At 37.8% G+C, this 72,089-nt stretch overlaps 1 protein-coding gene and 2 pseudogenes across 2 annotated transcripts; 1 reads left to right on the top strand and 2 right to left on the bottom strand.

Moving 5' to 3' along the window:
• Positions 1-11,989: 11,989 nt before the first annotated feature.
• BTLA (B and T lymphocyte associated) lies at positions 11,990-46,702 on the top strand. Of its 2 annotated transcripts, XM_036018087.1 has the most exons (6): positions 11,994-12,396; positions 31,140-31,463; positions 37,981-38,016; positions 39,321-39,461; positions 41,225-41,271; positions 44,397-46,702. In XM_036018087.1, exons 1-6 carry the CDS (start codon positions 12,309-12,311, stop codon positions 44,670-44,672), a joined length of 912 nt encoding a protein of 303 aa, XP_035873980.1. In that variant the 5' UTR covers positions 11,994-12,308; the 3' UTR covers positions 44,673-46,702. The 2 variants fall into 2 exon arrangements, with proteins under 2 accessions (XP_035873981.1, XP_035873980.1); XM_036018088.1 differs by lacking the exon at positions 37,981-38,016 and having other exon boundaries at positions 11,990-12,396.
• On the bottom strand, positions 18,812-19,729 carry LOC114490879 (annotated as a pseudogene).
• Positions 46,703-71,677: 24,975 nt separating the features above from the next.
• LOC114490887 lies at positions 71,678-72,057 on the bottom strand (annotated as a pseudogene).
• Between the last annotated feature and the right edge of the window lie 32 nt (positions 72,058-72,089).

Genomic DNA, 72,089 nt, shown 5'->3' with positions numbered 1-72,089 from the left:
CTATGAATTTTAGGATGAAATTTGAGCAGATACTGCAGATCAGCAGACTTTATACCAGGTTTCTCGATGTTGGCACCATTGACATTTGAGGCCGAATATTTTTGTTGTTGTTGTGAGATCTGTTCTGTACATTGTAGGATATTTAGTAGCATCCCAGGACACTACCCACTAGATACTGTTATCACCCCCACCCCAGTTGTGACAACCAAAAATGTCCCCAGACATTGTCAAATATCTCTAAGGGACAAACAGCCTTCAATAAGAGCCACTCCTCTGTAGAGCTCCAGCTCCTTTTTTATCCTGCCTTCTGGTGCATTGGAGGCAGGCAAGCTAAAGACCACATTCCCCAGACTCCCTTACACTTAAGATTCTGCGTGTGAGGTGTGGAACACGGAAGTAAATAAACGTCATGCGGCACCCACCGAATACCTACTCCGACAAGCACTGCCATGGAGGCGTTTGTTGTGTTTTGGTTCTACAATGGTCCTGGTGGGAGTGTATTCTCTGCCTTCATCGGTACTGAGTGCAGCAGCAGCAATGTGATTTTGTTATAACAACCCTACTCAATAACAAGATAGTTCTCTTTGCTGTGTTTCTCCTCAGTATGTAGCGCCTAAATTGGTTTCCTGGTATATTGGGAAATTTGAAATGAATCCTTTTCTGATCAAACTAGCTATAGACAATTCTTTTATCTGAAATAGAGTCATTTTTACCAGGACTGTGTACAGAGAGCATCACAATCTAAATTATGGCTTTGTCTTCATGAAAAAGACAGGAAAAAAGATACTAAGGATTTAGATTTTGTAGACTGGAAAGTTCATAAATCCAGTTGTATAAAGTCAGACTATCCTTGTATGGTAGAACCCCATGCTGGCGAAGTCTGTAACATTAACCAAAATGCTAGGAATAATTCCTAATATTAGTGTGTGTGTGTGCTGATCCTTACTGCTTTCAGCAAAGTCCTGCAAGAGATAGATCAACTCAAACTAGAGGCAGAAGAAAACAGCACTTGGCTGAGAGCGGCCAGGGGCCTGTGATCTGCAATCTCAGAGTAGACGGAGCCCACAGTAATTTGGAACCTTGAAAAGTTTTTTAAAAGTCAACTTTGGTATTCACTCAAATGAGTTAAAAACTTATGTCCTCACAAAAGCCTGCACATAGATGTTTAATAGCAGCTTTATTTGCAATTGCTGAAACCTGGCAAGTAGCCAAGATGTCCTTCAGTAGGTGAGTGGATAAATAAATCTTAAATGCATATCCTACTAAGTGAAAGAAGCCGATCTGAAAAGGCAATATATTGTATGGCTCCAGCTACATGACATTTTGACAACAGTGCTTGCCAGGGGTCGTAGGAGAGCGAGGGAAGGTTGGGAAAGCAGAGCACAGTGATGTTTAGGGCAGTAAAACTGCTCTGTATGATACTGTAATGGTGAATAAATGTCATCATACCTTTTTCAAAACCCAGAGAAGGTACAGACACTAACAATGAAGCCCAGTGCAGATTATGGACTTTGTGTGATGATGATGTGTCAGTGCTGGTTCATCTATTTTAACAAAAGTACTGCTCCAGTGCAGGATTTTGATGATGGGAGGGGCTTGTGTAGGGAAAGGGAATACCTGGGAACTGTGTATTTCCTGCTCAATTTTGTTGTGAAGCCTAAAACTACTCTAAAAAATAAAGTCTATTTTAAAAACCCAGCTGCTTCTTATCTCAATAGTGATGACTTTAAAACTATCACCTTAGAAGAAGTTTTTAAAATTTTTTTATTGAATTTATGGGAGTGACATTGGTCAATAAAATTATATAGGTTTTAGGTATACAATTCTATAATATATCATCTGTATATTGTATTGTGTATTCACCACTCAAAATCAAGCCTCCTTTGGTCTCCATTTATCCCTCCTTTACCCTTTTTTACTTATCTTCACCTCCCCATTCCTTCTGGCAATCACCATGAATATAGGCACCCCTATGTTCATAGCAGTGTTATTTACAATAGCCAAGATTTGGTAGCAGCCTAAGTGCCCATTAGTAAGGGAGTGGATAAAAAAGCTGTGATACATTTTTACGCAATGGAACACTACTCAGCAGTAATAAAGAAGGAAATCTTACTTTTTACAATAGAATTGATGAAACTGGAGGGTATTATGCTAAGCAAAATAAGCCAGTCCGAGAAAGACAAATACCATATGATTTTACTTACATATTGAATCTAATGAACAAAATAAACAAACAAAACAGAAACACTCATAGATACAGAGAACAGACTGATAGCTGTTGGGAGGGGGACTGGGGTGAAAAATGTGAAGGGATTAAGCAAAAAACAAACAAACAAACACAACAACAACAAAAAAAACCTCCTGATAGACACAGACAACAGTGTGGTGATGACCAGAAGGAGACGTTTCTGCCTCAAGATTTATTTCAGAAGAGTTCCTTAAGAGTTCTTTGCCTGATGATCAGAGCTAGCTCATTGATAAAGATCAAATTAAGAATTATCTTCCTATCCAATCATCTTTCAACTAGTCTCAGGATAGCTGGAGGATAGGCAGAGCATAGTGGCCAGTGAGAAAGTCTTTTGGCTTAAAAATCCACAACTATACAAGTTCCTTAACTATGGTTATTTGTGTATGAAACTTACTAAAAATAATAGAAATGCATCTTACTAGATTGTTGAGGGAACCTCAAGACTAGGTTAAAATAACCTGTGACTATTAAACACCAAATGCCGAACCTGGACTCCAACTTGCACAAGCAGAAAGTAAAATAACAAAGCTGTATATCCCCAAAGTTATCCTCTCTGATTCCCTCGTCAGCTCTGGCCATATAGAAAAAATGACCAGTGTAGTGGAGGCTATCATGCACCACCCAGTTTCCCTTAAGGACTGAAGAACTTATTTCTGCAGCTCCTGGGAGTGTTACTGTCTGTCAGTATTGCCTAGGAATTTGCTGAAGGAAAGTACTTCACCTTTTTTTGAGAGAGCCTACATTTGGTGACTGGTCAATGTGAGCACATAAAGTCCCAGGCTTCTTAACCAAACCAGAAACCACTGTATGAGGCCAAACAGTTTTAGACCTCCCTGTGGTAGGTTGAAGCTTTGGCTGAGATTTCATCACAGTCTAATGACTCCCTCTGTTTTATCCTGCTCTCTTCTCTGCTCCTACACTTGATGTCTATCTGGATCACTTTAATAAATTCCATGCATGTTATTTTCTATCTCAGTGTCTGCTTCCCAAGGAACTTAACCTTCATAAATGAGGGAAAAAGTACAGAAGGCAAAGGCTAGGGCAGTTGGATGCACTAAGGAACTTGTCCACTGTTGTAGTAGACTCTTGTTGTTGACCAGTCGTCCCCTACATTTTCATTATACCCCCTTCTGAATAGAAGTGTGTGTGTGTGTGTGTGTGTGTGTGTGTGTCTTTTTCCTGAAAACTGCAATCATACCAACATCTTTGCTCTTGGCTTAAGGTGAGTTCTGTGTAATAGGGAACATTGATGCTCCACAACCTAGAAACGATATGCATAAATTTATGTTATCTTGGTCAATATAGACAAAATATTATCCAGTTAGAATTGAGTACTGTTATATAATAATTTGAACTATGAATATATATATTATTTCCTCATTTGGGGGGCAAGTATTTCTAAAAGTGGGACTTATTTAAGTTGTGCTTTAATATAGCAAGTAACACTTTATTCAATAGTCAAAACTTGCTTATGAAATTTTTAAAAGCACTATCACGGAAATTTCAGGAGCATGTAACTTGCTTTTTAGTTTATAGGCCATGGAACCATGGGAAGATACATACAAATCTGATGGAAAAGATATGTGTGTCCTTCAAATATTTTGACTTTGGATAAGCTAGCAAGGTGAGATATTGCCATTAACCCTTTTGGAGAGGGGAGCATGTTCCTCATGAATATTTAGGTGGCCAAAGTGTTGGATGTGCTAGAGATGGCTTTGGCCCTTCTCTCTTAACAATAGAACCTAGAAATTTAGATGGGCATTTTTCTGCCTGGATAGAAGATTTTATTTCCAAGCCTTCCTTGTAGGAAGGTATATGATTAAGTCATGGTCAATATGCTGTAAATGCATGTTTGGTACTGGATTCCCAAAGTCTCCCTAAAGGGTCTCACTCATGCCCCAGGCCTATCCCTTTTGCCCTCTGCCTCTCTGAGAGCCTGCAACGCGGGTATTGTGACTGGAGCTGAGGTCATCCACCTTACACTTCAGATCCGGAGGAGGGATGTCAGTTAAGATAGTGAAGCAAAAACACAGAAGGAGACAAGGTTGCTTGTGAATGAGGAGTCACAATATTCTCCCTGTCCTGTCTACTTCTAAAGCTCTTTTGAATGTGAAGGAAACAATGCTAAATTTTATTTAATCCATCACTATTTGGGATTTTTCCAGTATACACAGTTGAACTTAATCCAAACTGACACAGAATTCAAGTGATGTAATTCTAAAATACCCCCTTGACCTGCTGTCACTGCCCCAGAGGCAGGATGGGGATGGCTGCTGGTGTGCTCCATAGTTTTCAGGCACACCAAGCTTCACAGGAGATTAACGAGGCCTGAGAACTTTATAGCAACTTATGGTCCAGCCTTATCTGCACTATTTCTAAATGAAATTCCATGGAAGTTCTATAGCAATGCAACTTTTCTCTTGTATTAGTATAGCATATTTACTGGACATTAAACATTTTGACATTTATTGGGAATTTGTGTGACAGAGGGCAAAATAATACCACTCACTAGTTTTCTACTGCCACTGCAACAAATCACCAGTCTCAGTGGCTTTAAACAACACAAATTTATCCTCATACAGTTCTAAAGATCGGACATCCAAAATGAATTTTACAAGGCTGAGGTCAAGATGTCGGCAGAGCTGGTCCCCTCTAGTGGCTCCCGGGGGACAGTCTGTTCCTCCTCTCTCTCAGCTTCTACAGGTTCGTGGCATTCTGGACTTGTGGCCACATCACTTCAATGGCTGCTCCTGTTGTCACATTGCTTTCTGTAACTCCTTCTATGTCCCTCTCACAAGGATCATTGCATTGCATCAATCCCCCCTGCCCACTGCCCCACGCCCTGCCCCCTGCCCCCGCCCCAACTAATCCAGGATAATCTCTCCGTTTCAAGATCCTTAATTTAACCAAATTGTCAAAGTATCTCTTGCCATATAAGGTACCAGGGCTGGCAGGATTTGGAATGTAAACAATTTTGGGAGACTTCACTCACCTAGACATCCTGATTAGAAATTATCCGGGAGAGCTTTTTTCTAATTTAAAAGTAACAGAATTGGTTAATATGGTTACTTTAAACAAGGCAACTTCTATAAATTAAAAACTACTATCAAAACGTTGAAAGGTAACCCCTCCCACTATTTCCTGAAAATATAACAGGCATGGTGACAAGAATTTAATATATATTCAAATATACAATATTTAATTTTTTAAATAGAAAGAAAACAACTAAGGCTTTAATTTCTTGATAGGCAATTAATTGTGCATGAATAACAATTCATGAATGATAAACATCCTAAAATCTATTCAACTTTATTAAGCATAAAAATCCAGAACAAATTGAATGTTTTACTTTTAAATTATGACGATCATGAAAAGATGTCACCAGTGCTGAGGGTGCAGTTAGCCATGACTGGACACTCCTGTAACTCACCTCTAGCAATACACATTGGCCTTGCTTGGAAGTCATTTAGCACTGATTATCAAGAATTCAAAAAAATGTTCATATTTTCAACCCAGTAATTCCACTTTTGGAAAATCATCCAACATGCAGAAGAGCAGAAATTTTCATCTTTATGTGAAAAATTGGAAAAACCTAGAAGTCCTACAGTAGGAAAATGGCTAAATAAATAGTGCTATAATTATAAGCTGGAATATATTATTCAGCTATTTAAATATATGTCACTGGAGAGTATTCTTTCTAAATGACTTGGAGAAATGCCTAGAAGGGCAGGTAGAGCAATTCTATAAGGTGGCTGAGCAGACAGCTAAAAATCTGTGCAAAGGTCAGAAGAACATGCCTTCCCCAGGCCTGGGCTTTCTGAGTTTCCTTTCAATCCATTAGGTTTGGCAATTTAGATATATAATTATTTGGGTTATTAACATGGACTCCAGTCAGCATTACAGGATAAATAGGACGAAAGTTCAGCCAGTTACATTGGCATGGCTCTATCAGATACTGAAATGTGGAATACTGAATTTCTGAACTAATTGGTGAATGGCAGCTGATTGCTGCCCTGAGCCCTCAGGTACTCCCTGCTTCTCTGGCCTCCTGGGCCGCTTCCTTGGTACCCCTCATTTTGGATCTTCTCATTGTTGATCAACTGAAATGGCGCATCTGGGGCCTCCAGGAAGCTGCACCAGCTCTGTGGCAAGTGTGTGACCTGACAGGTTCTACCCTGATGTCTACATCCACCTATCTGTCTTCTTTCCATTTCAGGGCATGCTTCTCCCAAATTCTTTCTTTGACCTTCCTCCAAAATAAAGCCAACTCCATTTAGTTTCGATTGGAATGTATTATTTACTTCATTCTATTGATTTTTTTCTCTCATACAGCCATACAAATAAGGAGAGGCTCTTACTGCTGAGAGAAATGTAAGTGGGGTATGCAGTGTGCAGCTCTGAAAACACCTTTCACTTTATTTGATCTGATTTCTCCTATATGCTTGGCTACTTTCACTTTTACAATTAAAAATATGAATTTTGCATGTTCCTGCCAGTTTTATAATGCCATTTTTGAACCATTTTTCCCATTGATTTGGCTGGTTTTCATATTTTTCTCCCAAATTGACTGATGTATCCCTGCTATTTCTACCAATGTGCTTTTGTGCCTTCCTACTTTCCAAAAATAGATTCTCCAATGAGACACTATTATCCACTGAACAAGGATAAAGGGAAAGCAAAAATAAAAGTTGTATATTTAATTAGTCATAACTATGCAAAATTAATGTGTTAGACTATGTTCTCCAAAAAACAGACTCCAAAATAGGATAAAATATGCAAGGATTAGATTAGAGAAAATGCCTGTGAGAAAAAAATGGCATATTTCTTGTACATTAGCTTAAAATATGCAGGAGAGCTGAAAGAGCTACCAAACCACTAAACAAGCTTGGCGCTGAGCGAGGAGAGCAGGAAGTGATTTGGCTCGAAGCATCCCAGACTGCTGCTGTACTCCAAGGAAGGCTTAGCAAGACTGCAGGGAGTCCTGAAGCTGAAGTGGCCACTGGAAGAGTCCTGGGTCTCCTAGAAACTGACCTGCCTGGTGTTTCTGTTGTGCTCAGGCACTGGGTGGGAAGTGTGGCCTCATGGGATGATGAATTTTGGAATGCAGGGCTTAAGGATCTTGGTCGATTACACCCTTTATAGTAAGAAATCTCTAAGGTATGTCACCCTTTGTTTTTCATGTAACCCCCTCCCCTGGTCCCTCCTGGAAGAATAAACTGATGGTTTTAAACTCTAACATTTTGCTGAAGTCTGAAGCTGCAAGCACATCAAAGCATGTATACATTCACAAAAGTAAAAGATAAAACAATTTGCAAAGCAATGATGCATCTATAAGTTGACTTCATAAGAAAAGCATTGAGATAAACATATACAATGACACAAAAATATAAGCACACAAAAAATAGTACACACAGGTGTATAAGATGTAAAAGAAGCCAACTATCTTTTTGTTCATGCTTCAAAGATACAAATAAACAAGACATAGGAAGTCTATACTTTTCTGAGTGGGAGGAGAGAAAGGAAAATGCATTTATCAGGAAATTAGTTTTGTGCCAGGCACTGTGGTAGGTGGTTTCATGTAGTTAACTTAAAATGTATTGTACTACTTCTGTCCTTTATTGAATACTTGTAACAGCCTTCTGGTAGGTATTTTATTTCTGCTTTACAAATGAAGTAATGAGATTCAAAGAGGTCATATATGAAAAGTTATGAATAAGAAAATAAAATATTTGTCTTGGGCTGGTGTGGCTCAGTGGATTGAGTGCGGGCCTCTGAACCAAAAGGTTGCTGGTTGGATTCCCAGCCAGGGGCACATGCCTGGGTTGCAGGCCAAGTCCCCCAGTAGGGGGCGCATGAGAGGCAACCACACACTGATGTTTCTCTCCCTCTCTCCCTCCTTTCCCCTCTCTAAAAATAAATAAATAAAATCTTAAAAAATAAAATATTTGGAACTTGAAAGTATTCACAGTGGTATTTGGTGGGCTTCCACAGCCATTACGTAATCTTTTTCATTCTTTTGGATTAAAAAAAAACTCTCATAAATTAGTATGTGATTTTTGACTGAAATCCATAGGTAAAAAGAAATCTGCTTTATCACTGGGGAAAAAATTTAAGGAACTTGTCTAAGTTTGCACATCTAGTAAACGATAGAACCAGAATACATCTCAAATCTGCCAACAGGGAAATAAGGGGAGAAGGGCATTCTTGAGTGTTCTCTGTACGTACATTTTTTATTGCAAGTGATTTTTTTCTCCAAAGCATCTTCATTCTTCTAACTTTTGCAATGAAGGATATTTTATACCATCTTTTTGGATCAACTCTATCACTCTATAGTATGAGATCAATACTCTCACCAAAGGGACAATTTAGGAGTCAAGGGGAGAGGAGTCAAGAGGGATCTCAATATCAAATCAGCACCATTGCCTAACTAAGGTGTGGTGCCAATGACTGTGGTCCTTTTCTGTACTCCAGATTCAGTAAATGGTCCCTGCCTTGACTAATTGTTAATTCCTCTAGTCTTGCTCTGACGGCATGACTATTCTGACCCCTTCCAGTCTTTCAGAGGGTTAGATAAAGCTCTTTCCCTGGGGGACAGAACCAATGGCTGTGTGCTTTTTAAGACCTCTTGTCTTTGGGCCTCTTAGTCTTTCTGCCCTTTACCTCTCAGGCCTTCCTGCCTGGCTGATTCATCCTTGTGAGATTTTGTGAAATTCAGATCATCTATAATCTGCTACATTTCTCTGCTTTGATTTCTCTGCAGATCAAAGCTTTGTTGTGACACTTACTTCCGAGCTTCTATGCGACAATGCCTCTCATTAGCAAATAAACACTTCAACTTCAACATGTTCCACTATCATCCTTTTTGGGCCTATTAATATAGGGCTTCGTGGTATCCATCTTGCACAAATGGAAGCCCATCTTTTATTCAGGAATAATTATAGATGCAATTTACTAATCACTTTCATACCCCAGTTAACCAACATAACAGATGGATATTATTACCATCTGTATCCAGGAAAATTGAGATGGGGAGAATAGGACATTGAGATATGGAGCAGATTTGGTGCTCTGAGAGCAGACACTGAGATAGATTAGGGATCAACACCTGTGAAAGTAAGGGGGTAGAAATGAGATTGGGCAGAGAAAGAAATCAAAGTCTGATGTAGGCCTACCATAACCTTGGTTCACTCAACTGGGGAGTTCTGGGTCAAGTGTTACCCATCAGCAAGCCATGTGAGACTGAGATGGCCAGCTCTTTACACACTTTCTTTGCTCCATTACTGGAGGCAGGCTCTCATGGGAAAGCATGACCTTGGACAAGGTGAGTCTCAATTGAGTAGACACTGAAGAAGTTTACACCTGAAAGCTGTCTGCTGACTACATTTTCCACAGTTAAGAGCAAATCTGTCCTTGAAGAGGGATCTGAGTGGTGCATTTCTGTATTTACTGAGACTCCAAGAATCTAGGAAATCTATAAGATTCTATAGCTAATAAGCAACAAAGATATGATACCAAGTCTTTTATGACTGAGAAGTCTATGCACCTCATCAATTCATAATTAGTGTCCAAATATCCATTTTGACCAACTGAAGCAGAATCACCTTAGGAGATTTACTTTAAAATAGGGATATTTGGCCTCAATCCTATAAGATTCACATCCAATGTATGTGGATGAGATATAGGAATCATACCCAGTTTATGAAAGTGTCCAGGCTCATTCTGAAATACAGAAACCATTGACACCAAACAATGGGAAAGGTTTTAAATGCTGGATTCCATTTATGGTAAAAGCTATACAGTGTTTTGGGGTGTTAAAAATTCAGAACCAGGATTCGTCCCTATGGGCTGATGTCTAATGTCAGTGGCAAGACCTCTCCTGGACTCAGTTTCTTATTTTGTGATTGCTGTTTCTCTGATCACCCTGGAGTAAACATACTAAAGAAAGTGAAGCTGTTACTATTCATGAAAGCAAGTGACTCTGTAAGTGAATTGAAGAATTTGCCCTCTAATTAGTTCTACAATGTCTGCAAAATGAATTTGAAGATGCCAAATTATACTTTGCCTTTTGTCTTTCACCACAAAATTAGAGATAAATTCATGTTTTAAATTGTTTATAATATACAATGCAATCACTTTTAAGGATGTAGTAAATTTTTTAAATTTGCACTTTTAAATAAATGTACACTTTTCTGATCAAATAGTACATGATTATAATGAGACAAGAGTTAAAATAGAAGCTTTATTACTAGGCAAGATGTAAATATAGAACAAAATAGACTTGCTTCCAAGCTAACGAACTTCTCAGACAGATTTCTTTCAGTTCTCCTTTACTAAAATGAAGACAAGAAGTCAGATCCTGAGGGAGGGTCTATCTACAGTGGGACTTTCAAGCCCCCAGCTATGGAAGGATAAAGGACCAGTCATGCTGATAAATGTAACAAAACAGATATCTTTAAAAAATGCATTAGTTGTTGCATAAAGTTTTTTTTCCAAATTTTACCTAATTAGCATAGACTTTTTTAATATGAGAAAATCTTTAAAATAGTGAATCATAAAGGTTGTGTGCTGAGATAAACAAAGTTTATACGACTTCTCTCTGGTTTATGACAGTATCCTGAGATTTTTGGCTTATGGCTTATGGCTTTTGACCTCTGAGACCATTTAAAAGGAACCATGAGCCTTGCCTCAGTTGCCATAGGCAGTTTGCACTTCACCTTGAGCACAGAAGGAGGGCTGTGTAAATGCTTTATGAGTACTTTGCAGGATGTTAACTGGGTCATGGAAGTTCTAAGAAGCTGTGTATAGTTGCTTTATGTTACACTGTGGTGGTCGCAATGCATGAATACTTGAGTTTCAACACTAAAAAGGTTTAAATGAGAAAATTATAGGACTGGCTGAGCTCTTTAAAATCAGGAACAGTGATTCATTCATATTTGGGCTTCCAACTTGGGCAAAGTGTCTGTTTGAACCAGTGAGTACACAAAAACTGTTTTTTAACCTCATGCACTTAAAACCATTGAAGTTTGGCCTTGAAAGAAATCACCAGCCTATGAGAAAAAGACTGACAAACCCAGCTACTGCCAATGACCACAGATGTCACGAATCTAGATTTCTCACTTGGAATCTCAAGTGGGTGAATTTAATTAGCTGCTACAATTAGAAGCTAATTATTAGAAGTGGCCTTGGAGAAAACAGTCCCACATTGCCCCTGCACTATCTGATCTTGAACTTTTCCATTTCTTCCTTTATTGTTTCTTTTCTATCCAGGCATAACCACATGAAGAATTTTGAAAATGGAAGTTTCCTTTCATTGATATTCAAGATGCCATTTAGCTCAGAACTTTATTATTTAGAGAGAACATGTAGCTAATACTCACAATGATCTTGTTCCATTGATATTTATCTGCAGATTAAAGACAGTTGCCTTTCCCTCACCTGTTGAGGAAGTGCTTCCTGCCACTCATTTTCTCCATAACCTCAAGTAAATCTTCACTGGTTCAATGACAATAAGCATTTTGATTTTACCATGACATGATGTTTGGGAAGAAAAATCTAAAATCTTTCATAATGATCATAAAAGAAGTTTCATAATCATAAGATATGAAAAAGGGGAAAATGTATACTTAACCGTAGGTACTTTTTACCATGAATTTCCTGACCTTGATTTGATTAAATTCTCAGGCTAAAGATTGCAGCAATATAGATTTTTTTACAGTTTAATTGTTCATTTCATTGAACTTTGAATGAGAAAAACCTCAACGTGGGGCACAAAGGGTGGTAAGCGGAAGGAGAAGTTAAGGACTGAGCTACTCTGCAGATCAGAGCATTTGAAAGTGAGCACTCAATGTGACAAGAAGCAAAACCACAGGATACCACGTACTCTTGCAGTTCACTTTGTTTCTCAAACTATTCAGAATCTTCCTATTGTGTGCTCCTACATCCTCTCTCTTTATTTCACAGATGTCGCTGGGGTAGTTAACCTGATCCAACCCTGAAGAACTCAGGGGAGGAAGGGGAGCCTTCTGCCTGAGAAGCGTTCCCATCCTGACATGCAGAAGAAATGAAGACGTCGCCTGCCATGCTTGGAATTGGGAAGTCATTTTGGGTCCTCTTCTTAATCCCACATCTGGGCATCTGGAGTATTGACGGTAAAGCAACTACTTAGATTGGGTTTTGTTTCATTTTCCAGGAGGTGTTGGAGGTAATGTTTCTCCTTTCCAATCGTGTAGGATGCGACATTTATGTGAAGGACAATGGTAGACAAAACCAAGTGGTTAGATATGCTCACTGAAGACATTGTAGGACACAAACCAAATTAGAACATGGTGTTCCTCGCTTTGGCCGATTTTCTTAAAACATGTTCTGACAGTAAGAAAAAGGAACTAGGCAGATGTTCTAAGTAGTTAGGTACAAATTTATCACCATAACTAGCCAAACTGCTCTGGATGTCACACTGATGGCAAGTAGCGTGACAGAGTGAGTGTTGCAAACTGAAGCTTGACAGAGTGAGTGTTATTTTGTTCACTGGGGTAGGATAAGTATTGAATACCTGACTTCATGGTTACTCTTGAATAATGTCGTTAATTAAAATCACATGATTTGCTTCAGTGACATGTGTGCCTGGAGAATACTGATTGAGAAAATGCTGGGAAATACAGGATTGGAGTTTTCTGTCATTGCGGCTACGAAAATGGTTCTGAGCTGGGTGTCAGTTCACATAGAAAACAGCTAGGGTTCTGCATAGATGATGTTTGGCCACTTCTTCAAAGCTTTGTGTAAGCAAACAACCAGTTTCTTCCATCTGGTGAGTTCACTTGCTCCCTTCCATGGACACAGGAGCCTGCATGTTGTGAAGGGGGAAGGGCTATAAATAGCTAGTAGATGTTTTGGATTTTCTAAGGTCTGGTTTCCAATATCTTACTGCATGGTTCCCTCAAGCACACACACTCTCACCGGTTTGTGTGCTGTGGTTTTAAGTTGGAAAATGTGGCCCCTGAAACCCGAGCGAATGTCGTCTTCAGTTCTGGAGCTGGGTGCTTTGACATTTGTCCCCACAGTGCCAGGACAGCACATCACCAGGGGCAAAATATGTCTTCCCTTCAGTCGTCTAAGTATTTTTGTGTTTGTATGTTTTTACATGTGTCTATCTTTTATTATGTTGACGAGGGGTTTAGATGGTTGGTTGGATTTTTCACTTCCCATCAGATGCCTACAATCACAGAGCAAAAACTGGAGTCAAGTTTTATCAAACAAAATTTATACCAACTTGAAGAATGTATAAACTATTCCCTGTAAAATAAAATAAATGAATTTTTTAGTGCTGTATTACACTGAGATTGGGGTACAACTTCTATTCCCCCTCCCAACGTGCTTACAAAAAAAGAACTGGAGTGTTAGAATTGGGTTAATTTACTGGTTCTGCCACTTACTGTGTGACTTTGGTTAAGTTTCTTTTCCTTATTTACCTTAGTTTCCTTCTTTGTAAACTAGAGGTAATTGTACCCAAATTACGGGCCTATTGTGGACACTGTAAATGCAGTAATATGGATAAAGTACCTGGCACAATAAATGCACACAATAAAATGTTAGTGGTATTTTTGCTAATATTCTTATCACCAAGCAACCCCCCATTCAATTAAATGGAAGTAAGTTTTAACATTATTATTTAAAATAGTTGAGTTTTTAAAGCTAAAATAAAATGAATGAATGAAAGATATTAGGTGATGTATTTAGTCCAAAACATAGTGAATCAAATTACTTGGAAACTGAAATGAAAAGCCTTGGGCAAAGTTCTAGCCAGCTGTCTTACAGAGCAGATGACGAATTATAGCATTATTTGCATTGAATTTAGGACACGGGTTGAGATAAGGAATGTTTGGTGAGATTTGTTCTCCCAGAAAGAGCTGATGACTATTTCTTAAAAAGTGTATTACTTTGACCCTTTATGTTTTGGGGAGCTCCTGTAATTCAGTTAATTTTTAATCACTGAATTCTTTATACTGGCACAGTTTCAAAGTTTCTAAAAATAATCTTAAATTTTTTTTTCCCTTCACTTCGAAGCAATGTGAGATCTGTGTGCCTCTTCCCAGGAATCAGGCTAAATTGAGAATAAGTTTGGAAACAATGGAATGTTCTCTGCAGATCTCCTTCTTTATAATGAAATTATGGTTACTTACTTTTTGTGTTTCTCAACAAAAATTCATGGGGGCACTGTGCCCCTCAGTATCTGGCATAGAAATTCTGTCCTGAGGAAAGTATGTAAGTGTCAAAGTGTCAGCACCTTCCCTTCAGGTACAGGTGGGCAGATCATGCTGGCAAGAACTAGGCTGCAGGTGGAGAAGCCCCTGTCAGCCACCTGTCTCGTTGTACTAATACAGTCGCTGAGCGAATACAGTCGGTGAGCAGCTCCAGCTGTGAAGCCCTGGGCTACTTGTTCAGTCCAGGGTCAGCCTGAGATTCTACCTTCAAGCAGGAAGGAGCACTTCAGTTAATGTCTGAAATCACTCGGCACTGTGTATGATCCTGAATTAAGGCTGTTGAAAATCTTTTATTAATCACTGCTTATTGTGAGGGGAAAAAATATCTGAATCTGGTGTAGTACCAGTGGACACCCATGGTTTGGCTCTTTTGAGAACACAGCGGCTGTGGCCAAGTGTCCACCTGAGCCTCTCCGTGTTCTTTTTAGTCTCTACTGTGGTAGTTCAGTATGGACCACAGATCCCTACTCCACACCTCACACAGACTGCCTTGCTTTGCCGTCAACTGCCCATATTGTGGGACCGGGTCAGAGCACAAACATTAGCTCGGAAGGTGCTCTGCATCTGTCTCTCATTCTTTTGAAGTTTCAGGGTCATTATCAGGCTTATTTCTTCAGTGATTGCTATTTGTTCCTATTGAAATGGGCACAGAAGATGGAGCTGTGCCTTCTGCCAAATGCCTGGGTATTATCACTCTAAGAATGCCTGCCACAAAACATGACTGCCTTTGTTTGATATGAACGTCTAGGAATACATTCTGCATTACAGGATTTCCTGGATTGTGGTATGAACATGTTAATCTCTGTGCTGAAAACAGCCTTGAAGAGACTTTTCAAGTACCGAAAAGCCTTTTAATTAACTGTTGCTTCCTCTGTCCCACTATTAGAATTTCCTCTATTATAATTTTGAAGTCAAATGTAATTTGAACTTAAATGCTATTTCACTTCACTGGGACTGTCCTAAATGATTTCTAGTACTTGTGAGTTTCACCTTTGCCTAGAGTTCAGAATTGTTGAAAGAAAATGTTCACAGGCATTTGTGATCAGGTCCAAAAATGAAATCAACCTTTTGCTTTGTTCTGTGGAGAGGCAGTGACAGGACTCTAGAGCTAGATTGCCTGGATTACTATCCCATCTCTGCCATTTACTGGTTCTGTGACTCTCTGGTACTCTTTCCTCATGTAAACAATAGGGACAATAAGGACACTGACCTTATCGGGTTGTTCTGAGTATTAAGTGAATGAATTCTGTAAAACACTTAGAACAGTGCCTGATGAATTGTAAGTACTGTGCAACTTTCATTAATAATATTTTTTTCTTTTAGTCCAAAATTGAATTATCTTGAGAGTTCACTAAAGTAGTATTAGAAAACCATCTCTTATTTGCGTTAACAAAAGTCATCTGTAAATAACTCTTGACATCATTAGCTACTATCATCTCCAGTCACCAAGAAACGATAATAGAGTTTGGGAGTCATGAGACTTGACTTACATCGTGTTATTGAATTGTATCACAGCAATTGGCTTCACATTTCTAACATTCTCCATTCTCTCACCTCAAAATAAGCTCGGTATTGTACACCGTTTTGGTGTCCTCTCATGGACTCTGATTTCTGTGCTTATCCTGTAGAAGAAATTATTTATGTGTATGTGTCTGTGTGTACACAAGCAGGGGTATCATTTTAATATGCTCAGAATATAAACATGTACATTTGGAGGTTCACTTTGAACACAGTCCAGGAGAGTGTTGATGGGGCCATCTAGGCCAGTCGCAGGCAACTTCAAACTTAGCTGGTAGGGCTCTCTAACTTCTCTCCTCCTTCCTGACAGCCACATTTATCTTATGAGCACAACCTGGAACTTGAATACATTGCAAAAAGTCCATTGTCCAGAAGTGGCTGTAAGAAAGGTGGGGGTGTTTATGTTCTAGTTGGGTGGCCATGGTCCCATTTCATTTTCTTCTATGGTATTAGAAGAGGAGAATTAACATGGGGAAGGGGGGTTATTGGCAGTTTCTGCCCACATAGATATTGTTAAGTATCTTTCAGGGCTTTGAAAATGCCAGTGAATCTCAGTGTAGTCTCTGTAGCAGAATGTAAATATTAGGAAGGCCAGGAACTGTCTGGGAAAGAAGTGAAGTTGAACTTACCAATCCTGTCTTTCCACCAACACATAATCACACTTACTCTGATCATCACAACTGACCTTGCTATCACAAAGCAATATTTAGAAATACTCACATTGGTTTCTGAAGTCTCTCTTGGATGCTGTTTCCTACAGCTGCTGTGACACGCTCTCAGCTCTTGCTGCTCTGCTTTTCTTCCTTATGTCACTGTAACCAAGGTGGAGGGCCAATCATCTCTGAAAGACAGGCCCCCTGTTTCAAGTAGTCAGTGTCTTCCCCAGACAGAACTACTCTCTAAATTGTCAGCATGAACCATTGTTTTTTAGAGCTCATTAAATTGGCTAAAACTTGTTGCTATGCTAGAGAGATAATTACACATCAGCTAACAAAGGTGACTCATCCTTGTCACATAGGGTGGGCAGGACTCTGAATTTCTGTCATGCAGAGACAAAGACAGTGACCAATAGGGTAGAATCACAAGGGGATATTTGTCACTTGGTAGAGATGTATGTGGAAAAATACCCAAAGACAATTTTTTAAAAAAATTCTTATCTAAGGACATGTTTTCATTGATTAGAGAGAGAGAGAGAGAGAGAGACATTAATTGGTTGTCTCCCATATGCATCCCAACTGGGAATCAAACCCAGAGCCTAGGAATGTGCCCTGACCAAGAATTGAACTGGCAACCTTTTGGTGCATGGAACAGTGCTCCCAATGGCTGAGCAGCACGGCCAAGGTGACAAAGAGTTTTTTACTCAACCAACACTGGCTTTGCTGGTTAGTATATTTCTGTACAATTTCATCTCTCAGATAAAAGGACACTTTTCTCTGGGATATACTGCCTTTCTATACTACATTTGTTTGCCTAGTGAGCATATCAGTGTTTACACTTCACCGCTGATGCCAGTAAAAGCAGTTTAGAATCATTGTTCTGAGCAGTGGCACTTGATCCAGATCTTCTGGGTTTCCTTCTTGTCTCTGCCACCTATACGCCTTGTGACCCTCGACAATAATTCAACTTCTGTGTCACCTCTCTAAATTCATTTTATTCAAAAAATATAATACCTGGCATTCATTGTTTATTATGAGCAAGCATAGTCCTAGGAACTCTTCCTATGTGCTCTCATGTACATGTACAACTATCCCCTGCAAGAGAAGAGCGTGTGCTTTGAGGTCAGCAGGCCTGGCTTCCAGTCTGCATCCTGGCTCTGTCTCCCACCTGGTAGTTATCCTGACCAAGTGACTTAGTTTCTCTAACAATTGGTTTTACCAAACCTAAAGGTAATAATAGTAACTATCTCATAAACAATTGTTGGGAGGATCAAATGAAACCATGCACACACACACACACACACACACACACACACGACCTAAAAGTGAGTAGGACATAATAAGAACTCAAAAATATTAATGACATCTCTGTGTTTCTCTGTGTTTCTCCTATCTGGAGGCTCTGGGGTGGGTCTACAGTGCTTGGATAATGCGGGTGCAATGTGCTTGTGGTCGGGGGGCAATTAATGTAAAGCAGTGACTCTGGAGGCGAGTTTCCAAATGTGACTCAGACTACCCACGTGCTATCTAATCTAATGATTGCTAAAGTCCTCTACTTGTCGTGTTCTTTAATATCTCAAGGCACTTGGTACTTTGTAAACTTTGCTAACTTTTAGACAAAGCTATGGCAAATACTAGAATGACTGTTTCAAAACAGAACTACTTCGGAATAATTCCAAACTAGATAAAACCAATAGATATATGGCTTAGTCTTAAATTGTACAATGCAACTAAATTGAAAAGATAGTCTTTAAATTCCCCCCAAGTAGTCATATCACAAGATGAGAAATTTTGCCCTAGAAGAAATTGCTTGAAAGTATGTTAAATAAATATCTTATAAAGCAAACTTAAAGGAAGGTTTCACATATGACTATAAGGAGATTTTAAAGAGGAAATAATAATAGAAAATGATTTTAATAGTTCTCTCAATTTTCCTGTTTCATGGTCTTTTTAAAAAGCAAGTGGAATAAATATGGATTATAACATGTATATTCTTGGTGTGAAGTTATTTTCAGTTCCATTTTTGCCAAAGGAACTTTATATTATGTAAGTGCCTGCCTCTCTCTCTCTCTCTCTCTCTCTCTCTCTCCCTCTCTCCCTTCTCCCCCTCCCACTTATTGTGTGTGTTTAGACTGGAAAGAGATGCCTATTTCTCTCAAAAGACCCATATCAGATAGTATGCTCAGAGAAGAAAACTTAAACTATTATTGCACACTAGTTCCATATCTGTTGTCTCTGTTACATTATGTGTTGTTTCTCAGGTAGGGGCAGGTGGATATCTTCCACTGACAGTAGGAACTGAGACTCAGTAAGTTTTTATTATACCCCTTAAGATAAATTTATAGGGTTTCTTAAACTAACAATGATCACCCTTTATAATAGAAGTTCTGATTTTAACATATGTTTGTATGCCTCATTCTTTTTTCAAATTTCAGTTATTTTTAGTTAAAGAAAAACAGCCTGTCCAAGGACAGCAAAGTGAACTGAAAGTCAGAAGGAAGCAGGGTGTGGGCCACTTACAAACTCTTACTTCAAAACCTGGACTTGAGGAAAGAGGGCCCTTCTGGGAACTCAGGGGTGATTGGCCAGCAGGGGGATCATTTTGGTGGGTTGGATGGAGCTGCAGCTCACCTTGGTCACTTGATTTGTTTGCATGGTCTCTAAGGTGATTTTCACCTGTCAGTAAGTGGACATAATTAACACTGTTATTCTTGGGGCACATTAAATGAAGGAATGACATGTGCAACCAAGAGAGTGGCTTATTCAGTTAGATTCTGAATCACAATCAGGAAATAGCCTTTATCTGATGCAACCATAATTTCATTTTTCTTGGAGTGAATTTGAAGGAAGGTGAGGTCATTCTGGGGGTCAGTTTCATGCACGGTGCTCGGGACCTTCAAGATGAAGTCTAGCGTGAGGCTGGTGTACTGTGTGGGGGTAGAATTGTCCATGGTGCTCTTAATGGGAATGACTTCTGGGTTCACCCCGATGATTCCCCACACTCCCTTCTGTCTCTGAAGTCACTTCAGTGTCTCCCCCACCTCTGCCATTGCAGACCCACAATTCTGATTTTGTGAGTTGATGGCAGCTAGCTTATGATGAGAACATTGTGAGGGCTTTCTGTTGCTATACATGTCATTCTCTGAGACCGTCCAGGTGGATGCTCTTCCAAAATCATTGTTCTATGATTACATGGCTGCTGTTGCTGTACACGATTTGGCCTTGACTATGCTCAAGCCACTGCCTCAAGGGATCACTAAACCTGCATCATTTTGTAAAGTAAAAGGCACTGGCTTCTCTTCCTTGGTGGTCATCATATCTCCTCTCCTCTCCACTACTCCAGCTCTCTACAGTTAGGCAGATCAGACCACCTGCATCCTCTGAAGGTCTGTTTTCCTTCTGAGTCTGAAGAATTCTCTCTTCCCATAGCCTCCCCACCATGTGTCTGAAGTTCTTATCTGTTAGTTGGTTGGTTGTCTATCATAGTATCTTCTGATAGAAGATAAGATCCTAGTTGATGTCACAGAAAAATATTAGCATATTATACCTTTTATAATCATTTCAGTGTTTCAAAAAATATTTGGTTACATTTTTATGTTTAACTCTAATGCTGACTTAGCTCTGGTAAGACATTCTGTATTTATTACAAGTAATCATTTCTTTCAGTGAAGATAATAATTTTGAACTTCTCACAAATATGTCAGAATTTTCAATGGGAAGAATTTTTCAATGGCAAGCTTGGCTGGAATTTTCCTCATAATAATTGTTGTAATGCAGGCATATGGTTTTTTGAAATAAAAAATTATATTTCACATCAGATTCAAATTACAAACCTTTCCTTTTTAAGAGCTAATACATTTCACATGTGATTTACCCTCTTTGACTCCTGACGACATATGTACTTGCAGCTGCACTTGTTCAGCTGGAAGGTACCAGACCAGGCAGTTGTTTGTGGCTGGCATGTCTTTCCGATTGGTTGATCTGGGTGTCTGGACAACCACAGAATTTCACTTTTTAAATATTTTTAATATCACCCCTGAGTGAACATAAATCAGGCCTTTTCATGCTGCATATTTATGAGGTCTACTTTCTTTTTAATGGTTATACGTAACCACTGCAGGGTATGTTGAGATGCCTTTGGCCGACCTCTCTAAGGGCTCAGCTGTGTCTGCTCTGTGACCTCAGCACACAGAGAGCATGAGTCAGAGCTGTGGACAGAGGATGTTTCTCTCTGTGAAACTGCCTCTGTTTCATCTCAGGGCACCTCATACCATCTCACGTTTATATCTTTTCTAAGGCTACCTCCTCCTGCAGAGACAGGTACCCTTGCACCAAAAAAGGCTATAGAGCAGATAGGAAGACAGATGCATGAACACATATTTAATTATAAAAGAGTGATGCATGTCACACAAAATAATATTGGACATTCATTGGGTGGACAGCAAGTAGACTTGGGTTGCTGGAGAATGGGGGTGGGGTGGGAGACAGGGGGTAAAATGCCATTTGGTGAAATCTGAACATGTTCCTGCAAGCATCAGAGATTCTCTGGAGGGCATTAGACAAAAAGTCTTGTGACTGAATTTTCATTTTTAGAATACAAACTGTGACAGTAATGTGGAGAATGGGTTGAATTAGAGAGAGGGAATGAAGGCCAAGTTTGGAATGTAGAAGACTTGTTGGTAGGCTGTGACAATAATCCACATGAAACAGAACAAGGCTGAAATTAAAGCAGTGGCATGAAGACAAATTTGGATGCTGAATCAAGTTAACTTGGTGACTGATAAAGTGGAGCAGTAAAGGAAAAAGGGACATGCATGCTGCATGCATGCTCCCATGCTGCCTAGTGGATCATGGGAGGAGGACCAGGTTGTCCTAGGTCAGGGTATGGGGCTGGGGGTTCAACCTCCTCCTTGATGTGGCACAGGCTCTCTCCCTCATGGAGATTTGAAAGCTCTGAAAGACTATATAATCAAGATAATTTAAAAAATTTAATGGGAAAATTAAGAAGTCATGCAAATCTTTTTCTGCATGCTCTTTTCACTAGAAATCGTCACATTGTCTTTACAGTATTAATTAACTAATTTATAGTTTAAGATGGTTTTTTTATTGTTGTTCTATTACAGTTGTCTCCATTTCCCCCTATTACCCTCCCTTGCCCTACCCACCCACACCTCCCACATTCAATCCTCACCCCCACTTGTGTTTGTCCATGGGTCCTTTATACATGTCCTTTGATGACCCCTCCCCTTCTTTGCCTCGTTATCCCCCTCTCCCTTCTCTCCTCGCCTCTGATCACTGGCAGTTTGTTCTTTATTTCAGTGTGTCTGGTTCTATTTTGCTTGCTAGTTTGTTTTGTTGATTAGGTTCCACTAGAGGTGAGATCATATGGTATTTGTCTTTCACTGCCTGGCCTATTTTACTTAGCATAGAATTTAAAAACAAATAAAAGTTGGTCTACTTTTAATTGTCACCATGTACAAGCAATTCTAAATAATATTGTAATAATTCTAAATAATAATAATTCTAAATAATAATAATCAGTGATAAAATATTCCTCTCCTTAAGAGGTTTCATTTCTTTTATTCTATGCAGCCATTTTGAATATTTATTTGTTTAAATTTGAAACAGTAAAATTGTACATACTGTGAGGTATAATTTCATGTGTGAACTAAAAAGTTCATTCATGAAATGTTTTAATGATTAATATTTTTACAATTGAAATGTATTCTCTTCAAAGTGTTAACTGTTTTATTTTTTATTTTTTAGATATATTTTGTTGATTATGCTATTACAGTTGTCCCATATTTTTCTCTTTATTCCCCTCTGCTCTGTACCCCTCTTCCCACCAGCATTCCTCACCTTAGTTCATGTCCATGGGTTGTACACATAAGTTCTTTGGCTTCTCCATTTCCCATCCTATTCTTAACCTCCCCCTGTCTATTTTGTACCCACCATTTATGCTTCTTATTCCCTGTACATTTTTCCTCGTTCTCCCCCGACCCACTCCCCACTGATAACCCTCCACGTGATCTCCATTTCTGTCATTCTGTTCCTGTTATAGTTGTTTGCTTTTGTTTTTTTGTGTTTTTTTTTAGGGTCCATTGTTGATAGTCATGAGTTTGTTGTCATTTTATTGTTCATATTTTTGATCATCTTCTTTTTCTTAGATAAGTCCCTTTACCATTTCATATAATAAGGGCTTGGTGATGATGAACTCCTTTGACTTGACCTTATCTGGGAAGCACTTTATCTGCCTGCCCCTCCATTCTATATGATAGTTTTGCTGGATAGAGTAATCTTGGATGTAGGTTCTTGCCTTTCAGGACTTGGAATACTTCTTTCCAGCCATTTTGTGCCTGCAAGTTTTCTTTTGAGAAATCACCTTACATTCTTATGGGAACTCCTTTGTAGATAACTGCCTTTTTTCTCTTGCTTCTTTTAAGATTCTCTCTTTATCTTTAATCTTGGGTAATGTATTTATGATGTGCCTTGGTGTTGTATCCTTGGGTCCAACTTCTTTGGGATTCTCTCTGAGCTTCCTGGAAGTCTATTTTCTTTGCTAGATTGGGGAACAATCTTCATTATTTTTTCAAATATGTTTTCAATTTCTTGATCTCCATCTTCTTCTTCTGGCACTCCTATGATTTGGATGTTGAAACATCCAAATTTCTCCCAGAGGTTGCTAAGCCTTTCCTCATTTTTTGGAATTCTTTAGTCTTTATTCTGTTCTGCTTGAATGTTTATTTCTTCCTTCTGGTCCAAACCATTGATTTGAGTCCTGGTTTCCTTTCCGTCACTGTTGGTTCCCTGTACATTTTCCTTTATTTCACTTTGTATAACCTTTACTTCTTCCTCTGTTTTGCAACCATACTCAACCATTTCTGTGAACATCCTGATTACCAGTGTTTTGAACTGTGTGTCTGAATTCTATTCAGATCTCTTCATTGCTTAGTTTTATTTTTGGAGCTTTGATCTGTTCTTTCATTTGGGCTATATATTTTTTGTCTCGGTTTGCCTGTTATGTAGTGAGAGGTGGAACCTTAGGTATTCACCAGGATGGGGCAACCCAAGTCACTGCATTGTGGCACTGTATGTCGGGGAGAAGCCTGAGAGAGAAAAATGCCACTTGCTCAGCTCTCAACTGGCTTTCAGTCACTTCCCCTGCTACCCACAAGTGAATGGGGCCCTTCTGGTGCTAGTTCCTGGGTGTATTGCTTTCTAGGACCCTGTGGGTCTCTCCAGTGTACTTTCCTGTGAGGCTGGGACTTTCTCCCATTGCTGCAACTCCCACAAATTTTTACAGCCAGAGGTTTGAGGCTTTATTTCCCTGTGTTGGAACCCTGGGTTGCACGGTCTGTCTCGCTCCTGAGTTGTTCCTCCTGGTTTATCTACATGCAAATATTGGACCACCAGCAGCCACCTTGCCTGCCCCGATACTCCAGCTGCCACCTTGGTGCTCATCCTCTCCACCCTGGCTGCCCATCTCCACCCCTCCTACTGGTCTGGATGAATGTTCCTTCCTTGGTTGTTGGACTTCCATACAGTTTGATTTTCTGGAAGTTCTGCTTATTTTTTGTTTTTAAATTTGTTGTTGACCTTCCTTTGGTTGTGCAAGGAGGCAAAGTGTATCTACTTATGCCTCCATCTTGACCAGAAGTCTAAAGTGTTAACTGTTTTGAAATTAAAGACAAATCAAGATAAAAAATATTACATTAGTGCTATAATTAATTGCCTAAATTTTATCTTTTGTGAAATTTCATTTTTAATAAAATTCACTTATTAGTTACTGGAAACTTATTTATATAAATTAATAAATCAGGCTATAACTAAGAGATCAAAGTTCACACTGTTTCTCTCTCTCTCTTTCCCCCTTCCTCTCTCTCTAAAAATAAACATATCCTTGGATAAAGATTAAAAGAAAAAGTTTACACTATTTAGGGAGATATAAAAACTATTAAGCAAATAGTTGTGTACTTTTACTTCTTTGAATTCTAATATTATTTTCTTTTTTTTTAACATTTTATTTATTTATTTTTAGGGAGGGAAGAGGGGAGAGAGAGAGAGAGAGAGAGAGAGAAACATCAATGTGCGGTTGCTGGGGGTTATGGCCTGCAACCCAGGAATGTACCCTAGCTGGGAATCGAACCTGGGACACTTTGGTTCCCAGCCCGTGCTCAATCCACTGAGCTACGCCAGCCAGGGCTAAATTCTAATATTATTTTCAATATCTTTTAACTTACGTGATTTTCTATACAAAGTTCAGTGAAAAATATTCACTGGCTATTTGTCCATTGTGTCTTTTTGTCCATTTTATTATTTGTTTCATTTCATGATTATTTCTGAAACTATGTTTCTATGTAGAAGAGGAGGTTGTTAAAAATGTACTCTGGCCCTGGCTGGCATAGCTCAGTGGATTGAGCACGGGCTGGGAACCAAAGTGTCCCAGGTTCGATCCCCAGCCAGGGTACATTCCTGGGTTGCAGGCCATAACCCCCAGCAACTGCACATTGATGTTTCTCTCTCTCTCTCTCTCTCTCTCTCTCTCTCTCTCTCTCTCTCTATCTCCTTCCCTTCCCTCTCTAAAAAAAAATAAATAAAAAAAAATGTACTCTGGGCATCAGATATGCCAGGTATAGCCTAGTAATGGGATATATTGATACATATTAATTGTATCATAGAGTGTTCATGAGAATTTTTAAAATGAGAAGCTTCCTAAATCTATAGTGATTTGAAAAAGGATATTGCATCATTTGATGGCCTGGGGATGATAAGGGTTTCATCTTTTTACTGCATGCACTTAAATTATTTTTAGCATTTGGGGATTTCCTGCCATTAAATATGAATGTTTTTTAAAAAGCAGGAGAAATAATAGCAAGAACAGCCACAACTAACATTGGTCCGTAAACCCCAGCCAAAAGCAAATGTGATCTTCACCTCTTTTTAGAAAGTGTTTTGTTTTGACAATATAAACCCCTTAGGGACAGCTTTGGATGTCCTGGGTATCATGAGATATGCACAATTCAGGACAAGCAGCAAAGAAGTGTCAACAATCTTATCAGGTGGAAAATTAGAATTGAGTTTAGTTGAGTCCAGGAGTCAAGGTATAGACAAAAAAGTTATGGTAACATAAAAAATAGTATGCGATAAACCATTTAGCATTTTAAAAAGGTAGAGTCATGCTGTTTAGCTCAGTGTATCTATCTTTCCTCCACTATAAACATTAGTGTTTGTTTCAGACATAGGGAATATAATATCTTCTCTGCACAAATAGCGAGTATCCTTGATGACTGTTAGTGCCTATTGACAAACTTGCATTTATCTATTCATTCCTCCATTCAACAAAAATTTCTATGCCTGGTAACGTGACAGTCAGTGATCCCCATCCTGCTGATAAGAATATGCAGGAACTGCAGGGATGTTTCCATAATCTCATTGCAAATCAGTGATGTGGTTAGGCTGAACAGCTAACTTTCTTCTACTTTGTGTGCTCCTCCCTAGCATATAGTCCAAGAATGCTGAAACTACAAGAGGTGTTCAACTGTGCTACTAGCATTGGGTGACAGCTTGATGTCACCCAGTGGGAAGTTAACATATTATAACCGAAAGTAAGACTTAGAAGCAATTTTGTAGTATGGGCCACACACGGAGGGAGGTGAAGTTGTATATGTATTTCTGTGTAGGACAAGGTGGTGCGTAATAGTTTTCTTCTATTTGCTGTCTAATCCTTTTATTTTATTTTAAAGAAATGGAGTGCCAGTGAGTCTGGGTGGCTATCTCAATATCACACAATGAGTTAGCATTTGACCAATCACATTCAAATGAATATTCTAAATTTTAGCAACCTCCATGACCTTTATAAATATCCCAAAAGAATCATGCTCTGTATTTTCTCATGGTTGGTAAATTAAACAAAATTTAATCTTCCCCCACCTAATGCTTATTTCATTTATTCTGAAACAACTAGTGGTGTCTATGTCACTGTTTCAGTAAACCACAATCCAAGTGTGTTTTAATTCATGAAACTGCCATGAGATTCCTGGCCTTGCTGTGTTTGCCCTTCCATTTTCTCAGTTTTAAAATATCTCTTGTGTTCAGTCACTGCTCTAATTATCAAAGATCTACTCATTCATTAAGGTTCAGCTCAAGTACAGCCTTTCTGTTAAGCCTTGCCCCAATAGTCCTAGCTGAAGTGAATCTTCTGCACAGTCATGCAAAGTTTGCACCTCTTTACCATGTTATTTTGTTCTCCCATTGGTCTAGTGCTTTTCTTTTCCACTGGAAGGCAAGTCCCATGTTGACAGGAACCGTATCTTGTTTATTCCTGCAGTATCCCTCTGAGCCTTGCTTTTAGCCCAGGTAAGGTTGAAGTAAAAAGAGTGGTAGGCAAAATTTATTTCAGAAGAGAGACCTTGTTGTTAGTTAATTTTGTCTCACCAATTAAATGGTAAGTTCCTTGAGAGAAGAAGGTCTTTGTAACTATAGTGCCATTTTCACAGGGCTATAGTGTGCATAAGCTATCATTAACTTATCCAAGTAAATAAAATGGGAAGTTAGGAGCCTGAGATAGCCTTTTAACCTTAGGGAGAGCATTGGACTTCTGGAAACAAGGTTTCACTTGGTCTTTCTGCCTCTGCTTCCTTGCTTTTTTGTCATAAGTCTAACCACATCCAGGTGTTATATTGTTTGGCACTTCCTTTTGGTAAATTATCTTACCCTTTCTCTTCAATTTTTTGAAAACCTCATTCTCGTGACTTGACTTTCAATTTGCTTTCATTTTTATTCTGAATTTTTGGAAGCAACTGAATTAGGAAGCTTTTAAGTGAACTTATTTAAGATCTCAGAGTAGTGATAAATATATAAATATTCAGAGGTCCTGAAAGTTCTTTGTAGGTCTCTTGTCTCAGTCTGATTCCTGAAAACTCAATCAGGTGATACTTATTATAAGCAAGGATTGTTGATATGTGAGCAGAAATTATGAGAGGTTTATTGGGTGTTAGAAAATAGCTAAAAATGAGCATATTCATGCCAGCAAGGAGATAGAAAGGAGGTGGAACATTATGCTAGGTGAAGCAGTATGGAGAGTGCAGGGCCATAATAACATATATTACTGGGGACTTCCAGTCAAGATGGAGGTGTGGGTAAACATGGTGCACCTCTTCACACAACTATACACAATTACAACTATAATAAAGAACAATCATTACTCAGAGCCATCAGAAACTGAGTTGAATGGAAGTCCAACAACTACAGAATTAAAGAAACCAGATCCATCTAGACTGGTAAGAGGGGCAGAGACATGGAACAGGCTGGCTCCATATCCATGTGTGTTGGATAAAAATTTGGGAAGGATATCTTGGGAGCAAGGAGTCTCAGACCCACACCAGACCCCCCAGCCCAGGGTTCCAGTGCCAGGAAGATAAATCCCCATAACATCTGGCTGCAAAATACCAACGAGGATTGAGTCAGTGGGAGAAAGTTCTAGAGTTTCTCTTAAATAACTCTTACACAGACTTATTCAGACTCACTACCTCTGACCTCCAGCACTGGGGTAGCAGCTTACGAGGCACCAGTGGTGTATAGGGAGGAACTGAGGTGTCTGGTATCAGGTCAAGAGCTCAGGACAGCTTTCTTCCAGGCAGAAAGGTGGACAGAAGCCATTGTCCCTCTTCTAGCCCCACCCCACCCCTGCAGAGAACCACAGAGCCCACAGGCAGATGCCATACCTGAGACTCCATCAACCTGGCTAACATTGTTTACCCTGTCCTGGAGATTCCCTGAGACTCAGTCCCACCCAACTTATAGGCCCACACTTTTAACCATGACTTTTCCATATGAGTGGTTGGTCTGGGCCCATGCTTCAAAACTTCCTAAATCCTCTCAAACAAGCAACAGCTGGCCTCAGTGAGCCCTCAGACTTGTAGCTCTTGCTAAGTGGCCCCATACCTGGCACTAGCAGCAGCCAGCTTTGGATCACATTGGCTTTGCCTGGGAACCTCCAAGCCCAGCACAAGTAGCAGCCATCTCAGATTGCTTTATAGCTCATGCAGGGTGGCTCCAGGCAGAACACAGGTGAGGGCTGTCCTTGGCCTGCACCACTAGGTAAACCCTAGAGCATGCACGTCTGGTGGTGGGCAGCTACAGACCACATCATAATACTACCACCCTGTCCCTGAACAGCTGATCCTCCATGAATGGCAGAGGTTGGTGGTCAGTGTTCACAGCCAGTCCTTGAAGCTGACTGGCCTGTGTAAATCTTTCCCATTGATCTGCCAAGAGCAATCAAGGCTCAACTACAAGAGGATGGTATACTCATCCCACATGAGGGTACACCGCAACTACCCAGCTTGGATGAAAGGGGAAGCTGTGCCACTGGACCCTACAGGACACTGACTACACTAGGCCACACTACCAAGATATGGAGTCAAAGCAGCTGTATATAATACTTAGAAACAAACACAAAGAGGCTGACAAAATGAAGAGACAAAGAATCATGATCCAAATGAAAGAACACAACAAAACTCCAGAAAAAAGAACAAAACAAAATGGAGAAAAGAAATCTATCAGATACAGAGTTCAAAACACTGCCTATAAGGATGGTTAAGGAACTTAGGGTCTCAGCAGCATAAAAGAGATACAGTCAGAAATGAAGGATACACTAATTGCAATAAAGAACAATTTTCAGGGAAACAACAGTAGAGTGGATGAAGCTGAGATTCAAATCAGTGATTTGGGACATGAGGAAGCAAAAACAAAAAACAAAAACAAAAAACAACTATGCAGAACAACAAGAAGGAAAAAGAATCCAAAAAAATTAGGATAGGGTAAGCAGCCTCTGGGACAACTTCAAGCATCCCAACATTGGCATCATAGGGGTTCTAGAAGGAGAAAAGAAAGAGAAGAATTTGGAAACTTATTTGAAACAAATAATAAAATAAAACTTTCTTAATTTGGTGAAGGAAATAGATGTACAAGTCCAAGTAGCATAGAGAGTCCCAAACTAGATGGATGCAAAGAGGCCCTCTCCCACACATATTATAATTAAAATGCCAAAGGATAAAGAGAGAGTCTTAAAAGCAGCAAGACAAAAGCAGTTAGTTACTTCCAGGGGAGTTCCCATAAGACTGTCCACTGATTTCTGAAAAGAAACTGCAGGTGAGAAGGGTTTGTCAAGAAATATTCAAAGTCATGAAAAGCAGGGACCTACAGCCAAGATTGCTCTACCCAGAAAAGCTATCATTTAGAATCAAAGGGCAGATAAAGAGCCTCCCAGACAAGAAAACCCTAAAGGAGTTCATCATTGCCAAACCATTATTACAGGAAATGTTAAAGGGACTTATTTAAAAAAAAAAACAAGATGAAAACTGTGAACAATAAAATGGCAATAAATACGTATCTATCAACAATTGAATCTAAAAACAAACTGAGCAAGCCATAAGAAAAGAGACAGAATCGTGGATATGGAGAGTATTTTGATGGCTGCCCATTGGGAGAGGAATCGGAAGGAATGGGTGAAGAGGTGAGGGGATTAAGAAGTATAAGTTGGTAGTTACAGAATAGCCATGGGGATTTTAAGTACAGTGTAGGAAATAGAGTAGCCAAAAACCTTATTAATGTATCACCCATGGACCTGAATAAAGGTGTGTGGATTGTCTGAGGGAGATGCAAGGTGGAAGGGCACCAAGGGGGAAAATCAGGACAACTACAATAGCATAATGAATAAAATACAAATAAAAAACATATATCAGCAATTTCAACCTGTTTCACCTCATGGCACACATAAACTAATTACTGAAATTCCACAGCACACCACAATATATATTTTTTTGCTGATCTGATGAAAAATAGGTATAATTTTGATTCATTCACATCAATAGCTATTGAATATTGGATGTTTTCATTTTTTAAATTTGACAACCTAAGGTAGAAGAAGTCAGTGCCCCTTATTAAACAGTCAGGTATTATGTGTTTAAAATTATTACTGCACACCAGTATGCCTCTTATGGCACACCAGTTGAAAATCATGGTCATATATTATTTCTGTTATGAGGATTAAATGAATGAAAGCACTTGTGCATTTCAAACAGCCCTTGGAATTTAATAAGTAACTGACAAAAGATGCTGTTATTATTTACCTGTTAAAGTAGCTATAAAATCATAAAATAAATAAAAATAAACTAAAATATAATTACATAACAAAAATGTATTTTGGAATTCTATAATAGTTTGGAAATTTATGATATTATTGAACAAAGGAAATGATTTATTTGTTTTTTTCAACAAATTGTTATTATGTGCTTGCCATGTGTCATATACTCTGATAGTGAGGCTTAAGTACTAGAAAATATTATTTCAAAAAATTATAGAATCATGTTGGATGAATCTTTGGCAAAAACTGTTTAAATGGTAAATATCTGGTCCTTCCAGAATAGATTTTATTTTAATTTTGTTTTCATCTTTCAGGAGAAAAATCATGTGATCCACAAATTTATATTCAGAGAGATTCTGTGCATACAGCCCTTACAGGGAAATCATTTCACCTGGAATGTCCTGTGGATATTTGTGCTAACATACAAAATGCAACATGGTGCAAGATTGAAGGAGAAAACTGTCCACCTCTTGGGCAAACATCTCATATAAAAATGAAGTGGGATGAAAGGGAAAATACTAGGGTTTATCTTCTGTATTTTGATCAAGCACAGGCTAGTGACAATGGATCATACCGCTGTTCTGCGAATGTTTCATCTGGACTCCTTGAAAGCTATTCAATAACTCTTTATGTGACAGGTGAGTTCTTATACACTGACTACCTAATGATTTTCCTCATTGTGTTTCAAGGAGGAACCCAGGTTCTCAAAGAATACAAGCCATTAGAACACTGCCACCCCTCACACACTGTAAAGTGCACATATGTATGTGTATGTTTACATGTATGTGTGTTTTAGGGTGAGTGAATTAGAGAAGAGTAGAAAACATAATAAAATGTATTGTTTTTGCCCTGGACGATGTAGCTCAGTTGGTTGTAGCCTCGTTCCACAAACCAAAAGTTTAAGGGTTCAATTCCTATTTGGGGGATGCATATGGGAGACAACTAAGATGTTTCTCATTCACATAGATGTTTTTTTCTCTCTCTCTGTCTTTCTCTCTCCCCCTTCCTCTCTCTCTAAAATCAATACACAGATTTAAAAAAATATTGTTTTGCTTTGAGAGAATATAATTTATTTGATAAGTCCAAAAATAGATCACTGAAAAATTTCAAACTGAATACCAATAGCAGTAGACAACTTTTTGTTCTCTATTCTTGTTTTATTTTTCTTTTATTTTTTCTTCCATTTTTGTGTCCTTGACTTTTACTAATAATAATTCCTTGATGTTATGTTTGTAGTAAAACTCCATTTAGAATAACATCAAAATAATAGAGGATTTAGGAATGAATTTAACCTAGAAGGTGCAAGACTTATACACAATAAAATGTAACTGAAAGAAATTAAAGATGTAAATAAATGGAAAGATGCCCTATGCTCATGGGCTGGAATGTTCAATATTGTTAAAATGGCAATAATTCCCAAAGTGATCTATGGATTCAATGTGATCCCCATCAAAATCCCAACAATCTTTATTTGCAGAAATGGAAAAGCTGATTTTAAAAGCTGTAGAGAATTACAATGAGCCCAGAATGGTCAAAAAAAAATTGAGAAAGAGGAACCATGTTGGAGCACTCAATACTTCCTTATTTCAAAACTTATTACAAAATGACAGTAATTAAAATTCTGGTTCTAGCATAAGGATAAATATGTAGATCATGGGATAGAATTGAGAATCCAGAATAATCCATACGTTCTTGGTCACTTGATTTTTGACAAGAGTGCCAAGGTCATTCAATGGGAAAAGAATACTTTTTTAAATATTCAAATGCAAAAGATAATTTGGATCTCTACCTCATACAATATGCAAAAAAAGTAAGAATTAAGTAAGAATTGATCTGATATTTAAATATAAGATCTAAAACTATGAAATCTATATTTACATAAAACTATAAAACTGTTTTTTTTAGAAAACCACATAGAAACTAATTTTCATAATCTTGAATTTGTCAATAGTTTCTTGGATAAGATATCAAAAACATAAACAACAAAAGGAAAAATAGATAATGTGTACTTCATCAAAATTAAAAACTTTTCTGCTTCAAATGACACTATCAAGAGAGAAAAGACAACATACAGAATATGATTAAATATTTGCATGCAAATCATACACCCAATAAGGGACTAGTGCCCAGAATATATACAGAATTCTTAAAACTTCACAAGTAAAAAAGCAGTCAATGAAAAAAGATGGGCAAAGAATTTGAATAAATTTTATTCACAGAAGATTTGTAAATAGCTAATAAGCACATGAAAAAATGCTCAACATCAATAGTCATCAGGGAATTACAAATAAAAAATATAATGATATCACTCTATAGCTACCAGGGTGACTAGAATTTAAAAAAAGAAAGAAAAGTAGGTGCTGGCAAGGATGTGGACAAATCAAAACCCTTATACATTGCCAGTGGGAATGTAAAATGGTGCAGCTGCTTTAACAGTAGTTCAGCAGTTCTTTAAAAGAGGACACATGGTTGCCATAGACCCAACAATTCCATTCTTAGGTAAATACGCAAGAGAAAGGGAAATGTGTGTCCACAAAAAAACTTATACATGAATGTTTATAGCAGCACTATTGGCAACAACCAAAAAAATGGAAACAACCTACATGTCTGTCAACTGATAAACAGATAAAGGAAATGTGGTAAATCATATAATGAAATATTATTCAACCATAAAAGAATGATGTACTAACACATTCTACAACATAGATGAGCCTCAAAAACATTACACTAAGTAAAAGAAATCAGACACAAAAGATTACATACTGTATGATTCTGTTCACATAAACTATCCAGAATGGGTAAATCATAATGAAGTTTCCAGGGACTGGGAGAAAGGGAGAATGGGCAGTGATAATTTAATGGGGCTGGGGCTTCTCTTTGGGATGATGAAAATGTTCTAAAGGCTTGATAGTGGTGGTGATTGCACAACCCTGACTATTTCAAATGCCACTGAATTATACACTTTAAATGATTAAAATGGTAATTTTTATATTACTGCATAACATATATTAGGATCAAAGAAGATCACCCTTTCATTATAAGAAATGAGATGGAGTTTCTTTTGTGAGCAGAAAATGATGCTGAAGGTTATTGCAAAAGAGAAATTTTATAAAGGTATGGTACAGTGGTAGCATGTCTGAAATCTACATATAGTCTCATACAGTTACTTGTATGGATGCCATTCACTTAACTGTTTACATTTTGTGTGTGTGTTTTTAATTAATCTCTTACTTTAGATGCACACTTTGGAGATAGTCTTTAAACTCCCTTAAAGCAGCCCAATGAAGGAATCCACATAAATGACATTAAAAATTTCAAATTACTTTTAAATTTTTTAAAGCAGGCCAGTGAGGGAATGCACAGTATTTGTGTGCTAGCTGCAACTCTCTGCTATGAAGCACAGAATTGTAGAATATATTTATGGCAGAATTAGATTTTGGGTCAAACCCAATGCTAGTTACCTGTGACCATCCATGCACTGGTTTACAAACCTCTTTAGAACGACTCCTGTATCTCAAATATCTTTGCTTCTCCACAAAAAGAGAGCATAGTGTCTGATACATAATGGGTGCTCAATAAAGATTTATTTGTAAATGAATTAAATAACTTAATATATGCTAAGTGAAAAAATTGCCTTTAACTACTTGGAGAAGCCTATTTTGAGGATGTTTGGAAAGAATCCTTCCAGGAAAAATTGTGCTATTAATTCACTTAATGAGATATAAAATACTGAAATTTTAAAGCAGTAATGCATTTTTAACCAGCAAAATAAATGTTAAAAATAAGCAAAATTTGCAAAAATGTTACTTCCAGGCCAATATGAATTATACTATTAAATATAAAATAATTAACTACTACCAGGTAATTTATATAACATATATTAATATAATGTGTTACAAAATTAAATGTAGTGACACTGAGTCCACCTTCCTTGGAAGAAAGCCTTCTTGTGTCATTTAGCCTTACACTGTGGGGACCAAGTCAATTCTATAGAAGAGAGGAATTTAGCTAAGTGTCTATCCCGCATTTGAGTCATCCCTTGACCACTCCAGATGTTTGTACAGTTGGTAAAATGTCTGTTCTACTGAGTCAAGTTGAGGCTAAAATTAGGGTTAATAATGTGTCTCCCTTGTGGAGATGGGGGGTGCCAGTCCCTCTAAAACCCTGTGCCCTGAGAGGATGCGCTTATTAGGCCCATACTGGGACAAAGAATATAAAAGATGAAGAGGTCTGAAGGAAAGTCTAAGAGCTAAGTTAAAAACATTGAGGGCCTTTTAATTCTCTCTTAGATTTCTACTTTCCTAATTTCCTTTTCTCCTTCCTTTCTTATCATTCTGTCAGTTAATGCTCCTGGCTCCCACTGGGGTTCCCCAGGATGTGTCTTTGGCTTTCTACTTTTGTCTGTCAACAATCTCCCACCCTGCTGTGCATCCCTCCTACAGCTTCTTTGATCATCTCAGACCTTCATTATCTTTCTTCTCAATGATTTCAGTTCATTGTATGGGCTCCTTGTCTTTAGTGTTTCCCCATTTTTGTCCAGTTAAGCCAAAAATCTTCCTGATACACCTAGTTTTTCTAGTAAACTTCTTTCATAATGACATTCTTTTATTGAGTCCCCTGCAGAGCATCCCCAGCACCCACAATACTGGGTTCATTTGTTAACCAGCATTCAAGGCCTTCCACAGTCCATCCCCACCTCCCTTTCTGGATTGTTTCTAAGTTCCACATAAAAACTCTCAATTCCATTGCCACGTCTTCATTGTGATCCTTCCTGTGCTGGTGTTACCACACGTGGACCACCCGTTCATCTGTCCTATGCTGCCTTCCCTGTCAAGCCCAGCTCATTTCCCAAACTCTTGAGGAAGACTTTCATGTTCACCCTTGGAGAAGTGATTTTTCCTTTCTAGCCATTTTTATGCTATTAAACATCTGTACCCTGGCTGGTGTGGCTCATTGGATTGAGTGCCAGCCTTTGAACTAGCCTGTTGCTGGTTCAATTCCCAGTCAGGGCACATGCCTGGGTTGCAGACCAGGTCTCCAGTAGGGAGCGTGCAAGAGGCAAACACATATTGATGTTTCACTCCCTCTCTTTCTCCCTCCCTCCTCTCTCTAAAAATAAACTTAAAATATTAAAAAAATTCTAAAACATAGAACTTATAAAAAAAAGGTCTGTGCCTCTCAATTATCACACATTTCCTTGTACTGAAATAAAGTGGGGATATGTCTTTCATCCCCTCGAGGATTATACTGTCCTGAGAAGCAGGAATTGTGTCATAGTTCTCTGGGTCACCTCTGCTTCTTTGAAAAGTCAAATAAATTATTTAATAATTGGCTTTAACTGGGTAGACTTTTCCTTCCATGAAGTGATAAAAATAAACAACAGAGAAAAGGTCCAAGAAAAATTCCTTTTCTTCTCTACTTGGAAGCATTCAGTGAACTAAGTATAAGGTGAAGAGAAAAATGTATTCCAAAATTATGTTTAAGAATCACGCTGTTTGTAAACACATTTCAGAGGTATGATAAAAATATTTCATTGTCTCCCCTTGAAATATCTTTCTCAGGGAGTATTTGGGAATTTTCCTGTTTTTCTATTTGACTTACATTTGCTTTTTTTTTTTTAAAAAAAACTTATATTTATTGGAGTGACACTGGTTAATAAAGTTATATAGGTTTCAGTGTACAATTCTATAATCCATCTTCTGTATATGGTATTGTGAGATCACCACCCCAAGCCAAGCCTCCTTCCATTGCCATTTATCCCCCTTTACCCTCCTGTACCTCCCCACACTCTTTTCCCTCTGGTAATCTCCATACTGTTGTCTGTGTCTACCAGTGTTGTTGTTTTTGCTTAATCCCTTCATCTTGTCCATCCAGCAAGCCCCCCTCCTCTGAGAGCTGTCAGTCTGTTCTTTGTATCTATGAGTCTGTTCATATTTTCTTTATTTTGTTCATTAGATTCCACATATAAGTGAAGTCACATGGTGTTTGTCTTTCTCTGACTGGCTTATCTCACTTAGCATAATACTTTCCAGTTCTGTCCATACAGTTGTAAAATGTAATATTTCTTTCCTTTTTACAGTAAGGTAGTGTTCTCTTTTGTAAATTTGCCGCAGCTTTGTATCTACTCATCTATGGATGAACACTGGGTTCCAAATCTTGGCTATCATAAATAATGCTGGAGTGAACATAGGGGTGCATCTATTGTTTTGAATTGGTCTTTCAGGTGTTTTCAGATATAGCTCCAGAAGTGAAGTCACCAATTCATAAGGCAGATCCATTTTAACTTTTTGAGGTAATCCCATACTGCTTTCCATAGTGGCTGCCCCAGTCTGACTTTCAACTAACAGTGCACGAGGGTTCCCTTTTCTCCGCAATCTTGCCAACACTTGTTTGTTGATTTATTGATTCTCATTGGCAAAAGCTTAAATTAAGAACTGGTTTATGTAAGAACAGGGATGTGATAAAGTAAAGGCTTGCACACTTTCGGGAAAGCAATGCTCTTCCAGAATGAACAAATGCACTTTGAAGAGCAAAGTCTCAGAGGAAAAGCTGACAAAGCTGGGGAACAGTCACTGGAACATACAATAGCCTGCAACTCCACCCTCCCCAATCTGCCCTTAGTCAGCTCCTGATTAGGAATTTTGCAGACAAGTGGTCATTGTCTTAGCAGGAATGAGAGGGTGATACGAGTAAGCAGGAAGTGAGACACAATCTTTGTCTCAGGATGAGTGTCCAGCATGTCATCAAAAGCATTCTTTCCTTGTGGCCTTTCACACTCACCTGGAATACCTACAGAATGTGTGTATCGTTATTGTTGGTACCAGAAGATGCCCTAAACCTTCATGGTTGTATGGTGTCATTATGCTTAAGGAAAGGGGAAGAGAGAATCAAAGCAGACAGAGGAAGCTTGTGTTGTATTTATTCAGTCTGTCTTTGAGCCTCAAAATAAACCCAGAAATTAATTTGTGTCCACAATCTTAAAGTGATCTAAAACTTACGTAAACTGCCCTTTGTTGGATTACTGGATTTGCAGTGTGCACACACAGGTGTCATCTCACACACTAGTTCTGACTTTGGGCATCCCTGATATACACCTGCATTGTTTTCACAACCAAATTCAATACTTACCCTGTTTCGTTTTGTTTTTTCTTTCAGAACAAACTCAAAATAATTCAGAATATCTTCTAATCAGTAAGTATCAATCTAGTTAAATAAAGTTAAGGACACTAGATTGTTTAATGGTTGGAGAAGTAATAAAATTTGGATCTTAATTGAATGGATATGTTTGTGAGAACCTTAGTTTTATTCCTACCCACACTCCTCCCCCAGACAACTGTGTCTGTCACCCTTGGCAGTGACTTAGCTGTTTGCCCAACCTAAACAGCAGCTGCTGCATGAATAATGTAACATTTGTTACTCTGAATTTCCAAATCACATATACCCAGTTCTAGTAGCTCCCAACAACCTATACCCCAAAACCAAGCATGTGGGGAAGTTAATGTATAATTACATTAATACATTTAGAAAGAAAGCTTTCTTGCATTAAAAAAAACACAAAAAATTAAAGATGTGTGATGCATTCTGATATTTTCTATTCATTGTGTTTTTTTAATATTTTATATTTTTAAAAGATTTTGTTTACTTTTTAGAGAGGAGAAGGGAGAAAGAAAGAGAGGGAGAGAAACATTCATATATGGCTGCCTCTTGCATGTCCCCCACTGGCGACCTAGCCTGCAAATCAGGCATGTGCCCTAGACTGGGAATCAGACCAGCGACCCTTTGATTCAGGGTACCCAACCACTGAGCCACACCAGCTAGGGGTGTTTTATTTTTTAATGTAATTTGTAATCTATTAAGTTATTTCATGACCCACAAATAAGTTGCAGTCTATCGTGGACAAACAGGGCCTTAATGCATGTTAACATTGATCAAAAGTAACAAGCACCAACTGTGTGCCCAGCAAACCATATTCAAAAATATCCAAGATAATGGAGATACCAAAAGTGTTTGGTATTTGGAGATACCTAAGAGTTATGAGACAATGACAAGACACTGTGTTAAAGGAACTTGAATTTAGTTTAGAAAGATGTTGGTTTGAGTCCCAAGTGACACTCAGTAGCTGGCTGACCTTCAGCAAGTCTTAAAGCAATAATACTCTTCTCAAGTCATGGGACTTGATAAAAATAATGGCTTCCTTACTTCTCTGGAGTGACAAATCAAAGTTAAATAAGACACTGTAAACGACAGGCCGTGGTGAAGTGTTTTCTGAGAACTATATGGGTATTGTTTTACAGTGATTAACCCTGGCAGAAAAAACAATTGTTGCAATAAAGCAAGAAGTGGGTGAGAGTGCTGAGGCCTGGGGTTCTTGGGGAAGGCTTATGGAAGGCAAGGGAGGCGTCTTCTTCATTCAAGTTCTGTCAGTGCAGAGGGTGTTGCCAATGTTAACATATTTCAGATTTCCTGACTGTCTTTAGCATTGACTAACATTTCAGATACAACCAGTGCTTCAGGACCACCCTCCAAAAACAAGACAGAGGACAGACAATTGATCCTTTATAGTTTGGCTCCTTTGGGAGGATTGCCTCTGCTCATTACCGGTTTCTGCCTGTTCTGCTGCCGGAGAAGGCACCGAGGTGGGTTCCATCTTCCCACAAATGTGTGCTGTTACCAGGATTCACATGTTTTTAGTTGGTTCCTGTTGGTTTCTGTTTTCTCTCTCTTCTTTTATTGTTGTTCAAGTACAGTTGTCTCCATTCTATCCCCACCCCTCCCCCCACCCCAGCCATCCCCACTTCCCACCCTCGATCCTACCCCACTTTGGTTTTGCCCATGTGTCCTTTATAGATGTTCCTGAAAACCCTTCCCCCTTTACCCCTGTTATCCCCTCCCACCTCCCCTCTGGTTACTGTCCATTTGTTCTTAATTTCAATGCCTCTGGTTATGTTTTCCTTGCTTCATCATTTTGTTGTTTTCTTTTCTAATATTTTGTAATAAACCATGGATAATGATTTCCTGGGGGACAACTTCCACCAAAAAAACAAAAGGGATTAGTTCAGGTTCTCTCTAGTCTCGGTGAGGCACACTCTCCACAGCACGGTGCTCTAGCCAAGGGTGGTGGTAAGGAGGGAACATTGCGGGAATTTACTCATTCTACTTGCATCAGTCTTTGGCTTGTGTGAAAAGCTCTTTTAAATTTTCAGGAGGTTGAAAGGGAGGTTGAAATAATCTCTCAATGGGTCTGATTTGAGTTGGTTTGTCTCGCTCTCTTTTCACGGCCACACCACAGCATTCCAGTCACAAGTGCACTTGTCTGAATGAAGACCCACTTCCTCAGTGGAAATTCACACATTTGCACTTTTTGTTGCCATTACAAACACATGCTTGAACCGCACCCTCACCCAACAACAACAATAAAAACTGTGGGTTGTGCATGAAAGAGGAGATGATATTTTAAAAAACAGTTCTGTTCTGCTTTGTAAAGAATTCCCTTATTGGCATGAGGGAACATACAAACACTTAAGAGATGGATATATGGGGAATTCTGATCTAGCCCTGGTCTGAGCCACTTCCGTTCCCACTCTCCTTCTTTTTTCCTCTCTGCCATCTCCTCCCATCCGTTTTCCCACAACAACCACAGTGTAGCTATAGAAACTAAGCTAGACAAAGAAACCCTTATTTCTGCTATGAGAAATCTCTGTCTGGTCCTAAGTGCCTCTGGTGCTTTGTGGTGAGGACTTCTGTGGCCCAGAAGCCCCTCAGAACCTGAGGGAATCTTCTGTAACCCTACCTCTGCATCCGAAACTCCAAGGATCTTTCTGGGGTCCTTCTTGAAGTTTTACCACCTACTCTGGGGCTGCTGGAACTTCTCTCAGAACTTCAGGGAGAAAGTCAAGGATAAATCCTTTTACTGACCACATCCAAAGGGAACTAGGCAGTAGGAGGTCCTGGCCATGCTGATGACAGGAGAGCAGTACATCTGGCACTGAGTACAGAATGTCCTGAAACAAAGATTTCCAGCCTTTTAAAAGTGATGTATGAGAACCGCCCCCCAACCCCCACTGGCCCAAATATGCTGGAGGGATCTCTGGGGTAAGAAGTGAAGAACCAGTGAAGAAAACAGGGCAGCACGAATGCACAAAATCTGAGTTGTATGTACCATGCTAGTCACAACAACTGAACAAGCCAAACTAATAATAACACTCTCCCTGGTATGCAAGTGGGTGGGCATTGGTGTAGTGGTGGGGGGCATTCCACCTTTGCTCTAGGGACTGAGTTTCAATTTAGCAATGTGGTTCCAATCCATATTCTTACCACAACCCTAATTTACAGGGACTTGGGGAAGAATTGTGTTGTCCTTTATTCCTTTTGGTTTCTTATTTTTTGTTTTGAATTCCAGGGGAACAAAAGAAGGCTTCTGAAACAGCAGAAAGGGGAATTAATGTGGTATGTTCACTGTATCTGTTAAAATGAATGCAATCTATGTTATATCATGTTACTATATATGTATATTTTTACATTTGAGGCTCTGTAATACTTATGTGCCAGTCACTGTTCTGAGTGCTATATATGTTGACTTACTTTAAAAATGTGTTTGTTTAACCCAATCTGTAAAAGGTAACCACCTAAAGTGAACCTGTTCATAGTAAATGAGGACCATCATGTAATGGGCGAAGAAACCCAAACTGTAAAAATGTGTTTGTTTTACATTCACCATCATTTGCACCAGAGATTCTTCAGGATTAACGAGTCTCAAAATAAGCAGGTTTTTGGGAGAGCATGGGTGGCAGTGTTGACTCAGAGCAGAAAAGTCTGAGACTGAGCTGTAAACACTGGCCCTTTTTGGCCTGTTTACAGGCCTTGTTACATGACCTCAGGCTATTCATTTATTCCCACAAAATTAACTCATAAGTTAATGAAAGAATAAACCATTAATAGCCGTATTAAATGAGTTATGATTTCTTCATAAATCACACCAGCAGATAAAGAAGTGTGACCACAGACCGAGCTACCATGCAAAAGTCTCTCATAATGTGTGTGGGCTCATCAAAGAAGAGACCTTCCAGACAAAGGAAAGGATGTGTTGGAGGCAGTGCCAAATTTTTCTGCAAGTTCTTGGAATATAAGCTCAGGCCTTTCTTTTGGGTTCGGCCTTGTATAAATATTGAAACTCAAAAAAGAATGCAAGATGAGGTAATATATTCCTGAAAAAACTTATGGAGTTCCTTAGTTATAAACAAATACTACAGTCACGAGTGAGGTACTGCAAAGGAGCTTGGTGTGTGTGTGTGTGTGCGTGCGCGTGCGCATGCATGTGTTCGTGGGCATTTTAGTAAACCAGAGTAGAGAGAACAATGCAGCGGCCTTCTTGGAAGTTCCAGAAATGTCAGAGGCAGATGTATCCAAAAATTTTACATACAGTATTAAATAGCACTCAGCATCCCCCATGAGTTACCTAATTTTAAATCAAACCAAATACAGTTAGCTTTAAAAACTCGTATTAAGTTTTTAGTAGGCATCAGTGGACATCATTGTCATGGGTGCTAAGGTTTTGTTTCCTCAAGTAGGGAAATTTTCTTAAATATTATCCCCTTTCTTTCGATAGTGGACAACAGCAGCAACAAACCACATTCTGTTATAGTCAGTCTTGAGAACTATGAAACTTTTAAAAAAATCATCTAAATAATTTATCCTAGAGGTAAAGCCCAGGTTGGTCAAAATGTAGTCATATTTCTTCCTGCATAAGCTGGACAAATTATTTATGCCGTGAACTTGAATTTAAGAGGGTTTTTTCTGTGTGTGTAATTATTGGGAATTTTGCTTTAAGGTGTTCATGTCTGTCCCAGGAATTCACAGTTTTGTCCCATTTGACTTGTCAAACAGTTCAAAAAATATAGATCTTTGAGAGTGAGTAAAAATTTTGTCTGAAGGAACTTGTATGGGAACCAAGAACTGGAAACCCAAAATAGAAAAGAGAACTGGTAAAAACATGGCAGCTACATGTAAAAGCCAAAGTCCTCATTTTATTCCACAATGTCCTTTGAAGGTTTAAACATGCTTGTATACTAAAAACCACTGAGCTGTACACTGTACACGAATGACATCTCAACACGTTTTTAAAAGTGCGCTGTAAACTGAAAGGTGCCAGCCAAGGGCAGCTTTCAGCGTTTGGCACCTTCACCTGCCACAGGCGGCGCACCCGTGTCGCCCACCCACCCACTTTGATGAGGCGCCCACAGGACAAGTGCAGCCACAGAGCACCATGTTAGTTTCACCCCATTCATTGTAACAGTTTTCCGTGGAAGTGAGCCATCTTTTGGGAAGAAGCCAGGCTAAGTGGGTTGACAGACACAGATTAAAAAATACAACAGACTTTGTCAACATATCAGGGATTTATGACTATTTATTAGGTCACACGATAGTCTTCTTCGTTGCTCCTCCTGAGGCTTTATTCAGGCTCGTCTGAGTGGTGGCTGGAACACTTTCAATCTGAGCCGAGAGGGGGACGTTTAAAGCAATCTCCAGCTCCCTCAGTCATCTAGCCTTGGCGTTACTTCCAGGGAAAACACCTCCTCAGAAGGAAGAAGTGCACTCGGCAGTTAATACCTAGCTTCTCGGGAAAGGCCCAGGTATGCCTGTGTGGTAGAACCTGCTCAGGAGGCGTGGACGCCCCGCTGCTCACACCATAGCGAGAACAGCCAGGAGCCCGATGAGGCAGGTGGGCTACCCAAGGCTGTGCACCTGGTATCTAAAAGCAGTTAAGCCAAACTTCAAGAGCGTAATTTGGAAAAATTGCAATTTAAAAACTTGAAGTAACACCACATCTTCGTTTTTACCAGTTGAGTCCCCTGAATAACTAGGAATGACAAACAAATAACTGAAAAGAGCAAAAAACTTCAGGACCGTTTTACTTTCAGTTTCCATAATCTCATCTCCTTTACAGAAGCTTGACAATGCTTGACAATATTTGACTCTATTTGGAAGTGTAACAATTTTCTTCTGATGGAAATAACTGTTGAAATATTTTTAAACATTTTCTAAGTCCCCCCCCCCCAACACAACAGCAATTTTCTAATTCCAGGTCTCAAATCAAAATAATATATCTTTAATAACTAATAATATTTATTCTTTCTGTCCCCTTAGAGGGTATCTGTTCTGCTTTATCTTTAATGGTTTCACTCTAAACTATGTTAACACTATTCACTATGTTGCAGGCTGCCTGGAGTTCTTGTGGAATATTTGTGCATTCCTCATAAATTTGGGCTGTGCTTTTCATCTTGAAGAGGGATTTAAAAGTGTTCTATGACCTCAAAAGTGATTAATAATAAAGCACCAAATAACTATTTTTGGAGGAACATAGTGGTCCTTAAGCCTTTTATCCTTTAATAAATGAAAATCTGCTATGAAAAAAATAGCAGATTTTCCTCACATATCAACAGCATATGTGAGGAAAAGTCGATTAATTCTCTCCATGTATAGGACTCAATTTAGCCTGTACTCATAGTTTGCTAATAAGTATGCACCATCACATCTTTAAATGATAATTAAACCAATTTTTTTTTCTCTTACAGGCTGATGTTCCTCAGCCCTCTAGGAGTGAACAAACTGAAGTGTGCACCAGGCAAAATTCCCAAAACCTGACATTAGAGACTGAAGTTTATGATAATGATCCCTGGTTTGGGGTCCAGGAGGAACCCAAGGTTTATTCTAACCTATGTCTGGAGGAAAACAAACAGAGCATCGTGTATGCTTCACTGAACCACTCCATCATTAAAATGAACCCAAGACAGGCGAAAAATATGGAAGAAGCACCTACAGAATATGCAGCCATATGTGTGAGGAGTTAAACCTAGTCCTGGCCTCCCACCAGCGATCTCTGGACAATCGATGTGTCAGTACCATGCTCTGAGACCCACAGAACGTCAGATTATATTCCTGGACCTGAGAAGTTTTACTTCAAGGACATTCATGTTGGTGCTTGGGTCTTAAGGATCCTTAGGACAAATGACTAAAATTTCTCCCAGAAAATTCTTTTGGAGCATTTTATGTTATTGCCATGAACAACAAAATCTCCTCTCCAAAACTGAATGGTATCATGAATAGCAGTGTGGTAGAACATTTAAACTTAGCTACATTTTACCCAACATATGAAGTCAATACATTCTTTGGAACTATCAGAAAGGCATGTAGGGAAGAGCGATGTGTGCTATCTGGATGAGTTCACTATATTCTTGAAAAAGAATGAACTACTTTAACCAACTAACCATAAATATGGTAATAATAATATGTTTATTTCCAGTTAGTCTTTGGTAATAAAAAATTCCCTCTAACAATGTAATGTTGGGGTTTCTTAAATGTAAAGAGGAATAATTTTAGACTTGAGAACAAAGGAAAAGAATGGAAAGAATAAATTGTGCAATAAAGATGTGGAATGTACCAACTAGATGGGGGTGGATGTTCCCCATACCTGAGAAACAAATATTTATATCTACCGGTTAGATCACAAAGCAAGTATCTGTGGTAATGGAGCAATTAATGTATGATGTGTTTATAAACAACGTGGTGACTCAGTGTTTGGGTTACATAGACTAATGTAAATGGATTGACATAATGCTGCTGAAGTAATATACTTGGTGGGTGTCTGAATAAACACAAAAGTCAGTGAGAATAGTCATCATCAGGTGCGTGCATGTTGGTGGCTCAAACTGCTTCTTGGTTGACCTGATGTCAAATTAAAAGCACAACTGATGGAATGGAGAAAAGTCCAGAATATGTAGTTGGGCAGTCAATGTTTTTTCATTCGCAGCATCTATATATTGCTGTGCTCTTTACTAAGGAATCGGGGAAAATCATACATAGTAAAGTAGTACAATTTGATAACCATTTGTTTTAAAATATTGAGGTTGCAACCACTTGAAAGTATAGCAAGAATATGGTTTCAGTTTTCCAGAGTACTTGAGTCTAGTTATTTCAAAAATAGCCTGCAACTTTATTCAACAGTTTGAGGCTATTAGGGTTGTCAGGTGCTGCTACTAAGTAATGCAATAGATCTTATACGACGTGGATAGCAGAGGTTAGAATCCATTTTAACAAATACATGAGCTGCTGTACAAATGAATGTGAAGGGGGGTGTGTGTGAATGCATGTGTGTGTGTCAGCATTTGGGAGGAAGGGTGGGGACTTACAGTTTCTTACAGTAAAAGAAACTGACAAAATGAACATACCATTTCAGTTTGCTACAGAAGTTCAAAATACCAGAGCAAGTGAATCATTAAAGAAAATTTATTAAAATAATATATGAAATTATGGGAGTAGGAGTATGATATCCCATAAAAGTTTTTGTCCCAAAAAGACAAAACAGATTTTGTGGCTGAACATTTCTTATGTAACATTGACAATAAGATTTTGACCCCTGGATGGGGGTGGTGGGTATTGTTTCAGAGTCACTGTTATCTACCCAGTATGAAATCCCTACTCCTAGAATTTCAGGCAACCAGTTTTAGGTAGGTATTTTCAGACATGCTGAATTTACGGAAAACTTACATAAAGAGATTAATGAACTGCCCGTGGTATTCTTAAAAATAGAAACAGGAAGTATGGGAGGATATATGTAGCTGTCCTTATCAGATAAATATACAAAGTTGAACAGTTCCTTTAAAGTAAATTAAAATATATATATATATATATATTTTGTTTACTCTTGACAATATTTTTAGCATGTATTGCTGTAATGTTGATAATGATTTTATCTCTGTTAATGATTTATACTTCTATTTGTGTGATGCTTCCAAAATCACAAATCATTTATGTTTTTATTTCCTCTTAAAAGTTATCACACTTATATATGTATTTCACAAATAAATCTATTTCTGTATTATTTACATGGCTTATTTCATTAATAAAATATGAGAAAAAGATTTCATAATTTAACAGTTTTCCATGAATTTTCAGCTTGTTGGTTCCAGTAAGAAGATAAAGTTATTAAAACTTATTTGAAATCAATTTGATGTTGACTTTTGCACCAAAAAAGTACAAGAGAATGAAATAGAAGAATGATTCTCAAACCTTATGGCGCATAAAAATAACTTGAAAAACTTGATAAATTGCAGATTACCAATTCCAACACTCTGAAATTGTGAGTCAGGAGATTCAGCATATGGCTCTATAATCCTCACCATTAAAAGTCACCCCAGATAATTTGAGTATAGGTTTCCTAGTGCAGAGGCTCATTTAGTATGGACATGAGACAAGAGCAAGATGCTGCTGATGCAGAACCCTACTGAGAGAGTGGCTCCAATAAAAGACTTTTTGGAGGGAAGAGTATGGAGAGCCTCAGAAGGGGGCTCCTGTTGCTCACTACTGCTCATTGTCTCCCACTAGCACTTACTGATTGTGGGGGAGGGTCCTGACCTCTAGAGAAGGGGGGTGTCACCAGTGCATTTTCTTCCAGAGTTGGACTGGTCACCCAGGCAACTGCTTGTCCTTACACCCAAACACTTTTTTTTAAAGCATATATTATGTGTGTGTGTGTGTGTGTGTGTGTGTGTATAAAATCTGTTTTGTCCAGCAATAAATACTTTCTAGGTCCCAGAATTGATCCTCTGGCCTGATCATATTAATCCATCTGTATATACATACTTTTTAAAAAAGCAGTTTTAGGTTCAGCAAAGCTAAACAGAAAATGCATGGAATTTCCATATACCCCCTGACCCCACACATGCACAGCTTCCCCCATCGTCAACATTCTGGGTCACTGTGGCACCTTTGTCGCAATCAGTGAACCGTGTTGACACATCATTATGATCCCCAGTCCATGGTTTACATTAAAATGTCCTCTTGCTGTATTCTATGGGTTTTGACAAGTGTATAGTGGCATGTACCCTTTATTATAATAACGTACAGAAAGTTTCACTGTTGGGAAAATCTTCTGTGCTCCACCTATTTATCCTTTCCTCCCTCCAAACACTTGGCAACCACTGATCCTTTTACTGTCTCCATAGTTTTGCCATTTCCAGAATGTCAAGTAGCTGGCAAACCATGCTGTATATAGTTTTTGACATTATTTTTAGTGCTGAAAAATATTCCATTGTCTGGATGTGCTACAGTTTATGTGTCCAGTCATCTACTGAATCACATCGTGGTCATTCCAAATGTGGGCAATTGTGAATAAAGCCGCTACAATCACCTGTGTGCAGGTTTTTCTATAGACATAGGTTTCAACTCATTTGAGAAATATGAAGAAAGCTGATTGTTGGGTTGTCTGATAAGAGTATGTTTAACTTTGTAAGAAACTGATAAACTGCCTTCCAAAGTGACTGCATCCTTCTACTTTCCCATCAGCAATACACGAAGGTTTCCCGTTGCTCCACATCCTAACCAGCATTTAATGTCAGTGTTTCGGGTTTTGTCCATTCTAACAGGTGTAGTGGTTTCTCATTTTCTTAATTTGAAATTTCCTAGTGATATATGATGTTGACATCTTTTCATATTTATTAGACATCTGTATATATACTTGGCGAGGTATCTGTTAAGGTCTTTGGCCTAATTTTTAATATGGTTGTTTGCTTTTGAATAGTTGAGTTTCAAGAGTTCTTTGTACAGTTTGAATACCAATCCTTTATCAAATAAGTCTTTTGCATATATTTTCTCTCAGTCTATGGCTTGTCTTCTCATTGTCTACTCCAGTGCTACTCAAAGGATGGCCCTCAAATCAGTAGCACTGGCATCCCCTGGCAGTTTTTAGAAAGGTAGAATCTCAGGCATTATTTACTAAATAAAGATCTGCATTTTCACAAAATCTCCTACATGATTTGTGAGCCGTGATCCACTTACTCTGTATGAACATACCCCTCCCCAGGGGAAGTTAGGAGTGGCAGGAAGCCAAATCACTCATTTGGAAAGTTCTATTTTAAGCAGTAACAGGAAGGGTTTCACAACCCAGCACAGAAAGTAAAAATAGTAAGAAAGAAAACATAACTAGTTCACAAAATGTTGTTACTGAACCTGAGAAAACAGGACTGAAAATCCCATGCTAGAAATCAAGATACAGGCTCAAAAGCAAGTTCTGGGCATTGATCTTTAAACTGGGTTTGAAGTTAGTCAGGGGAAACTTTCCATGGGAATCACTTTGTCTGCAAACAATCTAAGACCACACACTAGGCACCTACTACTTTGCTAAGGTATGAGGTAATATGGTTGGTTAAGATTCCGCCCCTGCACATCACTGCTTACAGAATAGTTGAAGAGGTAGAAACTAAGCAAAAATCACAATCTGATAGTTTGTTTTATCACAGAGATGGGTGCAAAGTGCTATGGAAACACCATAACTGTATGTCTTTGCCTGTAGGGACCATGTTACATTTAATTTATTAGAATTTGTGGTCCTAACCTTGGCTGGCGTAGCTCAGTGGATTGAGCGAGGGCTGTGAACAAAAGTGTCGCAGGTTTGATTCCCAGTCAGGGCACATACCTGGGTTGCAGGCCAGGTCCCCAGCAACCGCACATTGATGTTTCTCTCTCTCACTCCCTTCCCTCTCTAAAAATAAATAAAAATAAAATCTTTAAAAAAAAATTTGTGGTCCTGAGACACCTTAAAAATGGTATTACTAATAGATATATATACACATACATATACACAGACCTGTAAATATAAATTTATATATACATGTCATCTTAGTTAAAAATAAAATCTAAAGTTAATTTATTTAACTTTATTATTCATTAATTTAACTCAAATGACTAGCTACTTCTTGGTGAGAGAAAAGAACAGTGTGGAAAAGTCAAGATGGAAGTGAAACTTTAGTGAATGTAGCTTGGTATAGAGTTTTAACTGGAATCGTGAAAATTATTCACATAATTAAATAATAATTTATAAAAAAGGAATCTCTCAAATTGAAAACAAGCTAAAACAAGTTTAACTATCAGGTTAATAACCACACATATAGAATAATTATATTAAGTGACTCTAATCTGTGTTTTAATGATGCATCCATGTAGTGGTATAAGAACAAAAAGAACTATAAAGATACTTTAATCTGTACTTGGTATTTTTCATAGTTACATTACTACCATTTATTTTAAAATAATATGTGTATGGTATAGGATAAACCAAATGTATAATTATTAGTACATTTAGAAATAAAACTTTCTTGCATAACAAAACTTAAGTCAGCTATAAAATTAAAAATGTTAAGAATGCTGCAATCCAAGTTTCACATTGGAAGTATAAACATAAACTCATGATTTTTTTCTTTTAAAAATTATTTTTAATTCTGACTACCAAATCAAAACAAATTAAAATAAGCAAAATTATAAATATTTGTAGATTATATCATTGTTAGCCTGATAACCCCCAGTAATCAACTGGAGATTTACCAGAAAAAAATTAAGGTAACGTTATACAAAGTATAATGTTATATGCTTTATACAAAAATAACTTTATTTATACATTGCGGGAACCATGAATATTAAATAGTAGCTTCTTAAACACCAAGGGGTCCAATAGGTTACACAAGTGAGTAGAGCAGACCAGATGGACAACTGTGGCAAACTTAATTAATACCTGCTTTGTCTAAGTTATTGTGATGCAAAAATAGGCATTTTATATTGTCTATTTTTCCAAGTTTTCAAGAGAGGAAATAAATGCAGTTCCCATGTAGAATCACCTAATTTTTAAGTCTTAGAAAAATATTTTTTGAAATTGCGAAAGCCCTCCAGTTCCATCCATGCTGTCTGGAAGGGTAGGAGCTCCTTTCTTTCTGCTGCCTAGCATTCCTTTGTGTAAATGTACTGCATTTTTTTGAGCCACTCATTAACTGGCGGGCACTTAGGTTGCTTCCAAAGTCAACTAGAACATAGCAACAAACTAAATTTGCCCTATGGCTTGCCAATTTCTATCTGTTATAAACAAATAACAAAATTTAATACAGATCCACTTCTTAGTAGGATATATACAAGGGGGAACCCCCAAAGTAAACCTGAAATTATCTTCTGGAGGGTGGGCTTCTCCCACTAGGTGAGTGTTCTAAGAATCCAGCTGTATCAGTGAACCAGCTGGCTGTTGTGAGAGGCTGCATTCAGCTTCAATTACTTTTTTTGAAGGCTCTTTTTTTGTTGTTGTTGTTATTCTACTATAGTTGTCCTCACTTTTCCCCCTTTGCCCTCCTTCACTCATCCCATGCCCCCCCACTCCCACAGTCAATTCCCACACTGTTGTCCATGTCCATGGATCATTCCTACATGCTCTTTAACTAGTTCCTTCCCCTTCTTTCCACCATTATTCCACTTCCCTCACCCCCTTTGGTCACCGTCAGTCTGTTCCATGTTTCCATGCCTGTGGTTCTATTTTGTTCTTTAGATTCCACTTATAGGTGAGATCATATGGTGTTTGTCTTTCAACATGTTTGCCCATTTCATGATGAGTGAATTACAAGTACACCTGCCCACTGCCCACACCCCACTGAGTGGTCAGCAGTTTTTAACCAAAATGGCATGACCCCTGTGCCCCACTCTCTCTGACCCCACCTTGCTCCAAGAGACTTTTGTTTGTTTCCCTGGATGAAAAATATCCTCAAAGGGAAATGTTTTGCCAATGTGAAAGAGGTGAAACAAAAAATGGCACAAACACTAAAAGGCATCAAAATCAATGAGTTCAAAAACTGTCCTGAGCAGTGGAAAAACATCTCAATAGGTGTATTGCATCAAATGGATAGTACTTTGAAGGTAACTGAAGTTTAAACACAAAAGGATAAATACACAATTTTAATAAGTAAATTCTAATTTTGGGGTCCCCCCATAAGTAAAATATCTAGGTACATATGTATTAAGAAATGTATAGAAAAACAAACAAAAAAACCCCACCCCACATTAAAAACACTGTTGAGGGACTTCTGCCTCAAGCCATGATGAAAAAACTTATACTAGATCAGGTCAGGTCAAAGACAAGTACTGGAAAACTATGAGCTAAATGAGCGATTTTCAACCAGTGTGCTGCAAGAATTTTTAAAACATGCAATACCTGATTATTTACTCAGGCACACTGATCTCTTTTTCCTTAAATTATTAAATTAAAAAATGACAACAGTCAACACGACAATAGCCATCTGGTGTGAATGAAACAAAATTATACTTATGTTTATTGTCAAATCAACAATATATATATTTTTTGGTATGCTGAAGAATTTTAGTAATTAGTTTATGTGTGGTATGCGATGAAAAAGATTGAAAATCACTGAGCTGAATGTACAGAAAGTGCACAGATAGAAAAATTGAACATGAAGATGAGCTTCAGGGACCTCTGGGACAATACCAGGTAGTCAGACATGAATAATTGTAGTCTCAGAAGACAGTGAGACTGGTGCAGAAAAGACATATTTGAAAAAATGATCGTCAATCTTTTTCTAAATTTGATGATAAATAACAACTCATAAGTTTAATAACCTTTCAAACCCCAAGCAGGATAAACAAAAAGAAAACTACACTTATGCATATCATGGTCAAATTGCTAAAAACCAAATTTAAGAAAAAAAATTTGGAAGCAGCCAGAGTAAAAAGTCCATGTTACAGGCAAGGAGTCAACAAAAACAGCTTGATACTACTCACTGAAACAACCAGAATGTAATTTTTGAAATGCTGGAAAAAAAAAAGAAGTTGACTCAGAATTCTGTATCCAGAGGACATACTCTTCCAAAATAAAAGTTCAGGTAAACAAAAGTGGAAAGAATTTGCCACGAAAGACTTTTCTTTGACCAGCAAAATGCTGAAGAACAGTCTTTGAGCTAAAGGAAAATGATACTAGATGGAAACCTGATTACACAAAACAATGAAAAGTGTCAGAAATAGGAAATATGTGCATAAATATAAAACACATTTGAAATCCAATTTTTATTTAAAAGATAGCTGACTGATTAAAAAATAATGAAATATAGATTTTATAGAAATAGTAGAAGTAAAATATATGGCAGTAATAGCCCAAAGAATGAAAGGGTGCTAAATGAAAGTATAATAATACAACATGGTAGATTGTAGTAAATTAAGGATACAAACTAAAATCCCTAGGGCAATCACTAATTTAAAAAAAAATTATAGCTAAATGTTGGGAACTGCCCTGCCTGGTGTCAGAAGCTGTAACCCCCCATGGCTAAGGCTGAGTGAGTGACCTTGGGACCATAAGCCACTATACAGACAAAGCTTATCTCCCTGACAGGGGCGCCACCTCTGCTCCTTTTACCTCACCCTGCTTGGCCCTCAATGCTTGATCTGTTAGCCAATGACGGGTAAGATTACCCAAGGGGGAAAGATCTAAGACAGGCATGATCATGGGGAGGCCCCAGGGAAGGACTTGGGGGGCTAGAGCAAAAGGGGATGATGGACTCTCACCCTTTGGCTTTGACGTAGCCTGAGTCCTCATTCTGTCTGCAAGAAGCCTCCTAATCTCTTGGCTGCCTTACTTCCCATGCCTGACTTAAGCCTGAAACAATGACTTAAGCCTGAAACAGTGCTGGAGGTGGGTGCAGCCCTGTGCTGAAAAGGGCAGGTTCCCTAGGGCAATGAAGCCTAAGAACGAATATGTAAAATCCTGTGAAACCTGCTTTGTTTAGAATGTTCTCAATTAAATGATAAGGGTCCAAGCAAGAAGTGAGTTTGTCCCTCAAAGTTTTATGGCTCTTTAGCTATCTGACCCTGACTCAAAATAGGCCCTCAGAGTTCTTTGTATGTTATCTATTGTTTGATCCTTACTGCCTGATAATGACTAATGAGCTTCACCTGTATTCTTGTGCAAAATGAACCCAATAAAAGCCCATTGAGGAAAAGGCTCTTGGCCCTTTCCTTTGAGAGATTAGCCACCTCTCCTCCCCAAGCAGATCATGTCTTGGTAGACTTATTCTCATCTGCGGTAGCTGGGGGGGACCCTGTGGGCAGAGCCCTCCCACAGCTAAAGAGTAAAAAATGAGATAAAAATAGAATATTACTCAATGGAAGCCAGTAGAGAAGGAAAATGAACAGAAGACATATAGAGAAAATAAGCCAAATCTTAAATAAGTAAACTAAACTCCAGCCATATAAATAATTTCATTAAATGTAAATAAACTATGGATTCTAATCAATAGAAATTGTCGGATTGAAAAACGGAAGGACTGTACTACATGCAGTTTATAAAACATGTACTTTAAATAAATATAGAGAGGTTAAAAGTAAAAAGGCAGAAAAATATATTACACAAACATCAATCACAAAAAAGCTGAAAAGGCTATATTATATCATTGAATGTAGAACTTAAGACAAGTTTGTCCATTATAAGGGCTAAAGGACATTTCACAGTAATGCAAGAATCAATCTTTCAAGAAAAGTGGCAATTCTAAATACATATTGATTTAATAACAGAGCTTCAAAATAAATGAAACAAAAATGGAGACATGAAGGGGAGCAATAGACAAGGCCACAGTTTGAACCCCTAGAACAGACAATAGATGAATGGAACAAAAAGGGACAGCCATGAATAGACTCACGTATTAATGAAAAAAAATTTCATAAGGATGCCAAAGCTGTTGAATGGAGTAAGGTTTTTAATAAATGATGCCAGAAAATGGGATATGCAAATACAAAAAATAAACCAAAATCCCTACCCCACACCACACATAAAAAGGAATTCAAGATGGAGTAAGACCTAGAAGTAAAAGCTAAAACTATAAAGCTTCTAAAAATATAATTTCTTTATGACCAAGAATCCTTAGATATCACCAAAAACACTAGTCATAGAAGAAAAGATAAATTAGACTTCATCAAAATTAAAAATTTCTGACCATTGAAATATATTGTTAAGAAAATCTTGGGCAAAACAAAGACTGAAAGAAAACATTTTTGTAATAAATATCTGATAAATATTCTGTACCTAGACCATTTAAAGAACAACCCAATTAAAAAAGTGGTAAAATACTAACCTGGCTGGCGTAGCTCAGTGGATTGAGCATGGGCTGCGAACCAAAGTGTTGCAGGTTCGATTTTCACTCAGGGCACATGCCTGGGTTGCAGGACCTGGCCCCCAGCAACCACACATTGATGTTTCTCTCTCTCTTTCTCCCTTCCTTCCCTCTCTAAAAGTAAATAAATAAATAAAATCTTTTTAAAAAATGGTAAAATACTTGAACAAACACTTCACAAAAAAGATATATAAATCAATAAGTATGTGAAAAAAGTACAGAGAAGCATGAATCACTAAGGAAATAAAAGTTAAAATCACAATGAAATATCACTATATATTCAGTATAATGCATAAACAGATAAAACTAAATATACTGATAACACTTAATGTTGGCAAGGGTGAAGAGCAATTGGAACTCATATGTTGCTGATAAGATTGTGCAATGAACAATGAGGACAGTTTGGCATTTCCTTATAAATTTAAACATATACCTGTCCCATATTTAATGATTCCACTTCTAGACAGTATTTACCTAAGAGATGTAAAAACTTGTACAAGGATTTGCATGAGAAAGTTTTTAGCTGCTTTATTCATAATATACAGTGTCCACCAACAAGAGCATGAACAAGAAAACTGGTATATTTTATACAATAGAATATTGCTCAGTAAGAAAAAAGAATGGACTGTTATTATACACAACAACATGGAAGCAACTTAAGAACATTGTATTGGGTGAAATGTCAGATTCAAAAGCTTGGACTTTCATTTATATGAAGTTCTAGAACAGGGAAAATGAATCCTGGAAGAAAAATAATCTGTTGCCTGTGGTGGGTATATGAAGGTATTGGCTAGGAAGGGTTGCAAGGGGATATTCCAAATGATGGAAATATTCTGTATCTTGTAAGGGTGGTCGCCTCTGTAGCCTTGAACATTCAGTGACTTTTGTTCACCTCATGCTTTCTAGAAACATCAGTTTGTTCTACTTATTTATAAATTCATTGGTTGATTCCTGAATGTGCCCCGACTGGGGATCAAACTTGCAAACTTGGTGTATCAGATCAATGTTCTAACAAGCTGAGCTACTTGGCCAGGTCACTTTCCACCATTTTGAACCTGAATAATTCCCATTCTCACTTTCTTCATAAGTCCTTCCATAGGCACTGCAGAAGAATTATTTATACCCCATTCTGCATTTCCTCAGAATTTTAGGTTATTATATCTTTGTGTTCTGAGAGTATCTTGACCGCATTCTTCCAACCACATCTTAAGGTCGTGGGTTATATACCTCATCTATATGTGCTCATTCCCAAAACAGTGTCTGGCATGTGCTAGAAATACAATGAACGTTTGTTTTAAATAATCATTATACATAGGAATCTATTTAATCAATAATTTTAATTAAATTGATATTTTAAACATATAGGTGTAATCTGGTTTAACTCATTTCTCAATACAATTTATCTTTATTTATTAGTACCGAGAATATGAAATTCTTACTCTTATTCAATGGTAGTCTATGCCTGTGTTTCTATTTCTACTTTCTATACCCACTATCTCAATGTTCAAAGCTTGACGATAAAATTACTTCTGATTGTTTATTTAGTCTTATCAAATAGATATTCCAGACTATATTCTACCTTAATCTTGACTAAGGATCCTTTCCCCCTAAGTCTTGTCTCCTCCTAAGTTAATATCCCATTTCACTCTCCAGACTTGTGTCCCCACAAATCTATCCCAAGGTTAACCCATCCACCTATGTCTGTGTTGGGAAGAAGCTGATTCAAGATATTAAGTGTGGGATATGCCTCTAGCTGGCAGAGAAATAAGATGTTTAGATGACCTCTGCAGAAAATTGAGAGAATAAATAAAGTCCTTATACTCTGAAATAATTAAAGACTAAGGTATTTTTAGACCTCTTACATCCCTAACCCTTGGAAAACTGTGGTCTTAACTCCAAGGTTCTCAGAATTGGAATATATTTCATAGACTGTGGGAGCCAGTGAATGGTTTGTCAACCCTTCCATGTACCAATTTTTCAGATGAAAAATTAAGATCAAGGTGTAAAAATTGTCTATAGATCTATTCTTCTTATTGTGGTCATGGCAGTCATTTACACAGCAATCTACATGACATCCTGAGAAGCCACTTTTGTTGATAAGAATTTGTCTTCCTCCATTTCCCTTATCTTTTGGCTAATATTTTCTTTTTCCTTTTTCTCTGAGTTATGAATAATTAGTTCCACATAATTTTTTTAATTTATTGATTTGGCAATCTAAAGCATTACCTCTGACATCTGCTGATTTTTTTAAATTTAAGTAGAAATTTTATAGAAGGAAAACATTTATAGAGAAAAAAGCACAAATGATAAGTACAAAAATTGTTGAAATTGAATTGAATATCTTTATGCAATCAGCACCCTTTCAGACCAAGAGACAGACATAACTATCATAGCAAGAGCTTCCCTAATTTAACGTCAAGAACTATAAACAGCTTTAGTTTAATGTTGAGAACTGTAAAAGATCTGAGATATTACTTTACTTGCAAGTTGACAAGTTAGCTGCCATAGTTTCATGGATGCTGGGAGAAGACATGAGATTCCTGGATCAGAGGCAAAGGATTTTCTTAATTATGGCACAGTGAACAGCATGAACATCAGCAGAGTTGTGTCACTTTCCCTTGGCCCTCAACTCCCACAACAGTGATGAAGATGAACCCAGATGGATGCCTTCACAAATGGTGACTTGTATTACAGCAGAGGAACTCCCAGCTTTGGGAACCTGATCTTTTTCACTGTGTATTAAAACAGACCTGCCCTTTGCTATTTTCCAAGGCTTATTGCTATGCCAAGATTCTGGAAAAGATAATGTGGGATAAAAGACATTAAGAACAATTAGAAGAATACATGTCTTTTTATTAAAACTGGACTTCCATGAGGGGAAAAAAAGCTTTAGAGAGTTTTTTGACAGCTCTGTTGACTGAGAAAAATCTCAATGGGCCAAGAAAAGGATCACAACAAGCACAACTGGCTGAAGTAAAGTTTAAATTCCAGCTTTTCTTAGATTACCCTTTTGACTCCAGTGTTGAACACACAGCCCTGACCACATGCCCTAGAGCATCAAAGGGTCCCCTGGATCATCAGGTCTCACAGGAGCAGATCTCATGTAAGTGGTGAGGTCTCAGGGATCCAGAGCACAAGCAGGCCTCAGTCAGCTTTCAAAGAAGCCAAACTACAAACATCCAAAACCACAGCGGGACATTGCCTTATCGCCCTTCAACAGTCAATTTGATTTATCTCTTTCGAGTTTTGTGTGCAGTTACTTAATGGATTCTACAGCTGCTTTTAATTAATTTAGATAGAATTATATTTCCTGAAATAGCACTTTTGATTATAGATGATTTAAATTTAATTCTTATGAGTAACATTTTCTTTTCAATGGATCAGCTAGAACTTCATAGTATACATACTATATTTTGATTGCATTAACAATTCACTTTTACTTAAATCATGATTAAAATCTGACATGGCCAGGTGAAGGTATTTGGAAATAATAAAGACCACTCATCTAAGCTATGAGTTATTATAAGAAATCTGTAAAAGTAACATAATATGTACTTAAATAAATTTGGCTTTAAAAATAACATGCCAAAAATGAAAACATCATTGCCACCACCTATTAGTATTTTTATTAGTTAACCTATTACTATTTTTATTAGTTTGGCATTACATTCACAAATTAGGAGAGTCGAGATTTTATAACTATTTTGTTTCTAGTTTTATACTTTCTATTTAACCTTTGTATTTTTGTTTCTGATATTCTTTGTTTAAGGTTTCTAAATTCTATGTAGTTAAAATAAATTTTTATTAAAAATATTACATATGATATAAACCTTTAATTGTATATATCATATACCCTTATAAAGTCTCATCATTTTGTACATTATCTCTAATGTAATTATTTAATAATCAAGCATCACAAAGCCAGCAACCCATTTACATAAGACACTTTTCCTCAATCTATAACAAAAAGTAACCTTTTCTTCAGAAACTTCTCATTTAAAATTTTCAATTTTTTTCCCCTTAACTATCACATGACTATTGTGTTGCAGCCTGTCAAGTCCTGGCAGGTGCAGTCTAGCTTTGGGGAGATGCAAGAAAATGTGTGGAGCCGTGGGGATATTTGGCATGCCTTTGTTCACAGGTGGGTGAGCCATGCATGCTGCAAGCCGCGTGTCTCTCTAGTGAGAAGCTCCTAACTACCTTAAGTACTAGAGGTGAGCAATACTGGCTTCCAGCCAGAAAATTATATAACGTAGCATAAATCTGTGCATGTGAGCCCACTTCATGTTATGGGAACAGTGTATCGGACCCAGTCTCAAGGCTATGAGAACACTGCTCCCCTTAGTTATCCAGACACCTGGGTGAGGAAGCCAGACTGCCTCCACTTACCCTACAACTATGAACTAATAACAATCAGTAGAGGATCACACTTAACTGTAGTGGCTTTCATGTGATATAGCATTTAAAATAATGTAGATAGTATCAGCCATCATTGTCACAGTTAAACATTTATAGCCAGACTTCAATTAAACATTTTTTACCAGCAATATTTACTGTAAGGTGTTATTTAATTAATGTCTGATGGACACAAGATTTTTATGTTTCATCTAATGATACACAGGCACACAAACCATTATTTATGTACATATGTAATACACACATATATGTAAATACATAATAACAATTTTGAATATAAGATTTTGCTGAATATATACCTACATATATGTGTAACACATATATACTCAAATACCCATAAAATACACACATATGCTAATAAATATATATCCACATTTAATAAGAAATAAGTATAAAATTAAAATGGAAATATTTATATATTTTATGGTATGTTAATATTTAAAATTTATTTATCTTTACCTGGATATTTTTCATCCTGTCAAATCTTTAAGAGAGTATTCACATTAAAAATAAAAGGCATAATAAGACACACTTTCCTGGCACTCTAATAATAAAATTAACATCCCAAATATGACAACTGCTTGCTAGCACTTAACAATCTCAGGAAGTTATTAGGTTGGTCAAAAAGCCTGTTTAGTTTTTCCACAATATAAAACACACGTTTTTCACTTTTTTCAATAGCTTTACTGACTTGGATATCTTGAGGATGTCAGCTGTCTCCCGTGTGGTAGAATGTTGATTGTTCTCAATGTCTCGATCTGATCACTCTCAGTTTCAACTGGTCTGCCCAACTATGGAGCATCATCCAGCCAGAAATCTCCAGCATGAAACTTCACAAACCACTTTTGACACGTTCGATCAGTCACAGCACCTTCCCCCTACACTGCACACATCTTTTTCTTTGCCTTTTAGTTTTGTTTTTACCTTTTTAAAGTAATAAAGCAGAATATACTAAAAATGTTGCATGTCTCCTTCCATCTTCAATATTAAAATGGTTGCACAAAACTCATCAATTTTTATGTTTTCTTAATGGATGCTGTTATGACAGCTGTCACAACACAATCTAAGAAAATTGTTTTAAATGAAGTTAAAGACAACTAAGCGCTACTAGAGCCATCATATAGAAAAAAAACCAAATGAATGTTTTGGCCAACCCAATATATAAGTACTTAATATAATACTTCTTTTCTATGGCAAGTGTTCAAATTTCATCATTGAGTTTTTTCTAGTTTAATACATTGTATTTTTACCCCCAAACACTTTTAAATATATATAGACTAAATTTTTATTCTGCCAATGTTGCCATACTGCTTAAAGCCCTGAAAGCCCATGAGAGGGATTTTCATAATTAAAAAAGTGACTATTTATAGCTTAACATGAAGCTAGGTGATGAATAGGTTTTTTTTATACCTACAAATATAGAGGCATGGTCTGGGCTCTTTTATAAGATCTGGAGAATATTATACTAAGTGAAATAAGGCCATTGCAGAAAGACAAATACCATATAATTTCACTCATATACGGAATCTAAAGGACAGAATAAACTGACAAACAATACCAGAGGCATGCATCCATGGAACAGATAGACAGATCTCAGAATGGAGGGTGGAGGGGATCAGGAGAAATTAGACAAAGAACATATATACATATGCCTGCATAGCCCGTGGACACAGACAGCAATGTGCCGAAGGCTGCAGGTGGGGCGGCAGGGCTTGCTGGAGCAGGGGAAAAAGGTGGGGGAAATGGGAAATATTTGTAATAATGTCAATAATAAAAAAATTTTAAAGAATGCTGTAACTTTTTAGTGTCCATCTTTTAAAAATATGCTTGGATTTACAAAAGGCCACATAGAGCTGACCTCATGCTCTCTTTGAAGTGGGTCTTCACATTCTGCTCAGCCACATGCCTGGAGTACTGCAGGGATGCATATTAGGAAATAAATGAAGGTTCAACCAAATTTTATCACATAAGAACTTGGTAAATTTTAGGCTACTAGAATCATATGATAAATTTTTATTAACTGTTCACATCCACCGCTACTAAAGATATCAATCACTATGTTTGCAATATATGGGTAATGAAGAGACATTAATTATTGTCATTGCTCTCGCAGAGCTTTATATAATGTCACTACTGATCTATAAATACTGAAAGCACCATACCACAATTTCCAGTGGTATGCATGGCTCAACATTTTCTGAGATATTGGGTTTTGTGGTTTATAAACAATAAGAATAGTATTTCTAACATGTCCTTAAATATTAAAGATAATTAAATCATAGTTAAAATAATATACTATAATTAAAATTTATATCCATATATGAAATATATATACGTGTGTGTGTGTGTGTGTGTGTGTGTATAGCCTGTCCAGAAAAAGTCCATCAATGTAAACTGGCAGCCAAGGAGAGTGGACTGGAATGTGCATGTATGAACAGTAATGGCTTCACTGTTGGTGGGAGTGGTAGACTCTGTTGAGTGAGCATGTGTACTGTGTGGCTATCACATTCAAAATGACTGAGCAAGTAGAGCAATGAAACTGTATCAAATTTTGCATTAAGCTTGAACAGTCTTCTGCAGAAACTCTTCGGATGATTCAGAAGGCCGAAGCAATAGGCAACTAGTGACTGGCACCCTCATCACGACAATGTACCCTCTCACACATCATGTCTCATACAGAGTTTTTTGGCAAAACATCAAATCACTCAGGTGACTCAGCTCCCATACAGCCCAGATTTGGCGCCCTGTGACTTCTGGCTTTCCCGAAAACTAAAATCACCTTCAAAGTGAAGAAATTTCAGACAGTCAATGAGATTCAGGAAAATAAGATGGGGCAACTGAAGATGATTGGGAGAACTGTATGAGGTCCCAAGGTGCCTACTTTGAAGGGGACTGAGGTGTCACTGTACTGTGTACAGTGTTTCTTTTGTCTTATAACTTCTTCAATAAATGTCTCTATTTTTCATATCACATGGCCAGATATTTCTGGACAAACAGATGTCCTATATATCCTATTTGGATTGGAAGCTGTTATTTAATATTGATATTTTGTACATTTCATATGCATCATTCTATTATTGAGATTATATTCTTTTAGTTTAATAGAGTTATGATATTGTCACAGTTAATTTTATGTGTCAACCTCACTGGGTCACAGAGTATGTAGCTATTTGGTCAAGTGTTAGTCTGGGTGTTTCTATGAGGGTATTTTTGAATTAGATTAACATTTAAATTGATAGATTGAGTAAAGCAGATTCACCTCTTTCTGGCAGTGTGCCTTATCCGATCAGTGGAAGCCCAGGATACAATTAAAAGGGTGATTTTCTATTGAGTAAGGAGTTCTCCCTGATGGTCTTCAGGCTCAACGTTGGCTTTCTTCCTACTTTCAGACTCAAACTGGTAAACTGGCTTTTTCTGAGTCTCGAGCCTGACAGTCTTTGTACTACAACTACACCATTGGCACATCTGTCTAGCAGGTCTTCAGACTCAGACTGAAATTGAACATCTTTTATTTTCTGTATATTATATCTTTAAAAAAGGCTTGCGGATACCTAACTCAATGCAACACATTCAAATCAACTCTTGACTTAAGGAAAACAATGAAATTATACACAAAAGAAATTTCTGAATAGTTCCCTTGATTAGTAGTGTTTGGTAACCTGTGGTGTAAGTTTTATCCTGTGAATCATTTACTTGCAAGTCAGATAAAAAAATGACTGCTCATTCATAATCATTTTTTTCTTTACTATCATCTTAACTTCTGCATTCTTGATACAAATTCTCCACATAGCTATGCTTCAACTATAGGAGAGGGGAAACATATAGAAATGTTACTTTTTAACTAATTCAGGGTCAAGATGTAATTAATATGTGAAATACTCTGGAAAAACAGGAAGATTTAAGAATAGGAATAAAAAGGTGAATAAATGCACAAAGCTCAAAATAGGAGAAATTACACAAATATTAGAGAAAACAGGAGTAAAATACTCCTATTGGTTGTAAAGGATTAGAGCACTATGATGATTAATTTCATGTGTCAATTTTTTTATCTTTTTTTTTGCTTTGGGATGAGATTTATTTTTTGGTTTATTTGTTGATGTCAGGTCATGTTACAAGTCCTGGTAGGGAGAGGAAGATCCTGGTGTCCGCAGCCCCAGGCTTTCCAACCTGCCTCTGCTCCAACCAGACACACGTGCTGGCTCAGTCACATGACTTTCTGATGGTCAGGTTCCTCATCTGAACAGCAGGATAACATATCTACATATCTATCCTACATTGTTGATGTCAGCATCCAGCACGTACTGGGCAACAGGAATTTTAAAATCTCAACTTAGTTTTCTTTCTCTGCATTCATATTTGTAGAAAGAAAAATGGGGTTGAGTCATAAAAGCAGAGTTTTTGTCCTGCTGCTACTCAGTTTGTTTATTTGTTTATTTATTTATTTTTTAATGTCGTTCAATTACACTTGTCCTCATTTTTCCCCAATAGCTTTCCCCTGACCTGTCTACCACCTCTCTTCACATTCAATCCCATCATCCCAGTTGTCCTTGTCCATGGGTTCTTTATACATGTTCCTTTACTTGACCCCCTTATTTCCACCATTATTCTCTTCTCCTGTACCCTCTGGTCACTGTCAGTTTGTTCTTTATTTCAATGTCTCTGGTTCTATTTTGCTCACTTGTTTGTTTGTTGATTAGGTTCCACTTATAAGTGACATTATATGGTATTTGTCTTTCACTACCTGGCTTATTTCCCTTAGCATAATGCTCTCCAGATCCATCCATGCCATGGCAAAGGGTAGGAGTTCCTTCTTTCTTTCTGCTGCGTAGTATTCCATGGTGTAAATGTACCACAGTTTTTTTGATCCACTCATTTAATGATGGCCACTTAGGTTGCTTCCCGCACTTGCTTATTGTAAATTGTGCTGCTATGAACATTGGGGTGCATAAGTTCTTTTCAACTGGTGTTTCAGGATTCTTAGGGTACAAACCCAGCAGTGGAATTGTTGGGTCAAAAGGCAGTTCCATTTTTAGTTTTCTGAGGAAATTCCATACTTTTTTCCACAATGGCTGTACCAGTCTGCATTCCCACCAACAGTGTATTAGGTAGGGTTCCCTTTTCTCCACAACCTTGTCAGCACTTGTTGTTTGTTGACTTATTGATGATGGCCATTCTGACTGGTGTGAAGTGGTATCTCATTGTGGTTTTAATGTGCATCTATCTGATGGCTAGTGATGCAGAGCATCCTTTCTTATGTCTTTGGGCCCTCTGTATGCCCTTTTTGGAGAAGTATCTTCTTGGGTCCTTTGCCCATTTTTTAATTGGATTGTTTGTCTACCTGGTGTGGAGTCATGTGAGCTCTTTATATATTTTGGGGATCAAATCCTTGTCTGGGGTATCATTGGCAAATATGTTTTCCCACATGATTGATTCTCTTTCCATTTTGCTAATGTTTTCTTTAGCTGTGCAGAGCTTTTTAATTTGATTTTGTCCCATTTGTTTATTCTTTCTTTTATATGCCTTATTGTAGGGGACATATCAGTGAAAATATTGCTGCATGGAATACCTGAATTTTTCCTGCCTATGTTCTCCTCTAGGATTTTTATGGTGTTGAGACTTATATTTAAGTCTTCTATCCACCTTGAGTTTATTTTTGTGTATAGTGTAAGTTGGTGGTCTAGTATTATTATTTTTCATGCACCTGTCCAGATCCCCCGACACCATTGCTGAAGAAGCCATTTTTACTCCATTTTATGTTTCTGCACCCTTTGTCAAATGTTAGTTGACTATAGATACATGGGTTTATTTCTATTCTCTCTACTCTATTGCATTGATCTAGGTTTCTGTTCTTATGTCAGTGCCAGACTGTTTGATTACATTGGCCTTGTAATATAGTTTGATGTCAAGTAGCATGATTCTTCCCACTTTGTTCTTCTTTCTCAAAATTATTGAGACCATTCAGGGTCATTTATGATTCCATATAAATTTTTGAAATGTTCTATATCTATAAAATATGTCATTGGTATTTTCATAAGGATTGTGTTGAGTCTATAAATTGCTTTGGGTACTATGGACATTTTGATGATATTGATTCTTCCAATCCATCAAAACAGCATATGCTTCCATTTTTTTGTGTCTTCCCTAATTTCTTTCTTCAGTGTTGTGTAATTTTCTGAGTACAGGTCTTTTACCTCCTTGATTAGGTTTATTCCTACATACTTTATTTTTCTTGTTGCTATAGTGAATGGGATTTTTCCCACTTTCTGTTTCTGATATTTTATTGTGTACAAAAATGCTTTCAATTTCTGGATATTGACTTTGTATCCTGCTGTTTTGCCAAATTCACTTATGACATCAAGTAGTTCCTTTGGTGAAGACAATAGGGTTTTCTATGCACATTATCATGTCATCTGCAAACAATGACAGTTTTACTTCCTCCTTTCCAGTTTGAATGTCTTTATTTTCTTTTCTTGTCTGATCACTGTGACTAGAACTTCCAATACTATATTGAATAAAAGTGGTGAAAGCAGATACCCTTGTCTTGTTCCTGATTTTAGGGGAAAAGCTTTTAGTTATTGTCCATTGAGTATGATGTTGGCTATAGATTTCTTGCATATGGCCTTTATTATGTTGAGGTATGCTCTGTCTACTCCCACTTTGCTGAGTGTTTTATCATAAATTGGTGCTACACCTTATGAAATGCTTTTCCCACATCTATGAATATGATCATGTGATATTTGTCTTTCTTTTTGTTTATGTGATATATTACATTTACTCATTTATGAATATTGTACCGTGCTTGCATCCCTGGGATGAGTTCCACTTGATCATGGTGTATGATCTTTTTAAAGTATTGCATGATTTGGTTTGCCAACATTTTGCTGAGGATTTTAGTGTATATATATGTTCATCAGCAATATTAGTCTGTAGTTTTCTTTCTTTGTTGTGTCATTATCTGGTTTAAGGATTAGGATGATGGTGGCCTCTTAAAAATAGTTTGGGAGTATCCCCTTTTCCTGTATATTTTGGAATAGTTTGAGAAGAATAGGAGTTGGCCCTTCCTTAAATGTTTTGTAAAATTTTCCTGTGAAACCATGTAGTCCAAGGTGTTTTGTATGCTGGGAATTTTTTTTGATTACTGCTTTGATTTCACCTGTTATCAGTCTGTTCAGGCTTTCTGCTTATTTTTTATTTAGTTTTGGAAGATTATGTTTCTAGTTTTTTGTCTGTTTCACCCAAGTTGTAAAATTCCTTGGCATGTAGTTGTCTGTAGTAATTTCTTACAATCCTTTCAATTTCTGTGGTATCAGTAGCAATTTCTCTTCTTCCTGATTTTATTTATGGGGGTCCTTTCACTTTTTCTCTTGATGAGTCTGGTTAAAGACTTGTCAATTTTGTTTATCTTTTCAAAGAACCAGCTCCTGGATTTAGTGATCCTTTGAATTGTTCTTTTAGTCTCTATGTCATTTAATTCTGTTCTGATCTGGATTATTTCCTTCCTTCTACTAGCTCTGGGCTTTGTTTGCTGTTGTCCCCTTAGTTTTTGTAGATGTGGGGTTAGGTTACTTATTTGAAATGTTTCTATCTTTTATAGGCAGGGCTATATTGCTATGAACTTCTCTCTCAGAACTGCCTTCACTGTGTCCCCTAGGTTTTGGGGTCTTATGTGTTCATTTTCATTTGTTTCCAGAAACTTTTTGATTTCTTCCTTGATATGATTGTTAATCCATTCATTATTTAATAAGATGTTATTCAATCTCCATGAATCTGACTGTTTTTCAGTTTTTTCCTTGAGGTTGGTTTCTATATGATTTCAGTTTTCTTGAATTTGTTGAGGCTTTTTTTGTAATCTATCATGTGGTCTACTTTGAAAATTTCCCATGTGCATTTGAAAAGAGTTTGTATTTTGCTTCTTTGGGGTGAAAGGTTCTGTATATATCAATTATGGTCATTTGATCTAGTATATCATTCAGTGCCACAATATCCTTGTTTTTTCTTTTTTTAGAAGATGTATTCATTATTGACAATGAGGTGTTAAAATCTCCTAGTATAAGTGTATTGCTGTGTATATTTTTCTTGAAGTCCTCCAAGATTTTCCTTATATATTTGGGTATCCTATGTTGGGTTCATATGTGTTTACAATGTTTATATCTTCTTGATAGACTCTACCTTGAGTATTATAAAGTGTCCTTCTCTGTCTCTTTTTATGGCCTTTGTTTTGAAATCTATTTTGTCTGATATAGTATTGCTATCCTGGCTTTTTTTTTTTCTGTCCATTTGCTTGGAATATTTTTTTCAAACCCTTCACTTTCAGACTGTGGATGTCTTTCATTATGAGGTGGGTCTCTTGTAGGCAGCATATATGAGGGTCATGTTTCCTCATCCACTCAGCTACCTTATCTCTTTTGATTGGAACATTTATCCATTTACATTTAATGTTATTATTGATAGGTACTTATTTATTACCATTTTCATTCCCCACTTTTTTTTTTTACCTGTGTTCCTCTCTTTCTCACTCTCTTCATCTTAAAGCAGTCCTTTTAGCATCTCTTGCTGTGCTGGTTTGGAGGAGGTATATTCCTTCAGCCTTGTTTTGTCTGGGAAACTCCTTATTTGGCTTTCCATTTTATTTGAGAGCCTTGCTGGATGGAGTTGTCTTGGTTGCAGGTCCTGGTTTTCCTTACTTGGAATATTTCTTGCCATTCCCTCCTGGCTTGGAGTGTTTCCATTGAGAAATCAACTGCTAGTCTTATGGGGGTCCCTTGTATATTACTTCTTGTCTCACCTTTGATGCATTTAAGATTCTCTTTGTCTTTCAATTTTTTCATTTCAATTATTACATGTCTTAGAATACGCCTCTTTGTGTTCATCTTGATTGGGACCCTCTGTGCTTCCTGGACTTCTGTGACTTTTTTTCTCATCAAATTAAGGAAGTTTTCCATCATTACTTTTTCAAGCAGATTTTCTATCCCTTGCTTTTCTTCTCCTCCTTCTGGTATTCCTATTATATGAATATTATTACATTTCATGTTGTCCTGCAGTTCCCTTAACCCCTCTTTGTTCTTTCTGAGTCTTTTTTCCTTTTCTTGCTCTTTCTGGGAGTTTTTTTCTACATTGTCCTCCAGCTTGCTGATTCAATCCTCTGCTTCATCTAACCTGCTTTTGGTTCCTTCTACTGTGTCCTTCAATTCAGAAATTGTATTCTTCATTTCCTCCTGGCTCTTATTGATAGTTTCTATGTCCTTGTTTATGCTGATATAGTTCACAGTAAGTTCCTTATAGTTTCCCTGTAGTTCTTTGTAATTTTCAGTGAGCTCATTGAGCTTCTTTATAATCATTGTTTTGAAGTCAGTGTCTGATAGTTGACTTGCCTCTATTTCCTTCAGCATTCTTTCTGGAGAATCCTCCTTTCCTTTTGATTGGGGGTTGTTTCTTTGTCTCCCCATTTTAGAGGAGACTCTTCTTGTTTTTTTTCTGCTTCTGAAATTGATCTGCATTCACTCCTGTCTTTGTGCTGTGAATTTCTATGGTAGGAGAATGTGGTGCAGTCTCCTTGATCTCCTGAACTTGATGCTCTTGGGATGCCTATTATGTCATTGATGTTGTCTCTCTTGATGTTTTTGGGTTTTGATTATTGTTGGGTCATTTTTTTAGTGGGCCCTTCCCTACAGCTAGCTGACTGATGATCACTCCGGCTGCCATGTCTTGTATGCTGTTGTGCAGGTGCTGCCAGAACAAAGCCACATAGTCCAGGAGACAAACCCGCACCCACAACAACAACTCCCACCCACAACCCCACTATCAATAGCAAATGAACCAGCCTTAACAAGGGTGTAAAGAGGTTAAGACTATTATAAGAAAGGAGAAGTGAATGAGATGACTAAGTAAAAGATAAATGATATTTAGAGGTTAGAGGAAGGAGCATTAATAAGAGTAGGGAATCATAGCAATGCAAAGAGAGAAAGTGTAATTTACATCATAAATAAAAAAGGGAATGAAGATGGCAGAATGGCATAAGAGAAAGGAAATGTATAGCATTAGATTTAAAGAGAAATTTTTAAAAAATAGAGTGAGACAGAGAAAGAAAAAGGAAAAAAAATTAAATATATAATAAAAATAAATAGGAACCAAGTTAGAGAAAAAGATACACCACGGCACTATCAACAACAAATGAGCTAAGATTAATATAAGTGGGATGGGAAATAGAGGGAAATGAAAAAAAAGACTAGCTTAAGGGATGTCTAGAGGAAAGGAAAATGATTTTGAGATGATAGACAAGGAGGGAACATTAAGAGTGAGGAACAAAAACCAGGCTAACACAGGGAAAAGTTAAAATTTGAGATGAGAAAAAGAATGAGCAAGATGAAGGCAGAATGGGGTAAGAGAGGGGAATGGTAACATTTGACATTTGAAATAAAAGAATAGTGAAGATCTAGAGATAAAAATTGAAAAAAATGCAGCAACAACTGTGCTATCCACAACGAATAAACAAAGATTGCTAAAGGTGGAGAGAGAACTTGGGTATTATAAGAGCAGAAAAAAGAATGTGAGATGACCATTGACAAGAAAATTGGTTTCAAGAGGCTGGATGGGGGAGAAATAGTGTGGAATGGAAACAATTGTAGCAACAGAGAAAACAAAATTTAAAACAAAAATAATAAGAAGAAAGAAGAAGGTAAAACGGGGTAAGAGAAGGGAGAAACAAAATGTGAGAATTGAAATAAACTATAATATAAAATCTAGTGACTTGATATGCACAAACTTGAAGAACAAGAAATGAATGTTAAAAAATCTATGCAGGAAAGAAAATATCGTGAATCATGGAGAAGACCACGGCAGATTTTGTCTCAGTAGCATTTAGTATTTACCACTCTTTTTTCTTTCTGGATCCACCTCTGGTGATGTCGGATGGTGTCAGATGTTAGAAAAGGCCTTAGTCAGTCTGTTCGAGACTACCAGAGATCTACCGTCTGTGCCTGACTCCTTTAGTAGTTGTTAATTTAGCCACTCAGTAATCAGCAGTCAGGCTTAAGTACCACAGGGTGGGGCAGTGTAACTCCTGGGGATGGGGCTATTCCTTCCCCTGAGGCTGATGCCACTTTGTGGGGGGTGGTCTGTCTGAGCAGAATGGCTGCAGCAATATGGGGGATGACTCAGAACTTGGATCCTGGCAGTTGCTCTCTCAGTTCTTTCCGCAAAGCCACCATCCCCAGTCTCTGCTCAAGCATCTCTAGTCCACTCCACTTGGCTTCCCTCCCCTTTGCCAGAGCCCAGGGTATGTGGCTACATATGAAAAATTTATGCATTTGCTCTTTAAACACCTCTCTGTGTCTCTAGTTATCCATCTCTGGCAGAGAAAAACCCTTTGCTTTTCACAGCTGGGTGATGTTTGTGAAGTTCTCAGGCTCTGGTGCTCTAGGCTGGTGAGCCCAGCTTGGGGTTTAGACCCCACTCAGTGGGATTCTGCCAGCCGCTGAAATATCCCTCTGGCACTGCAGCTGCTGCCTGTGGGAGTCCAGCCAGCCCTCTCATGTCTCCTCTGCATTCGGTAACAGTCACGTTGTGGTGAAGCTGTTTCTTCTCTCTGTGGTTATAAGGCTTCTCTCCTGCTAGTGTTCAGTTGTTTATCCCAGATGATTTCTCCACAATTTAGTTGTAATTCCAGATTGGCCCTGGCAGGAGGTTAGTGTAACTTCCACTCACTCTTCCACCATCCTTTGCCATGGTCTAGAAAAATGTGCCAATTTTTCTAGACCATGGCACCCATATATTTGAGTAAATGTTATTCTAAATATACTTCAAAAGTATTTTGTAGGTGAATTTAACATCTACATCAGTAGACTCTGACTTAAGTAGATTGCCCTCCATTAATTGAGGGTGGGCCTCATCTGATCTGTTGAAGGCATTAAGAGGAAAAGACTGACCTCCACAGAATAAGAGGAAGTCCACTATCAGATGACCTTTGGATTAGAACTGCAACATCAACTCTTCCCTGAATCTCCAGCCTTTCAGCTCACCTTGAAGATTTTAGACTTGCCAGCCTCCACAATCAAGTAAGCCAGTTACTTAGGATCTCTCTCTCTCCCCTCTCACTCTCTTTCTCTCTCCCCTGCAACATATATAGAGAAATGTATATATCTTATTGCATCTGTTTCTATGGAGAACCCTGATTACTACAGGCAAATTTCCAAAAACAAATCACTTACACATTTTAACATAATTTATTTTTATTTATTTATTTATTTATTTATTACTCTTTAAAATAGATTTTATTTACTTATTTGAGGGGGGGAGAGGGAGAAAAAGATGAGAACCATAGATGTGTGAGAGAAACATTCATTAGTTGTCTCCTTTGCATCTTTACCAGGGACTGAACCTGCAACCCAACCATGTCCCCCAACCCGGAATCCTTCGCTTTGCCAGAGGGCCCCCAAACAAGCCACATAGTCAGGGTTGTCATTTATCAGTAAGTTTAAATCCTGGAGGGGTACAGCATTACACAGATTCTGTGTCCAATGGCCTTAGCAGGAAGTTTGCTTCAGAATTTAGCACGAACCATACCACTGTTTCCATGAGCACGAGTTACCTTTCCCCAGATTACTCTGGTTTTGTTTGGTTTACCACCAGGAGTCACCATGTTGTTCTTTGCTTTGTACACATAAGCACATCTTTTCCCTAGATAGAATTCAGTTTCATCTCGAGCATAAACACCTTCAATTTTAAGAAGAGCCGTGTGCTCCCTCTGGTTCCAGAGACCCTGTTTATAGCCAACAAAAATGACCTTGGACCACAGCCTTCCAGACATATTTGTTGTTGCAGAAGTTCTGTTCCTGGCAGGCACTGCAAGATTCAAGATGGCAAAAAAAAAAA

The sequence above is a fragment of the Phyllostomus discolor genome, chromosome 2, assembly GCF_004126475.2.
Source record: "Phyllostomus discolor isolate MPI-MPIP mPhyDis1 chromosome 2, mPhyDis1.pri.v3, whole genome shotgun sequence".
NCBI classification, from domain to species: Eukaryota; Metazoa; Chordata; class Mammalia; order Chiroptera; family Phyllostomidae; genus Phyllostomus; species Phyllostomus discolor.
Note: the sequence above shows the minus strand (reverse complement) of the source record. Positions and strands in the feature narration are given on the sequence as shown.

Coding starts and splice junctions, on each gene's coding strand:
- BTLA (XM_036018087.1), top strand. CDS start 12,309: ATGAAGACGTCGCCTGCCATGCTTGGAATTGGGAAGTCATTTTGGGTC. Junction 31,464..37,980: donor AATAACTCTTTATGTGACAG/GTGAGTTCTTAT, acceptor TTTTTCTTTCAG/AACAAACTCAAAATAATTCA. Junction 38,017..39,320: donor TTCAGAATATCTTCTAATCA/GTAAGTATCAAT, acceptor CTAACATTTCAG/ATACAACCAGTGCTTCAGGA.